Source organism: Lutjanus erythropterus, chromosome 3 (genome assembly GCF_056507025.1).
Source record: "Lutjanus erythropterus isolate fLutEry1 chromosome 3, fLutEry1.hap2, whole genome shotgun sequence".
Taxonomy (NCBI): Eukaryota; Metazoa; Chordata; class Actinopteri; order Lutjaniformes; family Lutjanidae; genus Lutjanus; species Lutjanus erythropterus.
In genome coordinates this window covers 26,086,708-26,158,796 of record NC_139319.1, presented here as the reverse complement: position 1 = coordinate 26,158,796, position 72,089 = coordinate 26,086,708, and the positions used below count along the sequence as shown (strand labels likewise).

The window sequence follows — 72,089 nt, the reverse complement described above, 5'->3', positions numbered from 1 at the left end:
GCCTGACAGCCATGCAGGAATGTCAGTTGGGAGACACACAGAGAAAGAAAGTACTGCAATGACAGCAATAAAAAATTATGCGTCTCAAAAATTCAAATGATTCATAGAACTTTTTTCAAACAATGTTTTAAATCACGAATTTGCCAAGTTTGATGACTGACTGCCAAATTAGGGAGACAGCATTTGATTTACTTTTTCTTTTCTGCTTCATTGCAGTTAGTTTTGTTATTTTTGGTGATTTAGAGACTCGGTTTGTGCCGATCATGTTGTTGCATTTCTCTTTATACAGTGATGCAGATGATACAGCCCACTTACAGTACAAACCTTTTATCCCTTTCCAGACCTTTGTTTCATCCTATCTCACTTGATCTTTACTATTTTGTTTTCTAGTAGTGTTTATCTGAGCCTGGACAGAGCTTCTAATCCCTGCTGGAAAGTTATGCTGACTTTCTGAAGGATCGCCAACCACATGAATTTTTCACAACAAGTGCTGACCTCACTGTGCCACTGACAAATGATTGAAGCAGTACTTGATCTGCACCTCGAGGTGTGCTTTCACGGCAGTCCAAGTCTCGTCCTCTCTGGAACATATTCATGGCACGCCTCTTTCCAGCATGAAAGACTCAAGGTTGTATAGCTCAATTATGAACTTCACAGTAAAGGAGGTAATTGAAGTTGGTTTATGGAGTTTAGAAAATTAAAATCTCAACAGATCGCACTCCAATTCATCGTAAAGAAGATGACCTCGCCTTACATAATGCTGTTGTTGATCTGTCGCACCTTAAAACCATCACTGAGGTTTAAATGATTAAAACATGTCAAAGAAATAATTGCCTAATTGCATAATATCTTCTTCTGCTTCCCTATCATGCCAAGATTCTTAGTTTTTCTTTGTCGATATAGAGAGCTACTACAAAGTGCTAAATTGAGTTGATTTGATGACTTATTTAACAAATCGGTCATTGAGTTATTTCAGCATATTTCTGGTACTGACTATGTCACATTTGTCTTTGATGGTTGGAGAAAGCTTCAACCATTACATGTGCACATTTTCAACACAATATACAATAATATATGATAAATAATGAAGTTTTTTTTTTTTAAAGTTTCAACAGGTTTTGCTTGACTAAACTTGATATTACTGACCCCAGAGGGGGAAATATATTTTAGTAAACTGGAAATCAGATCTTTCATTCTCATAGATACATTAGATGAATAAGGATCACAGCTCAACTTTGGCTTGGGGGATTATAAACAGTTTGAAACTCATGTTTGAAATGTTTAAACTACAGTAGGTAGAAGGACAAAAACAGTTGGTGTGAGTTAGGTTTTGCTTTCTGTGTCTTGATCCCCTCCTACCAGATGAGCAGCATGCGCTTCATGTGTGCACATAACAGTTTACTGAGGCAATCATGAGTACAAAATAGCCACAGAGGAGAGAAACTACATTTCTGAGCAGCTGTCTATTGGGTCTGTGTCTCAGGTGCACATGGTTCTCTCGGCCCTTGGCAAAAGCCCTGCCAACAACTGAAAGTGAAGTCAAAAGTAACTAAGTGAGCCGACAAACTCCTGGGCTGAGCACATTACTCATTAGCTAGACTCATTTTAGGATTTTCTGTCTGATAATTCCATTTTATAACACTTTTTTCTGCAGGAGTTTCTGTCATTGATTCAGGGTCTCACCAAAGGAACGTCCACATACAGCTGCACTAGTAGAACGGCCAATAGGAGCCCCCAGTCCGAGAAGACCTGTGATTGGTTTAAGTCGATTGTCACAGGCCAGATTCTCCAAATGCTGAAAAGAGAGCCAAGGGGAGGTGCAGAAGTCTAGCTCCGTCTCAGACCACTTGATTGACAATATGCTGAAAAGTTAGTAAAGAATAATTTCTCAATGATTCCAAAACAGTGTTACCTACCCTGACTTTAATTAGAGCAGCAGAACATAGTTAGTTTCATGTCTTGTCTCCCATCTTATCACTCCCTGCAGAGATTTGAATGCTGATATTGGGCAGTGAAGAGCAAATATCTTTAACTCCCTACTGGAGCCTGGAGATGGATGCTTGGTTGGTAGTGGGGCTGAAAGAACAGGTATCAGAACTGGTACAGGGCAGCAGTGCATTAGCTGGGCAGAGAGAAAGATGGGAAGTTTTGCAACTCTAACAGACTGCCACATTGGAAAGGTGCGTTTGGTAGATGATGGTGGAGAGTGCGGCATGTCACCTTTCACCCCTGTCCACCTCAAACGGCAATCAGAAATTACATGTTAAACAACCAAAAAAGCAAAAAGGTGAAGTGGACAAGGTGACACATTTTAACATATGGCATGTTCTCTCATTATCATATCAGTATCAGTATCAGTATTATACCATACCAAAGTTGGCTAAACATAATGTTTGATTCGGCCCACCAGATGTTTCTAGCTTTAATTAAGAATGAATATATAAATTGTTATTTTTTGGCTCACAGATCAGAGTGTTTGTGACACTCTGATGAGGGCTTTGTGCCAAAACGCGTAAGTGTTTTTTGAGATGTGAGCCAAATAAATAAATTAATAAATGTGAGTATTTTGTCCTCCCAGACTTGAGATGTGCTACCTCTTTGATTTTTTGGAGTTGTTCACTGGATTTTGGGTTTAGCACTCCACTGAGAATCCCGTTGTTGAAGTGTAACCTCCTTCTCTGAATTCATGAAAATAAAAGATTGAAGTGAAAAAGAATAATAAAGAATAAAATAATACAACAGAATGATAAAGAAATAAAATAAAGGAGAATGAAGTATTACTAAAATTAATATATATATATATATATATATATATATATATATATATATATATATATAAATAAACTGAGATATGTGATATCTGATGTTTGCTTTATTTAAATTCTTTATGAAGAAATGTACTGATGTCTTATTCATTTTCACTTAATGAGTTCATGAAATTTCTATGAATTATAAACATTTTCTTATCCAGTTTTCTTTTCTTTTCATTTCTTCATAATGCCTCAGTAAAGTTGTGGATCTTGAGTTTGGCATGTGACCAAACAAAGGCCTTTTTAAGCAGCATCCACATTTCAAAGTGACCTGTCCCAGATTATCAGGCAGATTTCTTTAATTAATTTACTTCTTTCTTAATTTTCATATTGATTTTAGGTTGCCAACTTTACATCTGGCCAATAAAAACTAGCCTTTTACCTAATTCGGGTATATTTATAGTAATGTTTAATAATATGTACTGTCTCTGGAAAATTAATCAGTCAATTACAGTTTTTCGAGTAGTCGGTGACCTGTAAAGCTTTATTTCATATTTTACCTGACTAATGACTCGTGTGTCTTTGTGTGGAACAACTACAAAATAATAGCTAATTATTTCCAGTTTTTCTCAGTCGCTTATAATATTCTGTAAACCAGGGACACTCAACTTGTTTTGCCTGAGGGCCACTTTCGTGAGACCAGGGGCCAGTTAATAACCAAGCATTGATAATTACATTATTTATCAGATAAAATGAATAAATTTTAAAAGGCCCATAACTAGTCCCAAACTAAAACACCCTTTTAAACTTTAATTCAAAGTGACTTGCACAGTTTTGTCTTGTCGTATTTACCCTGTTCTGGATCATCAGATGGAGGATTAGAGCTGCTTCATGACTTCAAAGACGCAGGGTTCACTTGTGCTCGCTGCTGTTTGTGAGGGAACATGAACTGTATGGAATATCTAAATCAGTGGTGGACAAGGCTTTTCCTTTCAAGAGGCAAAACTGAAACTTACTGCTGGGCCATGAGTAAAAAACACACACCTAATGTCTTGAATAGTCAACATGCAAAATTATACTAAGAAGTCAAAGTGAAGTTCCCTTGACTTTCTGCACAAAGAGTCGCTCCCGTCTGCTCAGATTACAAAAAAATAATTAATAATTAGGGATCCTATTTTTTTTTTTTTTTCATATTTTTTTCAAATTATTTTGAGGGCTTTTACCTCTATTGGACAAGACAGGTTTCATTTTAAATAGACTTTTACTCTCCTGTTTGGTTTTTAACTCCACTCCTCTGGTTTTAGAACCTGTGAACTTTATTCAGAGTTATACTGTATAGGCTCTGTTAATTCCTACATGGCGTTTTGGCTTTTAACACATTTTAAATTTACAAACTAATTAATAAGTACGATGTTATACCTCTTTTATTTTTCAGTTTATCTGGTTACCGTCGGTGTGTGTGGTGTGTTCAGCAGCTCCTGTCACAACAACATATTGCAGCGTCCTTCAATGCGGCATGAACTCGTTTTGCTTTTATTCCTGAACTTTAACACGAGCTAAAAACAACAAACACGTCCGCGTTACAGTGTCCACAGGCACAACAACAATCTTCTTGTGTAAAGCCTCTGTAATCACAGGTGGGTGTCTCACGCAGTTCACTCTCATAGGTGCTGCTATTGACTGACAGGCTTCACAGCAACACGGGGAATATCATGTTCACTGACATTACGGAAAACTCAGCACCTAACATAACGGACCTTTTAACTAAACCTGAACATAACACATTCTGAACAGTGACAGAACCACATGCCGTTAACATCACATCACCCAGTCTGTTACAATAAACAGCATCCCACTGTGGCGAAAATTACTGTATAAGCAAGCACTACATTACAGGCACTTATGAAAACACAGATTTAAGAAAAATTAATATTTGCACGATTTGTACTGGGTTCTATCTCACCAGAACAAACTAATAACATCTCTGTGTGCAATGCCGTGTACCAGAGGCCATTCAAGCTCTCACGTTGCTTTGTGTTAAACCTGTACTGATTAACTACGTCAGCCTCCAGGTAACATTTTGTTTTGGTTATTCTAAGATCTAGTTCCCCTTGATTTATCGTAGAAAATACCCAAATGTGTTATTTTTTTATTATTTGTGTATATGTTATTTATATATTTTTTTAAAAAATATTTTATTTTCCTGGACAGTACAGCTTACAGCTTATTTCTCTGTATTTTTTTTAAACAAATAATGAAATGCTCCACATTATTTAAACATTATTATATCATGAAGGCAGCAATACAGTGTGACGACCATCAACAAACATTTGAACATTTCAAACTTTATTTTATTCAAGGCAACATGGCAGCATGCAGCTTTCACACCTGAAATTTCTTCAGAAATTACCCCTCTAGTTATTTTTGCTCTGGTGAGATAAAAACAGCGTAATTGTACAAGTATTATATTTTCTTAAATTGGTGTTTTCATAGGCGTCTGTAGTGTTTGTTTATACAATCATTTTCGCTGCAGTAGATCAAAGGTGCGACTTGAAAATCACCAGCATATTTGTTTGTGAACACACACACACACACACACACACACACACACACACACACACACACACACACACACACACCAGGTAGGACTTGCTAAATATTCACTTCTTCCTACTCTTTTTTAGACATTACTTATTGATAATTATATATATTAACATGTTATATGAATAAAATCTAAAAAAAAAAAAAGAAAAAAAAAAGAAAAGAAAAATCTGTATCCAAGGACTGAAAGTTAAATTACACATTGGACAAAAAACAAATTACAGTTTGGCAGTTTCATACAAATTTAAAATATTTCTGTCACAGTATACATATTTATTTATTAAGCTGTCAGTGTTCACAACATTCAGACAGAGTGGCCCACAACTTAGTTTTTCATCAGCAAATGATGTTTTGATGTGAGGCTTTTTTTTTCTTTTGCTTCATAACAGAGAAGAACAACACTTAACACCAGAGTTTCTCATCCTTGGTGTCGGGAGCCTATGGGTCAGTTTGATTAACAAGTGGGGTCACAGGGGGTTTCTAAGACTGACAAACGTTAGATTTATTTTCAATCTTTATAAAAGGTTTAATCTTTCATAATTTCTGAGCTTTCACTGCCTTCCTAAAAAATAATAGAAAAGTAGACCTTTCTAATAACAACTTTGAGACTGAAAATTGGGTCACGGGCCAAAAAAGGTTGAGAAACCCTGAGTTTCATATTCAGTTATTAGGATATTTTTTATATTTACAAGAATAATTATTTTCCAAACATAATTTCACCATCATAATTATACATAGCAAAATGTAACATAATGTACTATTTATACATTAACAGCAGCTCATTGACAAAATGGCACTCTATTAAAGATTTGACATATCAATTTATCCAGAACACAGCCCTTCATTTATAGCCATGGCTTTGAATTTCAGACTGAATCAATACTGAAGACGCATCAACTTTCACTGCTTAACAAATAATAATTCAAAAAAAATTATTAAAGAGGTTTCTGAAAAGAAACTCAACAACTTTTGGATGTTAAAATCCAGGTGAAAATTAATTCAATTTACCTTCCTCTTTGAACTTGTATAAATGATTCCCTTTTGATTTATTACACACATAAGAGCAGTGAGTTTAATTTACAAGCATTGTTTTGTTACGATTTATTTTTGTGTAAGGTCTCAGGGCTCTTATGCATGAGCTGCTACTCCCTTGTCCATGGCCTCAACTCAAATTTCATTGAACCCTGAAAGACATTTTCAATATACTCTGATAACAGACAAAAAAAAACAAGCAAGCAGGATGATATCCAAAGGATAAATGAACCAAAATCACAAAACAACCCTCAAAAGACAGCAGATCCAGTAATCCAGTCAATAAAGAAGAACAGAAAACTAACAGGAACAGCTAAGCTAGCCTAAAGGGATAGTTCACCCAAAAATGGAAATTCAGTGATTTTATACTCATCCTCATGCTGATTGAAGGTCAAGTTTAACACTGCTGGAGTTTCACAGGAAAACAGTGTTGCAGAATCTCCCAGACGATGTAAACAATGTGATGCATTCTTGTATTTACCAACTTATGATCCAAAACATTAACTGCTGTCTTATTTTCCATTCTTATGTGCTTTAAACATTCACAGAAATCACAGAATCACAAAAGGACACAAGAGCAAACGAGAATATTTATCAAAACCTCAGAAATGTCTGTGCAAGTACACAAACTCATATACATAAACAAAGTCTTAATGCTTCGGTTTGTAACTTGTATAAAAATGACTTTTTGTCATTTGCTGTAACTCTCACTGTATCCTGACAACAGTACAGGAGACAGATAATATATGAAAAAAAAAAATCAGGCTCCTCTGGCTCCTCCTCGTGCTCCAAACAACATCTGCAAGAGTTCCCCACACCTGAACAAAACCAACCAATCAGAAGGGAATGAGACACGCCCCCAATTCATTCCACTGTGCAAAAATTAAGCCCAAATATCCAAGATACAAGTTCTGCCATCTTTCACTGGTGAAGTAATGTGGAACCAGAGTCTGTACAGTAGTGATCAGGGTTGGAGATGCACTTAGAGTTCCTGCCCAGCTTGATCGCTCAGGGGGCAATCAAGCTGTTTTGAGTTGGAAGCAGGCTCTGATCGGCTGGCTCTGAATTTTGCTTTCGTTCAGCTCTGGTAGATTCTTGCAAATGCCATTAGGAGCATGAGGAGAAAATATGACAAAAGGTTATTTTAACAGAAGTTACCAACTGTAGCTTTAATGTTCCTAAAGCTCACCACTCATTTCGCACAGCTCTGAGCACATCAGTCATGTACAGTATCTTACTGTGTGGTGTATGTTTCTCCCACTGCACAGCTGAATGCTGCAAGTAACTCCTTGGTATTCTGCATCAATGCATGCAGTTATATTGAATGTGTGTGGTGATGCTACACATGCAGATGCTGTTTGCCACAGTCTCCTTCTATTAAGCATCATGTATGTGTTGATGTGTGTTCTTGATATTATTTACTACAACTTTACAGTTTTAAATGCTTCCAAGTAGCACTTCTATATATTTACCCCACTTGTTAGAAAATAATTGCATATCAGCTGGAACCCACTGGAATTTAGGTGGAGTTACAATTATTATGATACAGTGATGCAGTCTGGAAGAAACTGTTCCTTGTTGAAATAGTTAAAGGACAGATTCACAGATTTTCAACTAAGACTGTAATTTACAGTCACTGAAAATATGAGAGTGGACTATGTAAGTCAGCTTCATGAATTTTCACAGACTAGAGCAGTGGCCTGAAGGAACATAACGATATCATCTGGAGTTCATGTTAGCTTGCAGCAAATGTATGTGCCATTATATCTATTGACTATTGAAAGAGGCTGTAAAATCTCCTGTGAATAAAGCGAGGTGTTTTTTTTTCCTTTGCTTTCAGTATTGAGAAACTACCCAACCTGCTGCTTCACCCTCTAACTGGTCTGACACAGACCAGCAGCACAGTTCTTGAAATAAATGTTTTGCCAGTCACTTTCAAAGGGAAGGTCACAGCATTGTCAGACATGTGATGTTCGGTGGAACTGAGGATTTTATTGACTGTTCGCCATGCTACATATGTACAAATGCAAGTAAATTACAAGGATGGTTTGTGATTTTTTGAAGTTTTTTGCAGGTGTAAATTACTTAACTGAACTGTGTTCAAACCCAGTCAGAAGCTGCAGAAGGCTGGTTAGTTTATAAAACAATTACATCCATTTGATATTGTGCTTTGCATGATTGTGAATCATGAAAAACATATTTATTCAGTTGTTGGCTGAAAAGTAGCAAACATATTATTTGAATAAAATTTTTGATTAGAGAAGATGTGCAGACATAACTGCTCAGAATGTATGTTTATGTGTCCTTATGCTAATGTGTCATTTGTAGTGCTTATCAGCTGCACAGATACACAGACAGTTATTTTTTATTTTTATTTACCGATTCTTATTTACTGTGCCACAGTGGATGGTATCATCTGCCCAGAGGCTGGCTGCTCTTGTTGAGCCCCTTCAGGTACCATCCTAACACTGACACTGCCACCATCTGTGGTGCTGGGGTTCACGCGGAACTTTCTATTAACCGGGTGCACAGCCCTGAGAAACTGTCTCTTGAAGGTCTCACTGAGGATAATGAAGAGGAATGGGTTGATGCAGCTGTTAGCGTAGCCCATGCTAATGGCTATGTTGTAGGCATAGGAAAAAGCCAGACTTGGCTTCTGCACCCCAAGGTGCACCAGCTGAAGGATGTTGTAAGGGGCCCAGCAGATGAAGAAAGCCAGGCAGATGGCCACCGCCATCCGGGTCACCTTCCTGGTGCGCACCCTCAAACTTCGTGGAGGCAGTGGAGCGACGCTGGTGGACATGTGCTGGAGGATCTTGAAGAACACCAGGCAGATGATGACCAAAGGTATAGCAAAGGCCAAGAAGAACTGGTAAAGTGTAAACCAGTATGTGTCAGTGATTGGCAGCAGGAGAGCACAGGCCACCACACCATCTGAAAGAGACATCAGACCTGCGTACATCCACACAGGAATGATGGTGAGCAACGACAGACCCCACACCAGACCAATGACCAACGCTGCTACACATGGTGTACGGATGTAATTGAAGCGGATGGGATGGACCGTAGCCAAGTAACGGTCGAGGGTCATTGCAGTGAGGATGTAAGTACTGACAATCTGGCTGTTGGAGTCAAGAGCAGTGATGACCGTACACATTGCAGCTCCAAAATGCCATGTACCGTTGCCCAGCAACTGGTGGATTAAGAATGGCATCCCGAGGAGAAACAGGAGATCTACAATTGACAAATTTAAGATAAAGATGTCTGGAACAGTTTGCTTGGCACGGCACTTGGTCTTCTTCATAATTGTGTAGATGACAATGCAGTTCCCCATGATGCCTAGAAAGCAGATGATGCCAAAGATGATGGGGAGGATGGCACTGCAGTGAAGGGCCCCATCTGCAGCTGGAGACAAGAAGCTTAATGTTTAGTAAAATCATATTGTGCTGTACAGTGTATTTAATCATGTGTTAAATATGAAATCTTATATGTGTTTGTCAGAGGAATAATTATGTAGGCAGATCAATCAGACTCGACAGAAAAAAAAGAAGAAAGAGAAAAGAAATTATTGATTTTTGTGCATGTGTGTGTTGGCTCTTTACGAAGCACATAGCAAAGATAGATCAGATCAATTTTATTTTTACAGCTCAGTATCACAAATCACAACAGTGTGCTGCATCCTCTGTTCTTTAGTCCCTCGAAAGAAAAACTCCCTAAAAAGAAACCCAGGGAAAGATGAGGATGGGGTAAAAGATCTAGGATAAATATCATGATGCTAGAAGAATATACTTTTAAATAGTTGCTATGAAAAGGTGATGTGTACATTTTAAACACATAAAATCACATAAATATTTTAAAATAAAAATCTCAGCAAATCCAGTCAGTGACTTGTTGTTTTTAGAACTAAAATGATGTGCAAAATTATAAGAAGAAATCCTAACAGCTTTCAGCACTAGAAAAATTCAATAAATATGATGAAGGTAGTCTGTTTCATGTTTCTCACCAAACATATGGTATCAGGTTGTGAAGGGAATCCACTGCATCCTCAATTTATGCAATAACCTACGAAATCTTGTAAGATTAAATGTATACAAGACAACTTTAAGAAATATAAGAAAAAGAGAAGAAAAGAGAACATAACTGCATCCATTTTATTTTTTCCAAACATTTTGATGCAGTTCTGATTCTCTTGAGTAAGGTGGTCGACGGGGCTCTAACTAGATTAACCTCTAATTCCCAGTGCGCTGGTTGCTCAACTTACCTGTTGTTGTTGAATTAGTGTCTCCGAGAGAAAAACTAGAATCGTTTAAGAAATCCATCGGAAAAATCCAGTATATCCAAGTTAATAAGTACTACCAAGTGCGTGCTTCACCCTCCCCCCCAAAAAATGCATCTAAAGCAAATTCCCTCTTATACTCTTTGATAGATTCCAAATGTCCTGTTTAAAATAGTTTAATTCTCTCCAGCATACGCTTTTTGTTTCTCTCTGTAAGTAGACCAGTGAGCTCTGCGCCTTCAGTGACGATAAACCTCTCGAAGAGCCTGAGAGAAGATCTTCTCTCGGAGTCTGAGGCGATCTCAGTGGAGTTGAGACTGCACTGCAGGTGTCAGTCAGCGCTGGTGGAAAAATCAGATCAGATAATTGATCGCCTGGAGCTGATATTCACTCTGTCCCCTAAAAGATCCAGTGTGTGTGTGTGCGTGTGTGTGTGTGTGTGTGTGTGTGTGTGCGCGCGCGCGCGTCTGCTTGGAGACGTTTGATCCAAATTATGGTAATTAAATTATGTTTACTTAAGGGGAAGATGATGGGAGATTTGTGCTGTGGGAGATTTGACAGCACACATTATCAAATCAAAGAAAGAAAAAAAAAGAGAAAAGACAGGAGACAAAGAAGAATGTGATTTGATGCTTCAAAATATGAACTCACAAAAAAGTAATTCATGTGCCTTTAGAATAAATGTAAAAAAAAAAAAAATTCAAGTGTTACTTTTTTTAAATCCCTTTTGCCATTAAATGATGCGTTCACTGTCCCAACTCGACAGGCAGGCTGCATATCGCCAGCTCAGAGCAGATAATGAGCAACAGGTGTTTCTACTTAGCGACAAATAAATCCAGACTCCCATTCAAATGAGGGGCAGGTTTGAACAGTTTAAAAAGCACCGAATAAGTCGTATCCAGTGTGAACCACTAGATGTCCTCGCCGCCCCTCATTCTGAGTCGTCACACGTCTCCCTCATGAAGATTGGATGTGACAGTGACAAGATTTGTGGGTCGTAAACAGGTTTCTGAACGAGCCCGAGACATTTATGCACCACATACAGTGATTGGTTTGGGAACTCGGGGCAGTAAATACACTGACACGGTCTATTTTAAGTTAAAAGTAAATAAATAAATCAAGACGTGGGATTCGTTGGTTGAAAAGATAATGTACTCTCTCTCTCTCTCTCTCTCTCTCTCTCTCTCTCTCTCTCTGTGTGTGTGTGTGTGTGTGTGTGTGTGTGTGTGTGTGTGTGTGTGTGTGTGTGTGTGTGTGTGTGTGTGTGTCCATGCCCTACCTCTCCACAGGATCATTACATCCTGGAAAAGCTTGGTATCTGTTGTAAACAAGACCAGAAAACTGGCATTCCTGCTGGAGTGCAGAGCAACACTGGAAAGATCTTGCATCTTCAACATGTTTTTCCCTCCCTGGAGAAGGTTGAGGGGATTGTCTGTAAAATATGACTTCTTGTGCTTAAGATGAAAAGCAGCCTGTGTATTAGATACCTCACGTGACAGATCAAATGCTGTATCAAAGAGTGATTGACAACCACTGAAATTCTATAATTTCATCTGTAACAACACAACATATACCCCAAAACAATCAACTCACCCACCCAGGTAACCTTAAAGGGATAATTCACCCAAAAATGAAAATTCGGTCTTTGTCTTCACACCCTCATGCCAATTGAAAGTCTTTCACAAGAAAACAGCAGTGCAGAATCCCCCAAACAATGTCAGTGAATGGTGACCAGTTTCCAGTGACAAAAAAAATCATAAAATGCGTCCATACTACCCCTCTGGTGTAATTCAAGTGCTCTAAAGCTCTGACATGCAGTTTACACTACACATTCCCAGTTCAGACAGTGTGCACACAAATGTCAAAGTGTTTCCGACTTATGGTGAAGATTTAAGCTAAAAACTCGGTGTGAATGATGTCTTTCAAGGCAACTTGGCATGTCAGGGCTTTAGGAGAGAGACAGAGACACAAGAAACATTTATGGAAGGACAATATTTGATTTTTTTTTTTTTTGGTTTGTTTTTTTGTTTTTTGTTTCTGATGTTTTTTGTTTTATCACGTTTGAAAACTGGTCACAATTCACTTCCATTTTTGTGAGATTCTGCAGTGCTGTTTTACTGTGAAACTCCAGCAGTGTTTTGTGGACTAAAATACTGAACCTGACCTTCAGTTGCCATTAGAGTAGATAACATCTGGATTTTTAGTTTTGGGTGAACTATCCCTTCCTTGTTCCATTAAGACCACATGTTTTCCTAAAAAACAATGCATAGACTCATACAAAAATAATCCCTCCACCCGTACGGTCTTATTTTTTCATTATTTTGCTGTGTTTGGGACACAGTGCTTGGGTTTACCATCCTAAAACATCAGCATTTGAAGCTCTGGGAATGAGACTCAGCAATCAACTGTCTTTCTGGTGTGTTTATGAACAGCACCTGACAATTCGACTTACTCTATCTTTAATAATGATTTTTTATAACATATTTTATTAGTGAAAGTGTATAGTATGACATAATCAAGTCAAGTCAAGTCACACGAAATTTTATTTTTATAGCCCGAATTCACAATTTGCCTCAGGGAGCTGTACAATCTGTAAAATTTGCAACACCCCCTGTCCTGCAGACCCTAAAAAGAGTGAGGAAAAACTCACCCCAAATCCTTTTTACAGGGAAGAAATGGAAGAAATCTCAAAGAGGTTTAAAGGACCAGTATTGCTTTTTTTTTTTCATATTCAACAAATCACAAGGAATAGCAAGAACAAACATAAAGCCAAAAAATTGAAGTAAACCCTTCCACCCTCCCAGGTAGGCATTTAATTCAATAAAATTCTATAATAAAGTCATTTTACTGTAAAACTACAGTACTCTGTAAAAAATAAGCTTGTTTGTTTGTTTGTGAAAAAAGTTAATGTCCAGCTGCCTTAAAAATTAAGACTGAATTTGAAGAAAACAAACAAACAAAAAAAAACAAAAAAAACAAATTGAAGTAATTTTGTAATGATTCAAAACAAACAAACTTTTCTAGTCGTATGAACTTCATAGTAATTCAGTTGTACTTGAGAAAACATGTTTGGTATGCTTAAGATGTTGTACTGAACAACTCTCCAGTCACACTGACAAACATCACAAACAAATTTGATTTCCTTTTACATTTTCTCAGTTTGAAGAATCAATTCTTCATTTCACACAATGAGCTTGCAGCTGCAGCTGGAGGAGCTACTTTGCTGCAGCGTTGGCACAAAGACAATATGACAGTTTCTGAAGAGTAAGAGGGTAGAGACTGATGTAGACATGTATTGAATATACACATCTACATCATGGTCACATCATGGTGTTTTCATTATTATGAAAATAAACAAACACAACTTATCTTTAAGTATATCAAGTTTTCAGCATATATTTTCTTCAAACTTTAAAAAAGAAGGGTCTCAGGAGGGTTTTAACTCAAACAATGCATGCTGGGAAGTCAGCGTATATGTTGATCATGTTTCTTTAGAAACTTATTTTTAAAGCATTAAATAAATACTAAACGTTTGAAAGTACTAGAAATTAAAAGATTAATTTGTGCTTTTAACAAAAAATATTTTGAATTCATGGTTTAAAACAGACTACAGTTGTAATGTATGCCTCATAAAAAGTTATGAATGAAATACTGGTACGAGTATGTTTTCTCGCATCAAAACCTTGTCACATATTGAAAAACATCTGCTGTGATCCGGAACAACATTCTGCTGCTTCCCTCCCTCTCTATGATCTCTGCCTGTCCTCTGTTTGGGAATCAAAATTTCTGCTTCAATAAGTTTTGCTCATCTTCCAAGCCAGTTATCATCCAGCATTCATTGTGTTAGTCATCGATGGAGCTGAAAATGAAAAACTTTCCGGGCTCTCAAGGATGCTCACACATCTGCTGTCTTTGTTCGCTGATTCTTGTTCAAATCTGAAGAATGTGCTTAACACGTTCACATTTTCAGTGCAGATGTTTATCAGTCAGAGCCATTTCTCGTCTGTGCCCAGAATTGCCTAATCTCAGTCTTGTTACTGTATCAAATGTGTGTGTGACCTGCCATTTTACTCCCTCTCTGATGCCTCTGCCACATTTGCATATCTTCTAGTGGCCGACATTTGAGTGAAATATGAATTTCTTCTCCCCCCTTCTTTTTTTTTTCTTCTTTCATCTGTTTCCTCCTTCCCTCTTCTCCCACAAGCCCACTTAGCAACACCTATTTGAATTTTCTGTGTTGACAATGATACTTGTTCTCATTTTTAGTTTTCCTTCATTTGGCTTCATGCCATCTGAGTGCCCACACCACTGCAGTAAAATGAGCAGTGCCTATTGACATTTGGTCAAGGAGTCTCAGTTCCTTCCTGAATGGATGCCCACGTCTTCCTCCAAGCATCTGCACGTGACCATCCTCGACTCCAGTGCCTCTTTAACAAATTTTAAAATGCATACTGGTTAACTTCTACCCATTTCTTCAAGAATTTTCAGAAGACATTTGAGAATTTCTATCTATGCTCCTTTGCCTGGAATTTAACACGTATCAGTCTATTAGGAGAGCTGGTTTCAATGTAGAACGACATGGCTTCAGTTCGACCCTGACTGCGCTGACAACCATTCACCCTCTCATCTATAATTAACCAGAGATCTTATTATGTACGCCTGTCCTCCTGACAAACCACTCCAAACGCTGTAAAACATACTGAAATAACATTCTTGCCCAGAGATGTGACCTTTTCCTCTTGATGACCCCAAAACAGAAAAAAAAGTTTTGGGGAGTGTTGATTTTGAATATTACATATTTAGTATTTGCACTTCATATTTTAAGCACAATTTATGTGTTTATGTGTATTTGTGTGTTTTCATCAGCAGTAACATGATTCCAGCTGAAAGTGATCTTGAAACAATAAAATAAAGCACATACCTGAATGTAAAAACAGCAACACAGGAGATTAACTAAATTTCAAACCACAAAGATTCAGTTTGAAGCTACAAAAGTACTGAGAGCTGAACACCACTGTTAAACACTTTTAAAATTGTATTTCTCTCTGCTCCCGGGAACACAAGTTCAGTTTTGCAACACAGCTTGTTTGAGGGGAAGAGAGGGGGATCATCACGGGCCAGCTGTGGTCAGTGAGATATCACTACAGCCTGGCAGGTTGGCAGGCAGGTTTGGCTTGTTTACTTCAGAGAAAGTCCATCTCAGGCACAACTAGGTACAGTTTGGGTGCATTAAAAGTGGTCCTGGAAATGCGAATGAGTGTCACACTGTTTGATTCGGCGCAGACCAAAGTGACAATGGAAAACACCCATATGAAAATGTAGCAGCTGTCTCTGTCTCTCTGCTCTCTGTCTGTGGGAACTGCAGGGAGAGGAGCAGAGGTGTAGGCAAGTTTACCTGTACTTTAGAATGTGACAGCTGCGAAACACTCAGAATAATAACATTCACTGCTTTGTTCCAGGAAGGAGGGACCAGCTTTGAATGGTGCAGTTACAAATAATGCTGCTTATTCTACCTTTAACTGAAATTCTTGATGACACGTAACAGTTGTGCAGTTTTAGCATTAACCCCACATTTTGTTGTACATATCAGATACAATAGATAGATAGATTTTCTGCATCAACTGTCTCTTTATTTTCAATGACCCAAGCTTAGAATTGAATGATACCAGCCTAAACCCTCACTGGTGCCCATCCCCCTTTGCATCTTTAAAAAATCTTGATCACTGGAAATAAAGTCCAGGCAGGCAAACATTTAGTTTTCATATAATGTTTGTTTTGCTTCTTCATTACCAACAGAATAAGCACCAGTGTTAGATAATCGAAAGTGTTGCAATTTGTAGGCTGTTTGTAATCAATGTTGACGGCAGCAGAAAGTTTTGACTTTTAAAAGGCAGAGAGAAAATCTGAGCTTCTAATACAGCTGAGAAAAAAACAATTACCTTGGTGTCATCCTGTTGAAAGCAGTGCAAAGGAAAGAAAAATGGTTTACTAATGAGATATTTTTTTTATTCAGCAAATGTAATGTAATGTCCATGTATCAAAACTAAGTCCTGAGCTGTTCACTGGCCTGGAATAAATATTTGATTATATAGTTTTCTGACAACTGGACATTTTTGTGATTCCATAATTGTAAGACCAAAGTTGAACTGTGCCCAGCAATGAAGTATAACACAGTATGTCTTGCAAGTTCTTCTAAATCACACAGTTATACCAATGGCATCCACTTTTATCCATTTCATTAACAGTTCACTGCTGTGGTTTTGAGATATCAGCCACCATGTACAGCCAATATGATGTAGCTGAATGCAATTCTGTTTGTGCTGTGCAGAGAGCTCAAAAAGCACAGTACGGTTAAATAGCAATATGTCATTCCAGAATAAAATGCCTCTGTTACTTTGAACAATCAGCATAGCACACTGCGAGCAGTTTTCATCAGAACAATTTATTCAGTACAAAGTAGTTGTAATGGCTGCAGGCATGCTATCAGCATGATGCCCTGAGACCCACCTGTAGAGACATTTTGGGCACCACTAGAAAGACCTTGGGCAGAGCCTGCATGTACTCACCATCAATGAAGCTGCTTCAGTTTTGTGAATTTCTTCTTCAGTTTAAGGTTTTGTTGAAAGGGTTCGGAGTGGATTTAGCACAGTGCTGATAACAGTTTTTAATGCCACTGTGATGACAGCAGTTGGTTTATGGTGAACATTATGTTGTGAGTAGCAACCCCAGCTGGCAAAGGTCCATTGTGGTTGCACTTTTAAGGTGCCCACATATGATAAGCGATAAAACTGTGCTGCATTACCTGACAGCGGTCAGATAGGGCTACAAGATTTGTGAATTATATAAATTACAAACTTTGCAGTTCTAAAGTTAGCTTTTCTGTTTGAGTGCAAGTGTTTCTGTGCCCTACCTCACGGTGAGCCAAGAGCAAATTTATTATCACGTGAAAGCAACTTCGCACTGCAATCCTTAAACGCAATATAAATTGTGCTGTTAGGAGTCTCTCACTTTAAAACAATATCAAAAGATGTAGTCTAATGACATGGCAAAGTCATATAAGATTATCAGAGTTGTTTTTTCACTTTCACCACCATCGCAGAAGAAAACACACTGCACCCACTGCACTCCATGCAGCTCTGCCTCTGCTGAACTGCGAGACACTGAAGTTATTGGAAGTTGTGCTGGTTGGAAACTAAAACTGCAGCTCACACACAACGCTGTGTAGACGGTCTGCAGTGAGCATTTTGACGGGGACAACTACTGCCAGCCAGAGAGGAGAAGTCATCTGGCACTAATGCACTTTCAACAGCTGTTCAAAGAGAGGAGAGACCTGCTGCAAACAGACTGGGGGGTAATGTTATCAGTTATAGTCATTATGTTGATGTGAAGTTGGTAGACAGTGCAGGATAATGGCAAAACAATAGCTCAGTGACCCAAGTGCAAGCAAATGCCAGCTTGAATATAAGGTATTCTGTTGGTCTTGCACAAACACAGGGTGTGTGGATGCTGAGAAAAGGCTGCACATCAGATCTGACTCGATGAGGGCCTGAACCCAGCTGACAATCATGGGTCATAACAACAATGCTGGCAGACCACAGGCAACAACACAGGAAGGGAAAGATATTACTGCCAATGTCTACTGACAGCAGAGTCTAAATTGTTTTGTTGTTACTCTTTACTATGTGCAAATTACTCTATTATTCTGTTCGGAGCTCAACAACATCTCTCATGAGAGTGCAGTGCACTGTGCAGCATCCATAAGATAGGAAAGATAAGAAATATTGATATACTGACAATTGCTTAGAATCTGAAGAAAGACCAAAAACAGATACAAACTTGACAAAGATGGACCTGTTAGTATTATTTTATACCTGATACTATGGGGGGGTGGGTGTACTGTACTGATTATGTTGCTTGTGACATGGCAGTATAGGACAAGCCACTGTGATGCTGTGGTGTATAAAAAATTACGTAGAAATAATAATAAAAAAATAATAATAATAACATAGAAAAATAAATTTTATTCATCAGTACGTTTTTTATTACAGCTACATTCACCTAAAACAAGCCAATGAATTGACGTGTATCAGTGTATACTGCGTTTGTATGTCTTTTTTTTTCCTTAGGAGAATCATGGCACAAATTCTCACTCACAAAACAAAGTCAACAACGTTTTATAAAGCTCCTCTGTGAATACCACCTTCATCACAGACAGAGGACCAGAGGGTTGTTCACTCAGAGCCTTTACTCCGTCAGAACCCACAGTGAAGACGACTACTTTACATAACTTCTATTCCACAGCCTGATAAAGAAGATTTACAGCTCTACATTCTTCTATATATTCTCTTTATATAACTATGAATGTAGTATTATTATAACTAAAAGAATTTAAAGACACATAAAAATATTTATGATATTATCATTGTAAATGGTGCAATATTACACTGAACAGGTGAAGGGTAAGAGAGATGCTTTCCATGCTGTAGTAAGAGATTTACATTGTCAATCTGAGCCAGTCAGTGGCAAATACAAGCACTTATAGTGAACAAACTTAGACGGAGAGCATTTCACCCCCCACAAATTGCACTGTAGCTCGTTTCTTGGCTGCCAGCTGCACCGGTCTCCCTCATTACTGGACCAACTTCAAAATGAGTTGTCCCCATCAATCACACACACACACACACACACACACACACACACACACACACACACACACACACACACACACACACACACACACGAGGGAATATAGCCCAGGTTTAAAAATACCAAACTTCTCCTTTAAAAGGAAGTTTTTCCTTGACACTGTTGCCTTAGTGCTGAATCTCACTGGGAACTATTGGGTCTGTGCTGCTTAATAACATTGTAAAGAATATGATCTCGACCTACTCTATATGGCAAGTGCCCTGAGATAACTTTTGTTTCGGTGTCATATAAATAAACTTGACTTGACTTGACTTGACATTCACTGACATGGTAACATCCAGCCTTTGGTCAGATCTGTGACCAAGTAAATATTGACAAGCATCTTTTATCTACCCTACAAATACACTTGTTGGGGCACTGTCTGTAGCTATTCTTTTTTCATATTATAGCTGTTCTGTGATTGTTCAAAATTTGAGATGTTAATTTTGTTTTTCTGCAATGAGTTTACTGCTAACAAAGATAGCCATTATGCTAGCTGTCTGTCAGTTTTACGTTGATTGCTGTTAATTCACTTTTGGGCTGTCTGTGTTCTGCTTTTTGAACATTTAATCTTGTGGATTTAATGTAAATGTCTACAAGATTAATTACTGAGTTATAATTTTAATGGTTACTTAATGTTATTCTTTCACTGGTGATAATTTGTTTCCTTCTGGCATGAAGGTCAATTTAACTAAACAGAGAATTTCTCTGAAGGCATAATTTTGTGAATCCAGTTTGTTGTTGTTTGTCTGTACTAATTCATTTTTACAATTATCATTTAGCTCCTTTGACTATTTTTTTTTTTTTTGGATGCTTCTTTGGACTAGAATTTTGTTCTACAGAAGGACCTTTACTTGTGAAAAACATTCTTGCTCTGTAAAAGGTTGTTTCTCTCTGCTCTGAGAAACGAGAAAAATCATCCACTCTTAAGTCTGTGTGGATTTGGCACTTGACATTTATACCAGCTGTTTCTCTGCAAAGATAACTGAACTACACCTCTTCTTCTCAAGTGACTCAACCTCTCACCACCTTGTCTGTTTCAATTCGTTACGTCATTGTTTTTTATGATTTTTATGTCTGTTGTGTGTGATATGCACTGATGGATACGTCGGGAAATCATATATTCTGTTTGTTACTGTCCCATCCATTCAGGTTGAAATCTGTCTTGATATCGGGAATGTTGGTGCAAAATAAAAGTAATAATTCCCCTCAAATACAATAAAACTAAAGAAAAAAGCCTAGGGAGTAGAAAGCAAAAAGTTGACAGAAAAATAAATACTCAAGTAAAGTACAGATACCTGAAAACTCTACTTCAGTACAGTAACAAAGTATTTGTAGTTTACCTTTAAGTAAGGGGGTGCAAATACTTAAAGCAAACTATGCAGAATTTTCCCAAAAACAACAATACATGAACTCATACAATTCTCATTCTCAGTCATCACCCACAACTCATCAGAAGTGTGTGGCGGCTCCTGCATTTGCAGAGACCCCACCCTCTGGCCGTATCCTCTTATTTTCTTGTCATTTTGCTGTTCTTGCGTCATTTCATTAACCCAAAATGTTCTGGAAATGTGACTCAACAATCAGCTACCTTTCTGGTGTGTTTCTGAACAGTGACTGACAAATCCTGCATATTCAACCTTTAACAAAGTACAAATAACAAACTATTTTTACTTTGCTACTTCCCATCTCTGCTCATTGGCAGTGGAATCATAACTTTCCACATATTGTCATCTTTTTGACGATGACATGACAACAGCAAAAATGGTATAATTGTTCTGAAACACTTGATAAGCACTAGTGATAATAGAAGACCGGTGGCTTGAGTGGCCTGTGATAATGCTTTGTGAATAAGATGGGAGGTGAGCTGTTGTTGCATTTGTGTCATGTGGGATGGAGGATAGACTTGTAACAATGGAAAGACTCAGGACAGTGGAATAATTACAGATACTCTGCACACTATTATCCCTAATGCTATATCTGCTGAACGAAAGATGAATTACCTTTGAATGAAGGACGTCAGCTGAGGTTTCCATGCTTGTTTGGTTTTCAGGTACTTTTGTGAAGGCCAAATCAAATATATATGTACTTTTTGAGAGAAAAAAGAGCTTTCCAGGCACATTTGTCCTCATGTGATCCCACCCACCTGAAGTGAAATTGCCATGCATGGTTTGCAGAGGTGGATAAAGTGGATAAATCCAATGTGTGTGTATGTATATATACATATATAAATATAAATATAAATATGTAAATGTGTATATATGTATATATATTTGGGTATACATATATACTGTATCTCTCTCTGTGTGTGTGTGTGTGTGTGTGTGTGTGTGTGTGTGTGTGTGTGTGTGTGTGTGTGTGTGTGTGTCTATATGTGAGCCTGTGTTATAGTAGGTGTTATAATTTTCCCAGCCAAATTACAGGAAGAAGGAGGAAGAAGGAGATTTTGGGCAGAGGGAACACTCCCACTTTTGTGTACAAAAATAAAGAAAATATTAAAGTGTCTTGTAATAACTTTAAGTAATAGCATGACAACTGTTTACCACTACTCTGAACTACTACTGAAGTTGTTATGGCTTATTTGTTAGCAAAAATGTTCCTGTTTCCACATCCAGCAGACACTGAGCAACATCTGCAGCATCATATTGGAGTAAAGTGGGCAACCTGACAAGAGTGCTCTGACAAATGTCAGTCCCAAGCTTGATGGATGGGAGTTGCCTTTTGTCCCCATTATTCTGAAACCCCAAAAGTTTGAAAAATGCCCCATTGGACTGAAAGCCAATTCGTCTGACAGCCCTTAATCCTGAAAACAAATGTCTATACCTCCTCCCCCTGCAGGCGTTAGTTCATGGACTGGTGAACCTGTCCATGGTGCTGAATCTTCTGGGTTTTGCCCTTAATAGGCAATCTTTTTGGTTTAGGATTAAGGTGTGAGTGTCTATTTTCTGAGCCACATGCCTTTACAGCGAGGAATGTTTTTTTTTTAGGCTGTGTGTGGGGTGGGTCGGGGGTGGGAGGTAACGTCCTGTCAGTCAAATGGATTTTTATCCTCACGGACGTTTTTCTGTCTATTGGGGTTTCAGAATAATGGGCCACCGTTGGCACGGCACAGCTGGATGTTCCTTTCTTCAGGCAGGTCAGTGATTTACTTCTCTGTTCTTAGGTTTCTTGCGGTTTTATTTGTGGCTCACTGAGTGTGGTTCAACAGCCAGAAATCTAAGTGCTCAGAGGAGAACCTGACTGACACTGTGTTGATTCCTCAGTATCTTTGATATCAGAAGTGAAGAAGTCCTTATATTTTGCTTTGGATAAGTACTTTTTTGACTGACTCCTCTTGTTTCTGTTAGGGTGAGGCGGAACAGGGACAAATTAGTAAATTAAAATTATTATTAAACAATCATAATAACAGTTCAGTATTTTTGATGTGGGGTAATATGAGATACTTATGCATTGTCAGAGCATTAGTTCGTCTTTTTACATAACACTCAAGTGGTTGATGCAGACTGTATGTGAGATGTGAGCATCCTCTGATTTACAAAGATCCTCAGACTGCGTTACCCTCAGACAGGAGTAGCTCTCCAGGTCTGTGGACATAGCTTGTGCTCTTTAGCCTCCACTCCAGATGTTTTGTTGTTGTTGTTTTCTGCTCCTGTTCATAAAGGTATGCTCCTGTGTCGACAGTGAACTGCATTTTGTTGCGGCTGTCATAATCACTCACGAGTCAAACAGCTGATCTGCAAAGTGCAGCAGAAGCACCTATAAGCATAGGAATATATGGAAGGACTACAGTTGAGAAAATTTAGTACCAAAATGAAAAGTTGTCTTTTGGCAATGTAGAGTACACTTTTAGAGATGTTGATTTTTTTTTTCTCCTGACCCCATCTGCAAGAGTACAATGCTGAGTTCCTGTACTGGGACTTTTCACCCCTTCTACGCAGTGACCACCATCTACTGAAGGTAATGCAATGACACTGCCTAAGTAACTCAAATAAACCCACTTCAAATATAGTGAATAATCCCTTTAAATAAGTAAGATGGTTGTCATGTCTCAGTGAGTTACAAAGCTCATACACAAAACAAGCTTTACATTATCCAGTTATTTCTTTCATACAAATTCATCAAGGTCTCACAAAATGTTCATGCATTCCCCGTATATTTTTTAAAAAGGTATCAGGCCTTCCTTTGATAACAAAGGTTAAGGATTTCTGTGATGCAACTCCTGTAATAATGACATTTTATTTCATAACTGCTGAGCTATTATCACTAAGGCTGCATTATATCTCACACAGAGTGGGAAGTTAATGTCAAATGCTTTTTTTCAAATGTTGTGGGCGAGACAGCATGTTCCGTACAGTAGCCGTCCCGTTTGGAGAGACAGCGAGCTCCAGTCGTTCCAGTGGCAGCAAGCAGTGAATTCAACTGCAGTGTGGAAGTACACAAAGTTACACAACTCTAAGACCAGCCTTCTAGGCTTCTTTTATCTGTATTATTGGGGAAGTTTATCGTCGACAGGAGCTCAGTGTGTGAAGTGAGGACTCACAGCCTGCTGTTTATGCAGGAATAACTCATCCCAACTTCAAAAGCGCCGTCCTCTCCTGTTTTCTCAGTTCAGAGTATCAGGCTGTAGCTGATAACGACTTTAAAGCCACAGCAGAAGATGAAATAAGTTTCAAGCGTGGAACAATATTAAAGGTAAGTCATTGAATTTGCTTATGAGTTGGCTTATCTACATTTTTTTTTAGTTTTAGTTAAATTAAGTTTGTTTTCCAGTGTAGTTTGTAGCATTTATATTAAATCTACTCTTGCTCTTCTTTTGTTTTCTACAACAAAACTATGGCATATAAGACCAGTTTTTTTCTGCTTGTGCTACTTCGCTTAAACATTTTTTATGGTGTGATACATTTTCTAGTTGAAAATTTATCTGGTAATTCTGCTGTATTACAGATACAGAAGGCTTTGCTGAATACATATGCAACAGCTGTACAATGTAACCCATCTCTCTGATTTGTGCAATTCAGCCAGTAATCCATGGTTCAAAATGAGAACAGGCTTCTCTTTTTTTCTGTGATGCTCTTAATCATGTCTGCAGAACTTTTTTTGTCATTAAAATGGGACAGGAAATCTCTCATATTCTCCTGTTTTAAGCACATTTTGGCTAAAATACCAAATACTGGGTGTGTGAGCAGGGGTGCAGCACAAAATTCTAGACCTTGTGCTGGCTTCACTTGGTTTGATTTGGCACACTTGTCTTGGAGGCGAGCTGTTTGCAGACAGCTTCTTCGTCTAACATCTTGCTGAGGCTGTTTATGCATGTATTCTTCATCTCTGCAGTATCAGTACGTTTGATTTATTAAAGAATATCACCTAACAAAGGTCTCCTATTTCAGTGTTAAACACATTTTATTCCCCAAAATTAATCAATCAGGAAGTGCAGTACAGTACATTATCCCTATACAGCTGAGAGTGAACGCAAAACGGCAAGATAAAGCAGATATCTGAAATTACAAACAGTTGTTGTCATTTTGTGCCTTCAGGGGAAATAAATATAATGCCAGTAATGGCCTCTGTTGTTGCTATTGCTTGAGGTTTCAGACAACCTATTTTATGCTTGTGTACTTAAAAAAACAAAAAAACAAACAAACAACTTATTATTTTGGGCTTTTGTGCCCAATATATGGGAGCATGGGGGGTGGGGGTGGTTGGCATTCAGCAAAAGAGCCATAGGCAGGAGTCAAATCAATGGCCGCTGTAGAGGACTCATAGTCTCAGTACATGGGGTGAACTTTGTACCAACTGTGCTGTCAGGCTGCCGTGCTTGTGTAGAATCAAGGTTAACACAGCAGTTGTCCTTTGTGCTGTTTGAAACAAACATCCTCCTTCAAAAGTGTGCCTTAGTGAGTAGTTTTTAACCCTTTTGTACATAGTTACTCTTGCCTGCAGGCCTGAGTGATCTCTCACTGATTCAATTTTCTGTTTTGTTTTTGTTTTTTTTTTTTGTTTTTTTCTTCTTTTAAATCTTCATATAGTCTTGTTTGGTTATTGTTATCATCTGTGAAGGAGTTTGCCTTCCTTACACTCAGGTTAAGGTGATACGATATTCCCATCCACAGGTACAGAGCCCAGCCCAGCCAGGGATCACTAATCTGAGCAGGCAAGGCTAGAGGCTCAAGAGCAGTCTCTGTAGCAATAAATTAACTGAATGTCTACCTTCTGCATTCCAAGCAGCCAGCAGCCAGCAGCTGGATTGATAAGACAGTTCCGCTGAGGTAGGCAACCAGGGTCATAACCTATCTAGTGGACAGACTGTCTGCCTTGTCCTAAAAGAGAGCATGGATAGTCACCATGGCTAATAGACAATATGATTTTGTGTAGGAAAGGTGAGCATAGTTCCTTGTTTAAACACATGTCCAATAGAATTTGTACACACATTTACCTTGGTTAATTTATAACCTTTAATGGTAGAAAGTAAGCCTTTTTCAGGTCCTCATTAATGTCTCTCCCCTGGAAGTAACTTTCAGAATATGCTCAGCAGTCACAATGTTTCACTAGTATTGCTGTTATTAAATTCTCCTTTATTTAGCTTCATTAAATTCTCCTGAGTAAATCATCAGCGTCTCCTGAGCTCTTCTTGGGTGTCTGAGTGAACCATTCTGCCACAATCTAAATGACTGGCATGTTAAATTTAACAATAATTTGTCACAGTGTGAAATTTCAATTTGTGGAGATCCCTAAAAAAGTATATTTATTTATTTATTTATTTATTACATATTAAGAATTTAAGTAAGTAAAAACAATAATAGCATGTAGAATTTTTATCACAGTTCATTTCCCAGTCAGAATATTCAGCAGAAAATTGTATTTTGCAGCTTTGTTGCAGACATCAAAACTGGTCCAGCTCAGGACAAATATTCCAAAACAATGCATTAGCTATCTGCTTTTCTCTCAGTTAAGTTGCCTGTAGGATGGCTGGTGTTGAAATACATAATGAGGAAACACACAGATTTACAAGCATGCATGCAGGCAGCCAAGCTTATTTCAGCTAATTGACTTTGGCTACCTGTGACACCCACAGTGGGCAAAACAACACATTTCAGTCTGTCACTCCATCTGGTATTTAGTGAATTGTGGCTGCTGTATTAATGTCAGCTGAGAAAATTCTTCATCCAAAACATCCAAACTAGTTAAGTTCTTTCACTTCGCAGCAGACACTCAAAGTTCCTGGTTGGTGGCAGTAAGAGGAGTGTGTGACAGTTCAGTTTACTTTTGGTTGAAAGTGTGGCATTAAATATTCATTTACACTAAACCTGCTGTTTAATGGCTATAGAATAATGACACCATCTGTATTTGCCTAATAGCCTTGCTTTCACTATGCAAATATGTCTGCCAACAGGCACAATGTCTCCTTTCTAGACTAAATAGATGAACAAGTTTATGTTTTTTTTTCTGCACTGCACATCATTAAATTAGTTTATGCCTGTTCCCAAATTCAATATAAATTTGTCACAATTTAAATGTATCATTGTTCATTCTTCTCTCTTATTTTCAAAGTGGTGTTAATTATTTATTCACGCTCTGAGGAAATGGAAAATAATCTGGTGTTGATGTGTTGTGGGCTAGTGCCCTGTAGGTTATGGTTAGCAGTGATGGGAATTCCGGCTCTTTTTAGCGAGCTGGTTCTTTTGGCTCGGCTCCCTAAAAAGAGCCGGCTCTTTCGGCTCCCAAGTGGCTCCTCAGATTTTTTGTTGCTCAAATTAATTTATTATGCAAAATAATGTAAAATGAATTACTAATGTAAAAAAACATACATTATATCAAATGTTTATTATTTATATGGCCTTATTTATACACTCAACATACTCAACATGGAGGAGGGTACTACAATATTAAGCAGAGTGCTTAATGTTGACAACAAACACCACATATTATATTAATTACTAATTTTCTGTGTAATTGTAATATTTAACACTGGATATATTAGTCTTCTGTTGTGCAATGAAGTTTTAATCTGTCAACAAGCAGATATTTTGTCTGATAATAATAAAGATTATATATATGACTTATATATGACTTGGTTTTACAAGGCAGATAAAAGAACAGATGTTACATGTATCAGAAGGAGGATCTCTTCTATTTTAACCTCAATCAGTGATCAAGAACGCACTTTATTTCTTCAGCTATGATCGTGGTCTGCAGACTACAGGTAACCTACAGGTGGTCTCTTCCTCTATTCTCTCTTGACTCTGTTGAAAACTGTCCAACTTGACTGTAGATTTTCGTCTCCACTTCCTGCTGCGGCCGCCTGATCTCATCTACTTTCCAGGCGAGGCGCAGTTCATCTCAAACGAGTGTATTTTCTCACCTTTCAAGCGTGTTGGTGAGGTGCTGATCACTGAAAGTAGATTTGAAAGTAGAAAAAAGCATTGCACACTCTGGCTCCATGTGCCTTTCTCTTTTATTCATCAAGATGAGCATGTCAGTCTGAAGAAGGCCTGAGGTCTGAAGGCCTTTTTCCACTTCAATTGCACATGAACAGCAGTGATAGTTAGATTTTACAGTGCAGTGTAGGTAACATGATATAAATTGTGCTGCTAAATCAATACTTCTTTGTACATTCACAAGACACTGAACTTGGTTGTAAAGTCTGGTTTCTGAAACTTCTGTATGTGAGAATTAGTCTTCCTCAAAGTGGACCTTGGTGTTCAGAAACTAGCACTGCAGTCCAAATAGCATGTTTGAGTCATACAACATTATACTGTAATACTGACAAGGTACAGCAAGTCCTACACTGTAAGTTGATCAGCTGTTTATAACTGTCAGTTATCTGTCAATGTAAAGCAAAGCCCGTTATTCTGAAAACCAAAGCTCACTGCTCTGAAAACACACACTCTACAGTAGGTATGGGTTCAAAAGGGTCAAAAGGCAACAACTGAGCAGCTCTGAGAGGATACACTACCTCAAAAACAGAAAGCCTTTAAATCATGATGTTATGATAGTTAGAGTTGGAGTTCAGTGACTTCCTGCCTAACTGCCTGCCAGACTCTGGTAACATGTTGCACTAAATGGTCTGGTGGTGCTTGGTTTTGGCTTTTCCTCTTTTAAGAAGGAAAAAATGTCAGTCTGGTTGTAAACTTTCTCCTATTAAAGATACAGATGCTTTATCGTCATTCCAGAACATGTTATACCTGACAAAATGAAATGAGGTACTCAGGTCCAGGATATAGATTAAGCATAATAACGAGGAGCTAGAGAGGCTGACGTGTTACCATCTTGAATCTACAAAATGAATCTACCCAATGAGCTCAACAGGACACTAAAATATATCTCTGAAAACAATGCAGTGCCAGAATCTTGAATTATTGATTTGATCAGCACTGCGTAGTTTGATAGTTTGTTGTGAGTTTCGTGAGCCTGGTGTGTTGTGCTGGACAGACTCATTTACATAAAGTTGGGGTCAAGCTGTGTTTATTCAAATACAGGTAAGGCTGTATATCCATCATGCATCGCACGACTGAATCTCCCACTCTCCATAGCAAATGAGTGAATGAGTCTGTCAACTTGACATGCATTATCCTATGTGGTCTGCTCACTGCTTAATAGTTGTTGCAGTCATTCAGTACATGACAGGGTTCTGAAATTGATCTGAAGTTACAAACACAAAATATTCTTCTTAACTCTGTATTTCAGTGAATATGTAAACACTCCCTAAGTCTCTGTCTCATTTTATACTGAGGTGTTAGCTTTCTTTGATTCCAAAAGCTTAGTCTCACCTGCATGTACTGATCTTATTACACCACAGGAATATGCTGCACTTAATCTCTTGTTCTGACCTTTCTTTGAGGATGTTGTGACATCTGTCTTTGCTTTCTGAGTAGTTTAAGAGGGCTTGTGTTCTTGTGTTTCTTTATTGTCCTGTGATTGTGATCAATATTCACATAATTGAACTAGAGAAGAGACACTAACTCTGCTATGAGACGATGTGTGTCTCCATTTGCTGTCAGAAGCGATTGACAAAATAGTTTAAAATACTGAACAATAGCCCAGTTCACGTTGACAGTACCTCATTGGCAATACCAACCAGATTCATTTTGTCCTCAAGGTTAGTTCTGGTGCTTTTGTTCCAAATAAACCATACATAGAAGCAAAATATGCACTAAAAGCAATGCCTCTGGCACCTCAGATCACAACACAGAATAGATTTTCACTGATGGCAACAAATTGATATATTTGATGCCAATGCAGTATTTGAGTCAACCAGTGTAGGTGACAACTTAACCCTCATGATCAAGTGGAAGCATATTGCCAGAAATAAAATAGCATTGCATTAAAAAAGCATGGGTCTGCATTGATTTGTGCAGTGATGTGTGGCTTCATGTACTAGTGAGAATAATATTTACTATCTAGGAAGTCAGGTTTGTGTTATAGTCTCTGTAACTTCAGCTTGAAAGAATGAAAATGCATATATGATGTTAAAGCTGAGTGTTCACAAAAATTGGAGTTAAAATGAAAGTTTATGTTTATTAGAAAACCTAGCTACATAAAGATAATCTTTACCTTTTGTCAAGATTGTATAGATGTTAGGGGTGGAAAGGATACCAGTGACGTCACCGTCATTAGTTCCACGCTCGTCCACGACACAGATTTTGCTATACTGTAATTACCGTGATAATTTTTTAGTGTATTAAAGTTAACATATTTTACTGTTGCATGCAGGTAAAGGGCTATGCAGTAGAGATCAATATTCTTCACGAAAATGAGAAATTTTCTACCCCTGAACAGAAGCACACCTTAAGGTAAAACCTCAGCATGGAGAGAGTAGAACAGTCAAAACACTAAACAACACTAAACGCAACAACAAGAAGTGTGGGTTCCCAGCCTGACATTTAGTGTGTTATTTGTTGGTTTTAATAGTTGTTGAGGCAGACGTATGACATTTATGTTAATGAATTTAGAATGAACACAGCCTGTGCAGCAGTTTGAAATTGACTGCAGCTGCCAAGTTTTACTGGCTGTGATCTGTCACTGTCTGACTGAACAGCCTTGTGGAAGAGATAGTTTACGATTCTTCATCCTATAAACTGACAAAATTCTTTAAAGCAAGTCATTTGGTGTTTTCAAAATCATTCTAGTCATTCTGTATATATCATCCATATTATATTTGTAATACTGTACTATAATGTCATCACTGCAAAAAACAAAAAATACTGTGATATAAATTTTAGGTCATATCGCCCACCCCGAGTAGACGTCGCAGACCACGTTTTAATTGACATCTGCCTCATCAGAGTAAGAAGCTATGCAATGTACTGCTGTGGACAGAAGCAGCAGCAACATGTATTTTAGACATCTAAAAAAGGAATACCTGAAAATAAAATTTATTGTAGTTTAAGTGTCCGCAATATTTAGAATATTTCCACTGTTTTACTTTGCCAGCTTTAGCAGCTTTATTTCCCAGTTGTTGAGTCGGCTCAGACTCTGAGACAAATGAAAGAGGAGCAGAGAGGTTTTGTTGCGCCCGTTTGAGTGGAAATACTGACGTTATTTTTATGACTGATTCTTGGAATTAATTGCGGAATTTTTAAAATAAATGTCAGAGCATAATCACACCCAATTAGGGCTGTGACATGATTTTTTTCTGTGCAGTTGAATGACCTGCCATTCTGACAGCTCATTCTCATGCATGTCTTCTTGACACACCTTTTACACCATTATTGCATCCATTATTACTTTCCATGAGACTTTTACCTGCTTAGCCTTGACTGAACAGGCAAATTGCTACCTTGTATAAAGGAGAACTGGCCATTACAAAAATACATGCAGGCAGGATGTCAAGATTTTTGACTATACAGAGATTCAGAATGGGTCTTATACCTATTCTCCACTGTTAGTAGCATGACGTTAACCCTTGTCGCTGCAGCCCTTAAAGCTGTGGATTTTCAGTGCTCCGGCACAAAGCTTGCTTCATGAAGTGGGGGAGAAAATACACCCAATCAATTTCAGGCATGCATTCAGTCACAGACATAGTAATCGATTTAATCCCCCTCTCTGTCAGCCACACTGCTCCCTCAGGCAGGAGCAAAAAAGGTGACAAACAACCACATTAGACTTCCATCAGACTTAACTTTTTTCAGCTTCTGAAGGGGGGCTTGCCAGAATGAGTTTGGGAACCATGAGTCAAACTCAGAGACATCTTAAAAAAGACAACTCTGTCAAACGACAAATGGACTTTATCCTTCTTCCCCTTATACCAAAATCAATAGCACTATTAAACTTGAAATGAGTAGGGATGCACCGATACTGATGCCAGCAGTGTGTATCGGTCCGGTACTGTCCTCATATACTAATAATCATACTCATAAAACTACTCCGATACCCCACACCCGATACCACATCACAAAAATTAGCCGTTAGACACAAGCAAACTTTTAAAGAACCAACATGACGCAGATTTCAAGGTGTTTGCTGATGCTTACCCTTTTTTTTGGTTGCATCATCATTATCATTATCATTATCATTATCATTATCATTATCATTATCATTATCGCCGTTATTGTCATCATCCACTAATGACTGCAGTGACTTTGGAAACTCTCCATAAAATTCCATGCAAGTCCATGTAAAACTGAAACAACTTCATGGAGCGCACCTGTAGACCGCAGCCAGCCGCTGTCCAGTAGATCCCTGCAGGTGTAAACTAGTTGAATACCTCGACTATTTAATCCGAAGACAAAGAAAAAATGCTGCTGCCACCAGTCTGTAACCCTCTTTTCTTGGCTGCTACAACTTCTCTTTGTGTATTTAATCTTCACCAAAACGGCCTGACAGCAAAGTACACCCAGCTTCTCTCTTTAGGGTTCACAGCAGGATAAACAAAACTGTTGCACACATGGCACCGCACTCATACCTGTCCCCCCTAAACAATGGCAGGTAGGAACTAATTAGCTCTTAGACAAGAGGGACATGAAGAAGAAACTTAAAAACAACATATGTAATGTGAAATTCAAATACTAGTGAAAATGCTGTAACTGAAAATAAAATAATTATAACATGTAACACCATTTGTAACAGTAAACTTAATTCTTTAAGTCCATAATAATGTTGTGTAATTATTATACTGAAATGTACCATGTACACAGTAAACTGGACAGCTTAATAAGGAACACAGAATTGGTAACTTACTACAAATAACCCAGACATGTAATGTGTATAGTAACTATTGCTACACTACCAGCAGGAAACAGCAACAATGAATTGTTACATTTAGAAAGTGAGGAACATGTGATAAAAACACATTTTTTAAGGTTATTGTAAGAACTGTAATGGCATTATTAAGTACTCATATGAGTGCTCTGTATCAGCAAGTACCCATTTGTTCTTGTACTTGGTCTGAAAAAAGTGGTATTGGTGCATCCCTAGAAATTAGTCTAATCAAAACTAGACAATGCTTGACTGCAGTGCCAGCATAAGAACACACAAAACACTCACACTGAAACTCTGAGCTTGTCTAAACTTTACCCAGAGGAGCTGCATTCGTGAACACAAAAGTGTGTATCATTAGCCCCAGATTTAACCAGATTCCAGCCCCTTAGTCCTGCGGGTGAGCCACATGTGTGAATACAACTGCTCAGTGTTGGTGTGTTGATAATGCTGTGTGGTGTGCAGCTACTTTGTACTCTTTTCTGCGTGCCTGTATTGCTTTGCCCTCATTTGGTGATAGTTTTGTTTTCCTATCTGCCAATTCATATCAGCCTACATTAGTCATATTCTTCAAATCACATTTTAATGTCAATTTCGTCATCTGTGATGTGAAAACAGAAATGATAAGTGTAACGTCTTGCTCATAGTCATGGTTATAAAATCCCAGTGCACCATGGAGCGCTTTTTGCTGCCGGGCGGGCAGACTAGAGTCACCACTGATCATGTGTAGAAGCCTTGAGACTTGGTTTTTATTGATATCAATTTAAAAACATGATCATAATTACAGATGAGTCCTCCTCCTCTTGCACACTCTGCAGATGCTACCATTCACCTAAACTATACAAAGTATTTGCAACATGTGAGAACATGTCTCATGCGAAAATGTCTGGTGTGCTACAAGTGTGAAAGGTAAAATTTATTCATGTTCAGTTTTCATGTGTGAAAACTGCCTCAGATGTATCATCTGTGTTATGACTTTGAACTCTGCTGGTGTTATTGGTCAAAGACCTTCAATAAGACTTCTTTTGGGAGCTTGACAGCAGAGCTGTTTACTACACTCAAAGAAAGGAGTGAATCAGCAAAGACAGAGATGAGAAGGGACTGTGAGCAGTTTAGACAAAGTGTCAGCAATGTTGCACTTGAAGATGCAAGGACCATGCAGAGTCCTTTTCTGTGGAAGTTAGAGACTTCAGGTTGTGATTGTTGGTACTCTGATGGCCTGTGTTCATGCAACCTAATTTTGTGAAATTGTGTATAATTTCTATAAAAATGTAAATGTGTTGTATTCGAATCTTTGATGCATGTCAAAAGAGGAATGAAAGGGTTTTTCTTGGGCAACACATAATTGTAGGCTAGTTGTGTAGAATCATAAGCCTGTAACACAGATTCCAATCTCAATTTAAAAAAAAAAAAAAAAGTGTTTTTAGTGCAGCAGGCTTGGTCTCCTCACTAGTCAGATTTATAGTCAGGAGAACATTCGTGTTTGACGGTCTGGAAATGGACATGTTTTCTGTAATATCAAATGCCTCTTTGCAAACACTCAAACTCAGGTCAGGGACAGTGAAAAAATTGCAGTAAAATCTCAGATGGTCCTCTCCAGGCAAACAACAGCATTTGAGTATATTTGCAAAAACAGATATATACCCTTCTGAAATAAAAAAAAAACAAAAACAAAAACAGTCCATAAGAACATGAAAATATAAAATCTTTGAGATACCCCATCAGAACAATGCAACACCTGTTTGAGATTCCATGGACTGCACCAAAAAACATGGTTTCACCAACAAGGACCACACCATATGTTCAGTATAAAAGGTAGTTTATTGGATTGGTGACAGGATTTGAGAAGGATGGTCACGTGCACAGGACTGATTTGGGGTTGAAGGGTAGGATGAAGGGGTCAAGGGGAGGGATGAAAGGGCCAAGAGATGAAGGACTTGAGGAGATGGATGAAAGGGTCGAGGAGGTGGATGAAGGGGTCGAAGAGAGGGATGAAGGGGTTGAGAGTAGGGATGAAGGTGTTGAGGGATGAAGGGGTGGAGGGAAAGGATGAAGGGGTTGAGAGTAGGGATGAAGGTGTTGAGGGATGAAGGGGTGGAGGGAAAGGATGAAGGGGTCTAGGAGAGGGATGAAGGGGTGGAGGGAAAGGATGAAGGGGTCTAGGAGAGGGATGAAGGGGTTGAGGGGAGGAATGAAAAGGTTGAGTGGAGGTTTGTGATCGAGCTGCTAGGAACCTGAAGGACAAGACTCACGGTGGGGACATGTCTTGATGAACTTTGATGCTTCATCTCCCAAAAGGTTTACAGGACTCTGAGAATGGGCTCTTAGAATTACACTGAGGTGACGTCATGATGTAAGTATGATAAGTCTGAGTCTTGATTGAGGTGTGGATATGCAAGTGAGAAATGGAAGGAACTGGAGCTCTGGTGATTAGTTTGATAAAGAAGTTGGTACTACTGAGGTAATTTTGATGGTTAATGCTTGATTTGAGAAGAGAATGAGCATAAGCGGTGAAACTGGTTACAGATAGCATGTTGACAGAGGAAAATTGTAAGTTGAGCAAGGTGTGGAAGAATTAGACACACTATGCTGTATGTCCAGAGGGTTTTAGGAGCCGGGTGTTAAGTATCATGTCTTGTGAGGCGGTGGGTGGAAGAGCTGAGGATCCAGTTGAAGATTGAGGCAGAAAAAGGACGGATTGGGGTTAGATGATGAACAGAGTTTGAATTTGAAGGATCTGAATTTCTTTGTTTAAGTCATTGGCAGCAGCTGAATTAATGAGAATGATTCTGTGGACTGCTCGTGCCCCCAAAGAAGGGCAGCAATGATAACAGGGTATGGCTTGTAGAGGGTGGAGAAAAGGATGATTCTGGTGGCGATATTTCACTGTGAAAACTACTAAAACAGGTTGAGGGTGCTGCGTCAGTACAGGGTTTGATGTCTTTTGACTGGGTGATGTGGTCATCTTGTAAAAGAAAATACCATTCTGGGAGGCGAGGACATTTCACTGAGGTGGTGGCTCGATTTTACAGAAATCATCCAAAATGACAGTCATGGAGAGATGGACAGCAGCAGATGGGGACAGTAAATAGGAGAGAAAAGACCGACCTTGAGGAATGATGCATATAGCAAAATGGCGGTGACAGAGCAGGAAGAGAAGCGGGTGTTTAGTCTGATATATGGTTTAATGTCTTGGTAGGGAGGAAGGCCTGGAAAGTGAGAGTTGAGGGTAATGGGGAAGCATTTTAGGGATATACAGGGTTACTCTGAAAGCGCTGGTAAAATCAGCTAACTGGTTTTCTGAACATGTTGAACAGCCAAAGAGAAGGCGGCATGTCATGATGTGTCACAGCATGTGCACTACAGCTCAGGGCTGTTTGTTTTTGTCTTTTGTAGCAGAAAACACTCGGGAGGACACAGAAATTGCACCAAGCTAACAATCTAGTACAGACGGTATTTTTTTTTCTGTGATTCATGTTTTGAAAAAGCATCCTTTTCTATGTGCACCTGTTAGTTAAACAGACCCACTGCCGACTACCAAAGTCTGAGAAACTGGTGAAACACTATTATTCTGTTTGTTTATGTCCTCTGCGTTAAAACACTTATCAGCCTTCCACATCAGCAAATCCATTGTTTGGGATGAAAAACAACTGGAAGGATTTTTCTCTCTCAGTTTACTATTTATGCCCTGCTGTCTCTGTGGTCATTATTCTTTCAATCTTAATAACATCTTTTATCTGTCACAAACAATGCCTTAAATTAGCAAAGTACGCAATTCTTTGGGTTTAAAATTATGGAAAGATGGAGAAAACATGCGAGTAAAAACCCTTTCTCAATGGATGATAATCATCATCATCATGCTGATCTGCCTCATCTTCATATCCTCATCAGACCTTAAAATGCTTGGACATCAATAGCGTATACTTACTGTCTTTCAGACAGCGGGCTAAACACAAAACTAGAGTGATGATACTGATGTTGTATGAAACTAGATAACCCTAAGGCATCCAGTGGAATAACCCTAAAATTGCTGCAACAAGACATAATACAACATGGAAGTGGCCATCATAATATTCTAAACCCTTATATACACTCAGCTGTCAAACACCCAGACCCACACACTCCCACTGTGTCAACATTTTAACAGAGTACTCTACCGTCACAAATTGAATTGCCTTTTCTCATTTGGATCTCACAACATTGCACACAACATTGTTCTGTTAAGTGAGTAAGTAAATGGATTTTGTGTGAAGGACAGCTCTCCTCTGAGCTCTGCTATATTTGCTGAGTTAAAACTTAATGAGTTAAGGACAACACAGAAGGTCATTGTTGTTCCATGCTGCTTTATATTCACTGGTTCAATTTTCAAACATGATTTTCAGAGTGAACAGCCCGTTTCAGGATCAAACAAGTTTTGAGATTTCTTTGAATTTTATTTTTATTCTCATTCTGTGCTGTTTTTCTATATTAATTATTTAATGTTATATTACTAAATCAAAATGGTTCTCACTACTCAAACTAGTGTTTATGTTAAATGTGTCGGCTAGACATTTGCATCTACTCCAGACAAAACTGTCAGCCCAAGTGTAATGCAGACTAACCTTTGCTATCAGAGTGTGCTGAATAATTAAGATAATGTGTAGGTGGATGGTTTTGATTCAGATGAGATTTGATTATACAAATGCTCGACCTTCCTCTCTACCTTGAGCACTAGACAGCTTAAGCAAGCTCCCAAAATATACAGGACACAGAGGAAGTCAGTGCTGTTTAATAAAAATGCTTTGATCACACTTTTTTCTCCTGATACCAAAGCTCAGAGTTTATGTCAGGACAAAGTACCAATCCAACACCTTTTTTTTAAAAAAAAAAATTATTCACATTGTAAATATAGTACTTTTAATTTCATACAGTCTTGCTAACAACACTCTCTTAGAAACATTATTAAATATGAAGTGGTGAATCCAGTCAGTACTCAGTACGCTTTATAATTGGATTGGTGCATCCATACTTTATAAGCACCCAGGGCTTGTTGAAATGCAAACAGGAAAGGTTATGTTTATGATATCGAACCAAGTGTTCTGATCTGGAAAAATTAAGCGGATCAGAAAGAGGAGCTGGGGCTGAATAATCCCTCATGATGCAAAGCTGACTGATGTTCTCTCAGTCAAGTTCAGTATTTTCTCTTAGTGGGACACCTCGGAGTGCAAAATCTTCATGTAGTCAGGTACAGTGAACACAAGGGTGGGGTTGTTTACTGGTGTAAATGGTGAATGACTGGTTAAGAAGCAGAAGAAGAAAACAAACTATCAGTAGTGTTTATACATATGAATAACACTACCAATGCAAGATAGTTTTCGCTCCTTCTTGAATTTGACCAAATAATCATCAATGAATTGCTAGATATCAGACTGAATTCAGTCAACTTGATACATTTAATTTCCATATTCAGTCTGACATTGCCTCCAATCTGACCAATTTCCCAGGAGAAGGGGGGATTTGATTTTCCTTAACCAATTGCCAAAGTCCAGCATCATTTTTTAAGTTGACATGGGTGCGTTGCCATGCCAACAGACTTTGTTTTTGTCCCCACAGTCTTTGGTTTTGTTAGAGCATGAGTGTGTGAGGGGCAGTTAAATTATTTTAGTCAGCCATAAAGTGTGTAGATTGAAGTATCAGTAGAAAAGAAGTTCCTGTAATCTTGCTGCAGTGTCTTCATGTACTCACAGCAGAGTTTGTCCACACTGTGAAAAGCTAATGTTAACAAGTTAGTGGCTACAAGTCAAGCTTAAGACAATTAAAATAGCCTAAAACCAGAGGTCTCCCAAATATGGCTCTGAGCTGTGGAATTAGCTCGCTCAGTGGCGCGCCTCTCTGGGAGCTGCAGGCAGAGAAACAAACATGATCATTTGATTGTGATCAGTTATCAGATTGATTGATCAGTTCAGCAGGCCCAGTTTCCCTTGACCTGTTCCCCATTCTCCCAGTTTCCCTCCTGTCCCTTTGCCTCTGTAGTTTTCCACTCTCCCTGCCTCTGCTCCACTCTACCTGCCAGCCGCTCCCACCTTATCAGCCCAACTCCACTCACCTGCAAGCACAGCTGCAGCTCATCCCCAGTCAGCCCAGTATAAAGCCTCTCCAGCACTTTCACTCCTTGCCAGACTGTTCTTCAGTAATTCTCTGCAAGGCTCTCCAGCCCTAATTCCTGGATTGTTTCCCTATTGCCTACCCTGCCCACCTCTGACTCTCCTGCCTTTCCTGGTTCCTTGATTTTCACCACAGCCTTCTGTCCCTGACTGAGATTTCTGCCTGCCTGTCCCTGTGGCTGCTTGGTGTGTCCGTCTGTCATCATCTTCTGGTCCTAACTTATCATCTGCTCATCCCTCGTCGGTTCTGCTGCTTCTTCAGCCTGGCCTTCTGGTTCTGGACTGGTTCTGTACGGGTCAGAGGGTTCACGTCCTCCCCCTCGGTTCGGCTCAACCCAATCCCCGAGCCCGAAACGCAGAGACTTTGGGTGGGCTCCAAGCCTGAAGAAAGAACGGTTCCCTGTGTTTCTGTGGCCGCTCAAGTTCCTGCTTTTCCTGTTTTAATATAAAGGTCTTTAGCAACTGTCCCAGATTTTCAGTGTGCTGCTTCTGGGTCCTTGGAAACACCCATTACAGATTGATTGTGTTTTTTTTGTGGTCACAGGCTGACAAGAAGTTAGCTTGTATCTGCTATTTAGCTAACTGCTAGCTCTGCTGTGACATAAACATGTTATTAAAAACAGGACCTTTTTCTTTTTCTGTGGCTACAAACATAACACACAACTTTTCATTAACTATTATGTTGCAACCCAAGCTCATCTGCACTCTTCTCTTCTTTAGTTGACTGAATGACTGACCACTATAGACAAGCTAGACACTATCGAGGCTGTTTTGTTATTACTCCTCTTTGATTCTGGGACACAGTTTGACAACCTTTGACAACAACTGGACAACAGCCTTAATCCCACCCTGTGGCACTGACTGGTCTTTTCTTTCTTTTTTCTTTTACATGAGAAAACCACTGTTACTTGTCAAAGTGCCAGGCCACAGTATAGGTCAACTGAATGGATTTGGCAGATTTAAAGGTCTGGACTCAGGCAAATGAACTGTAATAAGGACACAAACAAAAATGTGTTCTTTACTCAACATAACTTTAAGAAAAGACAAGAGAGGATCAAAACAACCTGATACTGATGACCGATTTTTCATGTGATTGATGGCAAGAATCAAATAGTCGCCATTCTGAAACAAACTTCCTGCATTAGAGACAAAATATGTAATTTTTCCACGTCCCCTGGAGGGACACAGAAGTGTTTTCTGATAGAGAGAATTTTCACTTGAACATGACATGCTGAAATGACTGATTCTGTGGTTCTTCTTGGAGGGGGGATGGTCTCATTTTACCTCATGTCTGTTATTCATTGTATTTTCACAGTTGGACCTGCAATTGTAAAATCTACAGTACTGCATTAGTCTGTGGTGTTGTTCTCAAACTGTGGGACGCAGATGTGCTACCTAGTGAAACTTAGTTGAACAAATATGATCTATGTAGGAAAAATAAACAAGTTTTCTTATGCTACCATGCTGACCTTTATTTATTTTTAATCAACTTGGATTATTTTATTAGTTGTTTCCCCAGTTATGATCAGTGAACAAAATGCTGGTGTGTGTTAAGCTTTTTGGCTTTCTGAAGGGAGTCATGCCAGATGCCAGAAAAAGTTTGAGAACCTCCACTCAATGCTGATGATAATTTTACCAGGAGCAGTGAGTCATTACATGTTTATTGCATTCATTTATATTCATGACGTTCATTACATGCCTCACCTATTTTAAAAAAAACTTTTTCTAAGCCATGAATTTAAGTACCACGAATTGAGTCATTTTTAATGAGCACTGACTGATTCCAAGTGGATCCCTGGACTGACATACGGTACAAATAAACTCCTGCCAAACAATCTCTAATTACTTTCTCTGGACTTGTTGTAACATTCAGTTAACACAGAATGCGGCCCTGAGCAAAACATTTCCAGCACTGTCAACCACATTGTAAGACAACAATAGTGAGGAGTCTCAAGCTGCCCCTGAGAGGATCATTCATGACGCAAAACACTACCCACAGTAAAACCAGGTAAAAAAAAGACATACAATGCTACACACACAATGTACTGCAGCAGTTGAGCATGCATTAATAGATTTTGTTTGTTTGTTTGTTTGTTTTGGCCTCTTTGAGGCATTGGGATAGAAATGTTAAAAAAAATAAATAGAGAAGCAATTTATGAAGAAATAGTGATGTGAGTACTGTTGAAAAGCTGACGTGGAACTACTAGCCCTAAGGGAGTGAAAAAAAAATCAAATTTCTCCCAAGGGGGACTGAGAAAGTGTTCTTTTTCGAGCTTTAAAAGGTGAATAATATCAGTAACGAATGAAAGATGTGGAATACTTTAAGATTTGTTGAAAAGCTGATGCTTAACTGCACTGCTGCTTTTAATTTGTATGGAGAAGCAGCTGAAGGAGTATTAAGAGATGGAGAGAGGGTTTATTTCTGAATAGGATTTAAGTATGAATAAGCAGATAGGACTTTAAAAAGTGTGAGAATGAATGTGAGAAGTTCTGCATGCGAGCGTCAAACTGCATCTAATTAGCTCGTCTCAATCAGCTGTGTGTTCCAAAGGTTGCCATGGTGACGGTAACGGTTTTGTGACTCCTGGCGAGTTAATTTCTTAGAGGTTTTAGCTGAGGGCATCTCTCATTCCAGCTGAAAGACCTCAACTCTTATTGCCCAGAAAGAGCAGATGTGTGTGTAGGTTGACCAGACACACACACAAAAAAAAAAAAAAAAAAAAAAATCAGACACACACACACACACACACAATAGACTATGCAAATTACAGCTTATGTCTTTAATGAATGAATAGGCCTACATTTTAATTAGGAGCCAATATAGTTATCCCAAGTAGCAGCAGGCATTATTCACTTAATTCAAGTCTTTCAATTCATCTGCCTAACGCAAATCTAACTATTGCATTTCATTGAAAATTAGGCACAACAAATATTAGACAAAATAAAACCAGATTAATACAAAACCAGAACAAAAACTAATCTGTAAAAATTTAATTTTAAAACTAAACTGAAATAAATCTCAACTTCAGGCAGGCCCCGCACAGGCTCTGAACACCTCCAGCACCGTGGAGAGCACCTGGCAGAAATACAAGAATATCAAGGGCCGTGTATTAAAGTCTAGCACAACACCACAGGCCCACAACAGTCTATATTAGAAACAATTTTCAACTTACCTTAGATGTTCCTCTTGCAAAAAACTGTTGCATACTTGCATACTACAGGTTGAAAGGAGAGTAGGTGAAGATTGTGGGTCGGGTAAAAAGCAAAAAGACTATTGCACAATCTTGTGCCTTTGCATTCAGAGATTTAATAATATTTAAAATCTTTGATTGCAAGTGCAAAAGGCAGTGTGCAAGACTTTTTTTTTTATAAGAATCTAAAATATAAAACATATTTGGCCTTGTTTTCATATTTTTTGCTTACTGCTTAACTCCATATAATTCTATATTTCATAGTTTTGATGTCTCCAGTATTAATCTGCAATGTAGAAAAATATAAAGATAAAGAAAAAGCATTGAATGAGAAGATGTGTCAAAACTGATGACTGGTACTGTAAGTGTCTCCACAATCCCCAACTGTCATGACAGTCACACAACACTCTTCATTCAGTTCATTCATGTCAAGTTTCGCTCTTATCTGAGGACCTTTATGGCATCACAGACATGGAAAAATGTGAACTTGCTCTTCAGTGCCAAGCTTGAAACATTCTTTTAGTAGATACTGTCTAGTTGTTGTTTTCAACGTAGTTGAGTGAAGCCTTGTAAAAGTTGTAAAAATCATGTGTGTTTGCTGCTGTCTTCTGGTCTGGAAACTGTTGGAGGATAGCACTGGTCTCCATCCCAAAGATGTTGTAGTTGTTGGCGTTTCCTCTTGAGAGTGAGCATCATCTCATAGCTCACAAATGATCATGTCCTCTCCCTCAATATGTGGGACATGGGATAAGGGCACAAAACAGGACGCCTGGTCACCCTTGTATACTGAAAAATTTGTGAATCAGTAAATTAGAGCAGGACACGTCTCTGTTTCTGCCTTCCTTCTGAAATTTGTTTTCAGTTTACGCTGGAGCTTATGCAACAGTTGCTTGGCACTCCTGTCACATGGAGGCTCACAGTGTTTACAGCCTCTCTCCACGCTAAAGAAGATGTCACCCAACTCCAAACGTTCTACTCACACACTAATTCTGAAAAGGGCTTAATATTCAATGAAAGTTAAAACTGCAATTGTGTAAAAAGTATAAATGATGTAAAAAAGATTAATCAAAGAAAGTTTGAATAGATTTTCTAACTGAAAGTATGAATGAGCAGAAGGCTGTCACAATACCAGAATTTGAAATTTATCTACAAAACTACTATTAAAAAAAGATACTCAATACCTCTAAAATAAGAGGCAATATAAATAATCCTGGCTTAATCAGAGGACTAGTGGTGTATCCTTTTTATAATGTGTTGTTAAAGTATCAATATAGGTCAAGTAGGGCTGCAAAATTTTAATTTCTTAGAGCATACGTGGTCTTTTCAAGTGGGATGCAGCTGTTCATTTCCCAAAATCATCTGGTTATGGGAAGATGGGAATCAGATTTCCATGTCACCGCTATACACTTCCTGGTAATGCACAAAGCTATTTCCAAGAACCTCTTTTGGAAATCCCTTAAAGGTCCACTAATGGTTGTAAATCTCCCCAGTAGACAAAATTGTGGATCCAACAGTAAGGCAAATCTTACAAGTTTTGTCATGACTCATGACAAAATATACTGAGCTTTGTATATGACCAGGTACAATGCAGAAACAAGCCCTCGTCTATACCACATCTAAAACATCTAAAAGCTGTCTTTTCTGCCCAGTCAGTAATTTATGCCTGAAGTCATCTTTAACCTTTTTTTATATTCAGTGGTTTTAAACCAATCCCTAATGGCACAGATATAGCAGTAACAAATCCCTACCTCTTTTTATTAGTCTTATTCACTTCATATTCTACCCATCCTCCACTTTCTCCATCTTTTCCCCGTTTTTTTCAGGTAAAAGAGAGACCTAAAGTGTGGGAGGGCATTAATAACCCATATTTAGGTGGAGGTGAGGTTTTTGTGTGATCTGTAAAAATCTGTTCCATTTGGACTCTCTCTATATATATACTCTATACAAAAGAATAACGGTGTTTCACTTGTGCATTTATTCACCTCCCTTTTAAAAACAGCATCTTTTACTATAAAAGTTGTTGTAACTGCTGCTGAGATTATTTTTGTTGGTGATTTGCCTAATTTTCTCAGTATGACCGATTGCCCATGCACTGCAGCAGTGGTGTAACTGGGCTGTATTCCACATGGGTTTTTAGGTCAAAGGGGCCTGACATTGGTGTAAACTTATTGTTTCATTCTTCAGCTCCGTTTTATATATTCACACACATTTGTTTTGTCTCTGCTCCAAACCATGGATGTATTATGGTCTAAATGCGCACCACCGTCAGAGCATCTTGTTCCCATGACAACTGACCAGAGAAAGACACATGGCGCGTCATGTTTATGGGCTTCACCTGTGGCTGTGGCCACACCAAACAGCTGGGGCGGATCCAGGTTCGGTCACGTTCAGATTACCAATACTGTTGGTTTTTGTGACAACCCTAGTCTCAAGTCTGAGATCATGATAGCGCCATTTTACAGCAGACAGTGCTTGTTTACCTGCTGTGGCCGTGCTGCTGCTCGGACCCGTGTCTTCACTGGCCTGGCTGCTGAAGAGATCTGTCAGTTTCGTGCATTTGGCCGCATCTTCACTTAACTTTTTTTTTCTTTTTTGCCCTACGCTTATCTGCACCTCACATCTCTTTTTCTGGTGGCTTCTTTCTTTTCAGCATCTTTGCAAATCTCCTCTACCTTGCTTGCTTTTTTCTTTCTTTTTTTCCAGAAAAATAACGGTCACCGTCTGAGCGGCTGAGCCAATCACATTCAATAGACGCATGAATCAGTTCAAATTGGGAGGGGCCGCTCGTATCCCCCCTTATATGCAACAAAATGCAGTGACCTAGTCCGACGTTACACTCCGTGCTACCTGCCGCTGCAAGGGTCAACCGCGGCAGCATTACATTAAAAAAATAAATAAAAAAAAGTTTGACCACAAGAGGGTCCATGGGTTTTCAAAACCCACCAACCCTACGTCATCTACGCCACTGCACTGCAGTCCTTTTCACTGTTAACACCATTGTTTGTCTGGGAGTGTGTATACAGCCAGGCTTCTGATTTCAATTTATTTTATTGATTGTGGGTCTTTTTGAGTACTTGGTCTAATTCATATTGTGAGAATTACAGAAGAAAACAAGCAAAATGTGTTAAAAGTTAACATCTGCTGTTATATTTAGCTGTTTGTCATAAATGAAGAGTGTTTTTGTACTAATTTTTGCCATACCAGTGGTGTTTCTGTAAGGATGGTAATGGCTGTCGGTCAGTCCACCAACCATTAAATGTATTGACATGAAAATTTGAACAGACAGCAGGATGATAACATAAGAGTTGTAAACAAAGCCAGTCACAGAGAACCAATAAACCACTCTTTACTAAAATGTAAGGATCTGGTTGGCAGCTACCAAACAATATCCAAAAGTCGCTCCAAATGAAGGAAAGAAAACAGCCTCAGGGGCAAAGGTATGTTCAATAAACAACTGGTGAGGACAGATGCAAAAAATTGTTGTATCTCTGTGAAAGGAGTTAACCAATGGAACAAGTGTAGTGAATAATGTGTAAATCATAAATTAAGTTTAAACATCTCTTTAAATGACATATTGAACAGATATAGGATAGATGAACAAAGACATGTACTGGAATAACATGGCATGATAGAGGTGTGTTATGTGTTGTTATATTTATTATTTTTGTTTCTATGCAAATGTTTTCCCATTTTTTTCCTCTTTCATTTTGTTTTTAATGTTTTTTGTAGGATTTTAGCCTAACACTACTATAATAGCCTATTATTAGTATATTTATTTCAGTTGGACAAAAAAAGCTGTTCCAGAAATACACAGCCAATATTTATATTTAGGTTTTGTTCCTTCATTAAATGCTTATGCAAGAAAAATTCTGGAATTGTGGTTAGATCTATTTCTAACAGTGTGTGCAGTGTGTAGAATTTAGTGGCATGTAGCTATGAGCTTGCAAATTGCAAACACTAGCCTCACCCTCTCCTTCCAAGCGTGACGGAGAACGTATGGTGGCTGTGAAATGTGAAAGGCTCCATCCAGAGCCAGTGTTTGGTTTATCTGCTCTGAGCTAACCCCATGTAGATGTAACCTATAGATTCTAAGGTAATGAAAACACACTAGGCCCTATCTTATGTTTTACACTGAAGCACCTCTTTTCTTCAGGTGATGATACACTAATGAAAACATACTTGTGAATATTATATTCCATTTCTGCATATTCTGCCAATAAATCCCAGTAAATCATACATTCTGGACCTTTAACAAAAACCTTAAAAATATATGTTAAGATGTATTTTGGGCAATCAGGTCTATAATGCACTGACAGAGACCCTGATTATATCAGACAGGCTCCTCCTCTATGAAACTCTGAAGTGATTGCTGTATCGCTATCTTCAGCAACACATACCCACAACTTTGAGCACTACTTATGGTCCTCCTCATTGTATGTGGGCGGAAGCACTCTAGTTTCAAATCAGAGTTTATGGAATTAAAAAAAAATCCCTCTTGAACAAATCCCTGGTTTTCAAAGAAATTTCAACTGTTGTTTTTATCTCGGTTTGAGTTTGTAATACCTTACACTTCCTCCAGACTTCCTTCCTCTGTCCGTTTGTCTGTGTGCTTCTTTGGTAAAATCACTTAAAGGAGTTTAAGTCTGACCACAGGCATTATGTTCTCTCATTTCCTCTCCATTACTGATGTATCAAAACATCACGCAGAAACATATGTATACAAGCACAGATTAATTTACGGGAATCTTTGAGCCATCAGGACACAAAGACCTGTAGCATGAAGTTATATCAAGCTCTGGTGGTGTGACTCAGACGTGAATGTCAGGTTTAGACAAAGGACCTTCCTCCTTGATCAGTTTAAGCCCCTGGTGTCTTTGATGTGGGGTTTTATCTCTTGAATGACCAGATTCAGCTCATTAGTGCTCTTACACAAGCAACTGACAGGGTGAGTCACCATTTCTAGCACCTGTGTGTGCACTCCTTCTGCAGTTGTTGTGTTACCTACAAGTAATTTGGCTGCATGGGTGAAGTTGATGTTGTTTGTGTCTGTGTGTGTGTGTGTGTTCACAAGAGATGTTTGTAGAACTCCCTCCTACTATTCATTATAATAATGGGGGGGGGGGGGGGGGGGGGGGTGCATGTGTGTGTATGTGTGTGTGTGCGCACACTCCTTTATCATCATTTGGAAGTTTAAATTGGTTGTTGTGTGTTTTGAAGTGTTTTCAGCATTCTGTTCAGTCAAACACTGAGAGGACGCTGGAGACACAAATACACACCACACACTGAGAACCCTATCTTACACCTGCGCAAGTGCCATTTTTGCCACATCTGCAAGATAGCAAATGGAGGTCTAAACATGAAGGCAAAACGAAGCCGTGGCCCGGCGCATTTGCTATCTTGTGCTCAGCGCATTGGAGTAAAAAGCACTCACGCTTTAGACCAGCTAAAAACCAGGCGAAGTCTGTGGTCTTTCAGCACAAGATAGCACCCGATGTGTTCGGCCGAAACACACATCTTCACAGTCACGACACACCTTCATTTATGTTCATTCTTTTCCTCACACTGGAGTGTGGATTAGAAAAGTGTCATTTGAACATATTTTCTATCAGCAATAATGCTTTTAATGATGTTAAAAGCATGCCACAATCACAGAGCACCTTTCATTAATGTTAAACAGCCGTGCACACGTCTTTAAAAATAAACTCACTAATAAGGGAAAAAAATTGTTTTCGTTATAAAGTCTAATAAATCTAAGTAGAGTGTGCACGGGAAGTGATCACAGCTGCCAGCATGACAACTGGAACAAGCTGTGAGGATGGCAATCATTTTTCAGATGGGGACAGACTCTGATATTCACTGGCTGCAGATTGGCCGAGCTGAGGTGTAACAGATACACATATGCAGCAGCAGATACAAACCCACATGCCAGCGATAACGAATGTGTTCATAAAAATAACAGTAACAGTATAATAGTAAACACACACCCACACTCCTGTTACTCACAGGGACAGTATTAGCCATAGGCTATAAATGCTGCTTCAGTCAGTAATTACCACACAGAAAGCAACAATCACCATAAAAATGTATGTGTGTTTTATTTTAGAACAGACCTATTTAATTTGCAACCTGTGGGCCGAATCTGGACCTTTTTAACAGCCTTTTATTAATATGAAAAAAGTATACCTTTGTCATTTTACATAAGGGGTATTTAAAGGCATCAGCATGATTTGTCTAAAAGATAGATTATTGTTAAGCCTCATTCCCAGGATGTCAAATACTACCATTTTGGGTTGATTAAATATTCCGAGCATGTGAGGGAATTCTGCATTGAGATTCTCTCTTGAAAGACTATGAATTGATGCCGAAAAGTCAATAATCAGACATTTAAAACCCATTTCTCTACATAATCATCTCCTGTAACAATAGGCGTCAACTTAATATTTTTCCCAAAATTTTCTATCCTGGGAACAGAGGCACACTATCGCAATGTATGTGGGTTCCAAACCTGATCACTTTAGTGTTTCATCTGGTGGTATTGATAATTGTTATTGAGGCACAAGAACGTCACTCGACATTATAATTAACATCATATTAACTGTGCATGCCGCGTGCAGCTTGACCTTCGCTGTGGCTGCATGTGAAGATGAAATGCCAAGTTCAGCCTGTGATCTGTCACTGTCTGACTGAACAGCCTCATGGAAGTGATATTTTACAATTCTTCATATTTTAAACAAACAAAATTCTTTAAATCAAGTCACTTGGTATTTTCAAAGTCATGACACTGAACTGAAACAGATTCCACATTCTGTTTGCATTCAGAGGTTCAGAGCAGAGAGATCACACCATGTGCACACAAGCTTCAACATAGTCGGGTTAATAAAGTCCATGATCACTCAAAGTTAAAATGCAAAACTCTAAAAAAGCTTCAATTGAATTCTTCAGGACATTCTGGCATCTTCTTTCAGGAATGGGAGCTTTTTACCACAGCCAACTGCTGAGGGTAAATTCATCATAATCTATTTCACCCAGATGTGTTGTGGATAAACTATAAATTCAGTGTTCTTGAAGCTTGCCTTGCCTGGCCCGACCCCGATTGGCTTTCTGATTTATATGTCCGAACCCACCCTGAGCCCGATGTAGTTTGTTATCTGACACAGTCACTGTTATCATGGTTACAGCTCGTCTGTTAACTCTGATTACACATGGACAGTGTATAAATGACAAACAAAAGGCTGCTGCTACACACAGTCAAACACGCCGCACACCAGTAGCGCACCACAGCGCACACACACACACACACACTCTCAACAGGAGCACAGTTAATAGACTCATGCTGTGGCCTTACTTTTTATGCAATCTCACACACACAATACACTCACTGTCATCAGCAGTGATGAATATAAGTCTCATTTTTATTTTATTTTATTAAGTCTCTATCTCCTTGAACTCCTCTGGAACTCAACTGCAACCGTTGTTAACTGAACTACAGTATCTCACAAAAGTGAGTACACCCCTCACATTTCTGCAAATATTTAATTACATCTGTTCATGGGACAACAATAAAACAGAAATAAAACAGAAATGACACTTTGATACAATGTAAAGTAGTCAGTGTACAGCTTGTATAACAGTGTAAATTTACTGTCCCCTCAAAATAACTCAACACAGCCATTAATGTCTAAACCGCTGGCAACAAAAATGAGTACACCTCTAGGTGAAAATGTCCAAATTGGGCCATTTTCCCTACCTGTGTCATGTGACTCGTTAGTGTTACAAGGTCTCAGGTGTGGGGAGCAGGTGTGTTAAATTTGGTGTTATCGTTCTCACACTCTCTCATACTGGTCACTGGAAGTTCAACATGGCACCTCATGGCAAAGAACTCTCTGAGGATCTGAAAAAAAGAATAGTTGCTCTACATAAAGATGGCCTAGGCTATAAGAAGATTGCCAACACCCTGAAACTGAGCTGCAGCACGGTGGCCAAGACCGAAGACTGAGAATTTGGTTCAGATGGTGTCAAGTGTGTGTGGCGGCAACCAGGTGAGGAGTACAAAGACAAGTGTGTCTTGCCTACAGTCAAGCATTGTGGTGGGAGTGTCAGGTCTGGGGCTGCATGAGTGCTGCCGGCACTGGGGAACTACAGTTCATTAGGGGAACCATAAATGTCAACATGTACTGTGACATAATGAAGCAGAGCATGATCCCCTCCCTTCAGAAACTGGGCCGCAGGCCAGTATTCCAACATGATAATGACCCCAAGCACACTTCCAAGATGACCACTGCCTTGCTAAAGAAGGGTAAAGGTGATGGACTGGCCAAGCATGTCTCCAGACCTAAACCCGATTGAGCATCTGTGGGGCATCCTCAAACGGAAGGTGGAGGAGCACAAGGTCTCTAACATCCACCAGCCCTGTGATGTCACTGATGTCACTCAGCTGTTGCCTCACCTCTTGGTGCAGCTCATCTATCTCAGAACTGCTTAACATTTGGAGGTGGCTGTATTTTTGCCCAAGAAAAGTGGTGATTTTGTGTTGTTCCTTTATTTCAACTTTTCGTGTGTTCCAGTCGAGATGCCGCTCGTGGATGATAGCCTGGTATGGGGTGTCTGTTGTTGTTCTCCTGCAGTGGTGCTTCAGCTGCTCGAACCAGAGGAACATTAAGTTCAGTGTGGTGTACTTGTCTCCTTCAAGTTCACACTGGGTGTCATAGAAGGGTCATAGAAACTCGACAAGAAAATAAAGCACATCTGGGGAAATGCTGTCGATCCTCCAGCTCTTTGCGCAGCCATCTAGCTTCTCACGCAGCTCTTGGTACACCAAATGCACAGAATTTAAAGTGAGATAGACAGTGCTGAAATTTGCAACACTGATTTCAACAGCAAAGCTACCAGGCCCGTCTTCTTCACGCTTCACCAATGCTCTGGTACTTTGCAGAGTGTCCGCAACCTCTAGTGCCACTTGTGCCAGCTGTGAGTGGTTGAGGACGTGGCGCATCACTGTGTTATACAGGTGATCCTGGCAGTCAAGCTGTTTGTATGGTCTGAGCGCAGCTATTACATTTGCGCCCTGTCACCCACACCACTTAATTGAGCATACTGATGGCCAGCCTGTATTCTGTTAGCAATCTGATTATTTCTCTCCTGATATTGTCACCCGTTTTAGTGTTTTCTGGTGGAAACACTGTTGTTCTCAAAACTTTACTGTTCAATTTGAATGCCCGTGTCACAAAATGGCAAGTGATTGTCATGTAGCTGAATTTGTGGTAATCTTCTGTCCATATGTCAGTGGTCATTCCAATTGTATTCATTTCACTAAATGTTTCATTTAGCTGTTCAATCAGCTGCTTACGTGTCTCTGCGGCCAGCTCGTGGCACCTTCTAGACACAGATGTGGGGTCTGTCAGTACGCCTTGCTGACACAGGACCATATGCCGCACCGGTGTTAATAAGCTCTTGAGTTAACTCCATAAAACCGTCTCCTGCAATGGAACAAAAATGTCCTATATCTTTGCAGCAGTATGCCACGCACTTCTCTGACCTTTGCTTTAATATGCCGTGTGATTTTCTTTGAGGAGGTGGTAGCGAAGCTAGTTGTAGTAGTTTGCAAACCACCTGCAGCAGCAGGCGTCCTGCACCCTCTGTCCACATGTCGCTGCAAGGCTGAATTCCCAGTCTTCTTGCTGTCATATCTCATCAAAGTGCCTCATATTTTACATTTCACAAAGCTAACTGCTTTGTCATCACCTGCATTGACGACTAAATTGAAATGCCTCCATTTCCCTGCATGGTCTTCAGCATGCACGGTTTTAAACTTTCCTGAGGAAAGTTTTGTTCCATTTCATTAGTTTAGGCTCTATATTTATTTTGTTGCGTCATGTAAATAACAAACTGCAGCACTAAATAGGCTGTAGTGCAACACAGCAGCATGTCAAGTAGGCCAAACCCAACCCGAACCTGAGCATGATTTCTGATTTGTTATCTGAACCCAGCCCGACCCATCGGGTTCTGACAGCTTCTGATTTCTAGCTGTCGACTGTGGATTTTGTTGGCTAAATAATGACTCATAATTTCATAAGTCTAGCTGGCTGATGTAAGCTACTGCTAACTCAACTTGAGTCATCTGAGAGGTCTCCAGCTAATGTTTTAATGTTTCTATCTGACATGTTTTTTATAGCAAGAGGGGAACAATCCTGCAGGATGCTAACGCTGCTTTTTCACAGTGTGTGAGCTTTTGGTTTAAAAAAAGAACCATTAAAAGTTAGAATATCAAACTATTCATAATGAATAATCCATCACATTTCTGCTCCTGTTGAAACTTCCTGCACAGTGCGACCTGTCCTGGTTGATGAACCAAATGAATTACTTTAATTTGCATCCCGGCTGGTGGCAGATCACTCACCTTGTGTAACAGACTCCCTGCCAAGTGTGAATGAATTGAAAATGACTCATTTGGATCAACATGTATAACAAATTAGCATGTTTGGAGGAAAAGAAAGCTGATAAGCATTAATGCAACACCTCCACAGCCAAGCAGCTACAGACAGTGTTTCACTGACCCAGCTGACCCGTCTCGGACTGGGAACTCCCAGTGACCATGGCTAGAGTGGGACTGAACACCACTTCTGAGACTGACAGAGGTTTGGCGACAGTATAACAGTATAACGGTTGTTTTCTTGCCCATTTTGGCCCCTGGTACCCCGAGGTTGAGTCAGCTAACTTACCTGTGCTGCTGACAGTTACCACTTAGCTACATTAGCAAAGCATTCTGGGTGCCCAGAAAAGCATCAGGAAAGTCTGTCAGTTTCAGAGGCTGTGTTCAGAGGCTGCCAAGCCCTGTTCAGTTAGTCAGTTAACCTAAGTAGCCCAGAGGACCAGAGGGAAATCGGATAGCATTCTCTCTATAAAATCTGATAGTTTCACCCAAATCAGTGAAAAGTCATTACGTTCTGTTTTTGTACAAGTTAATCCCTAAGGCTATTGAGCTCTGCCTACATTTTTATTATTTATTCATTTTAAGTGAGAAAATTCTCTTTTATCTCATTCCCGCTGCAGAAGACAATCTTTAGTGTCTTGGTTTGAGCAAGATGAAGGCTGCAGACACAGAAACAGGCACTGTCTAGGTGGGAGTTTGGAGACAGGATGATGAAGGCGTTCAGGTTGTCTGACTTTCTGATGGCCGCACAGGGCCCAGACTGTTGCCTCACTTAGCTGCCTTGTTTCACAGATACACTCACTAGAACACCTCAGCTGTGAGCAGTAATTCAAACTCCAGCAGGAGACCTGGAGTGGAATTTCTTTTCCATGGTTCTTCCAAACAAAATTTTCTTTTGCAAAGGCTGTCTATTTTCAGAGGTTCTGCAATTTTACAGCTCAGTCAGTCTTTGATAATGACGCTGGTCTTCTCATCTGAATAAAAGTGAATAACCTGTTAGCTCTGTCACCTTGCCTGTTTTTAAAGTATTCTCTTAAATGTCAGTGGATTTACCTTCTGTTCTGTCATTTCTGCAGATTTTGTGTGAAGATAGTGACAAGAACAGGTACAAAGCAGAGCAGAATGGGAAAGAAGGCTTTATTCCCAAGAACTATGTCAAAATTAAATCACAAAGTTAAGTCATGTTTGAATGAAATAATTAACATTGATTTTCTGATTATTTCCTCAGTCCATACAATGTGAAAAGAGGTTTGTGTGTCCAACCACCAGTCAAAAGTCAGAATATATCCCAATCAAAATTACACACATTAACACATTTAATACACATATCGCTCCCCCTTTTTCACCCAACACTGTGGCTGGTAGGTTGACCAAATTCACCTGCCACTTTACAAATTCACTCACATTAGGCGGGTGGTAGATGCTAATTTCCAACCCTGATTTGTTTAGATTGAAGAGTAAAATAACTAATAGAAAAATGGTTGACATATCTGACATGATACTTGATTAAAATATTGTTTGAAGATGTAAACTTGGAAGATTCTACAATACATTTCACAAAAATAACACAACATGACAAAATGCTCTGCTAGCTTAAGTTAGCATGATTGGATATTTCTTACAATCTTACAATCGTGCAATTTAATTTAGCAGATGCTTTTAACCAAAGCAACATACATCTGAGAGCTGATGCAACATAAGCCAGGATGTAGTTAGGAGAGAACAACATGGACAAGTATAATGAAGCAAAAATTAAGTCTGACAGGACGAGGTCCCTACAGGCAGTAACAGTGGCAACGTGCACAGAGTGCATAAGATGCATTGGATTAACTGGCTCCTCTGTCTTCTCTTAAAGACTGAGAGGGACTTTGCCAACCAGACATGGTTTGGTAGCTTGTTCCACCAATGGGACGCCAAACACGAGAAGAGTCTAGCTAGCAACTATGGGCCCTGTTGTGGCGGTAGAAACAGGCGTCTTTCTTTGGCAGAGCACAGTGAGTGGGAGGGAGCGTACACTTGGAAGGAGTTCAGGTAATTGGAGGCAGTTTCAGCTGCTGTTTCATAGGCAAGTGTCAGGGTTTCGACTGGGATCTGAACAATGGAGTGATATGTGCTGCTCTTGGCTGATTGAAAATCAGACGTGCGCTGTGTTCTGGATTATGTGTAGAGGTCTGAATATGCATGTGGGGCGGCCTTGAAGGTTAGTTAGTCATCTATTATGATTTCTACATTAACATCTTTGTGTATTTACTAACAAGACATTACTCAAGTAGTTATTAAATCACTAGTTTGACTCATATGACCTATATTAAACTACAATGTCAATTTTTATGGTAATGAAGGAATGTGTCACTTTATTTTAACAGTTGTCGAGCAACTTTTTTTCAGGTTTTGGTTGCATAGACAATACCTGTTAGTAGGATCAGTTCATCGTTGGCTTTGGTCTTTGGTGACAATAACAAATGTTAAATGCCACTAGATTTATCCTTTAAGACAGTAACCTGGTTAATCCAAATAGCATGCATGCATGACTGAACCAAGCCATGGAAAATTTCATTTTAGTCATATTATTGAAGGTGAATCAAACTCTGACTCTCTTTAGACCTTTCACAATACTTTGTTACACACGCAGTAATCCAAGACTTGTCTGAGAGCACAGCATTCTTGCAAAATCTACACCAGGACAGACACAAGAATACTGAATGATTTATTGTGACATGGAGAGTAGATAACTGGCTGGTGAATATGAATGGCATAGCTCCAGAAGAAACCTAACAGCTTAAATGGAGGGCTCTTTTATTTGAAATAAAAATCAGCATCTTGCAGCACAGCATTAAAATGTTCTATGGTCATTTCAGTAGAGTAAAAAATTGTGGAATTCAACATTCAAGGACTGCTCTGTGGGCACACCTGCTGCCCCTGAGTGAAGAGGGATGGTGAAGCATCATTTCAGCTTTCTGAAAAAACAAAAAAAACAAAAAAAAAAAACAAAATTGGCTTCAAAATATAAGACGAAATACAGGAGAGTGAAAAGAAAGGTTGACAGTATGTCACCCTGTTTTTCACAAAGAAAGGTGGATGTAAGCCATGAGTGGTGGACATTAACCTTTTAGATTAGTCATCAGTAAAACAGGCTTTGCTCTCTTAACATTAGTTAGTTACATATTTTATATCTACGAACAAAAATTCAGAGTGTTACACATTTTGATCCTCTTTTAGCCATCATTTTGTAAATGCTGGCAAATGTTTAGCATGCTATGCATAGTGAATCAGTTGTCCCTGCCCTGGCATAGTGCCAGGCCCAACAGATGCAGCTTCAGGCTCAGCAGCCCGGTATCCCCAGTCGTATATCCCATATCAATGAACCAGCGCTGCTCCCACCTAATAAAGGAGGTGAGCAGTATTCTGTTGAATCATGTGTCAGTTGGTATAATTGCAGGGGCTCTGTGGGAAGATTAAAGATTACAATATCGAAACCTTGTACACATATAATGGATGCTGGACAGTTAGAAGCATTGAGTGACTCAGTCTATATTAAAGTAGATGGTAATGGGAATTAATTGAAGAGGTTCATGTACTGTATTATTTGAAGGATCAGTTTGTAGCATTTAGTGGATTTAGAGCTTGCAGACTGCAATCATTGTGCATTACCCTCCCTGTCCAAGTATGTATCTATCTCTATCTAGGGATCGGGTTTTTTGTTTGTTTTGGTTCTGGGCTCCTGTAGAAACATGGCGATGTAACATGGCAGTCTCCGTGGAAGAGGATCCACACACTCAGTAGATAAACAGCTCATTTTAAGGTAACAGAAACACAACAGTCCTTATTTTCAGGTGATTATACACTAATGAAACATGAATATTATTTGCCATTTCTGCCATATTGCTACTCATTAATGTTAAGAGAATTTTCCATTCAAGAATTTTATCTTTAAAATTACATCAAAGATGTCCTTTAGTACATTTCATCAAAAGGTTATCAGTTTTACATCAAATAATCAAATAATCAAATATTGGACTACAAGAGTGTCGCAAGCCTGCAAAGGTCATTTAATGCTTCCGATTGAGTTTCTGACGTGTGGTTACAGCAGTTGGGCATGGTTGGTGTGGCTTGTGGAGATATATCTGTGGGGTCTGTGATCATGTTAGCATGCTAAAATTAGCCTTTAGCTCACTGGTGTTCTTCAGTACAGCCTCAAAGAGCTGCTAGCATGGTTTTGAACTATGGGTCTTCAAGAGAGTGTCAATGAGTGTCCACAGAGTTACTGCAGGGCGTCCGCCAAATTATTGTGTGATGTTTTCTTTTTTTTTTCAATAATTAGAATATACATTAACATGAATCCAACTTAGCTTTAGCAGAGATAAATGAGCCATTTGTAAAGAAAACCCAACAACTAATTGGCTATGTAGTATTGAAACATATCGGCCAATTAGCTCTATTGTTATTGTATAGTGTAGCCCAGAGACCCTTTTGTGAACCACAAGAATTGTTTCGTAACCTCATGAGCTAGAGATGCTGACATAAGCTCAATTAACATTGCCATACTACAACTGCAGCTACAGGTAAGAGCAACTGAGAGAAGACCTGAAAATAGTCAATGAAGTGTATGTAATAAGGGGTTTCTGATCCATCTCTCTATCATCCAAGGGGTCTTTGGCCTGAAAAACACTGAAGACCGCTGCTGTTGACTCTTAGAAGATACAGAAATTGCAGAAAGATACAGAAATTGCTGATGAGTGACCTACATCTGTCACCTTTTACTTTACGCAGTTCCTCTACAAGCTGTGATCTTGTTCCAGGATAGGATAACCTTCCAACAGGATGTCTGTCTTTAATGTTGGTCCTAGATATCTTTCACACTGCCTCTGTATGCACATGATTTAAAAAACAACAACAAAAACCAAAACTCCCACTTCTGAGCTGCTTGGAAATGTGAAGTGAAGGCAGTGAAGCGCTACAGAGCAAACAGCTTTATTGTACAAGATGAGACACTGTGACAAAACCTTGATCCCATGCCACATCTGACATCACCCCAAGCAGCTTACAACTTATTACTGCACTGTAGCTGCAGTTCTGTTCTATTCCATTTGTTTTGGGTTTTTTTCCTTTTATGTGATTTATTCCATTTCATCTACTTTTTAACTAACTACTTTTTAATTAAATTTGATTCTAGATTTTACCTTGATTTTAATTACTTGTTTTGAATGTCATCCCAGTTATTTTCTTTCCTTATGTAAAGCACTTTGAATTGCCTCCTCCGATTATTTGGGAGGGATATTCTTGACAGGTTGACAGTCTCTTGCAGGAATAACACACATACAAGATGCTGCATACTTCAAAGTCCCCATTTCAAGGCTGCATATAATTTTGACTCCTCAGAATTCAGTCTTTCCATATTCAGAACCACTGCACACCATTGAGGGTTTTCAGTTTTGTTTTTTTTTTGAGTTTCAGTTTATCAGCCTTGTACATTCCAGTTTCGACATCCTGACATCTATAATACAACATATAAAAGATAGAGCAGCAAGCATGTTTTTGGCACAATTGTAGCTACGAAATCTCATCATCTCACCAGACAAAGCACACGTCGCCCAGAGGCTCATACTGTAAAACATCATGGATTTTTCTCACAAATGTCCAGATGTCCTGGAGCTAAATTTAATTACTATTTTGTCAGCCACCTGAATTGAATTTGAAACACCTTGTGAGTCCTTAATAACTCACCTTGGTTTGTGATGGCTATGATATAATTTAAATTTATCTGGAGACGTGTTTCGTACGGAGTTAAAAAAAAAAACAAAAAAAAAACAAAAAAAAAAAACAACTTCATTGAACACATTGCGAGATGAAGTAACAGGATAATGATGAGGAAGATTACAGATTTGGGAATAATAACACCTGTGGCCTGACTGAAGGCTGTGGAAAACTTGGGAGTCAGGTAAGAAATATTTCTGTGGAGGATATTTCAGCTGTGATGAACTCTGGCTGAGGAGTCAAATGTGTCTGCTGTGGACGGACGTGAGTTTTAGTTGAATACTTTGAGGCCCGGGTGGTAAAAGTGGTTGTGGTTCGTTTTGAATTTCTGACAATAATATGGCTGCTATATTGTATAACAAAGGTCACGTCAGATCATTCTTGTGTTGCAGTTGAAATCTATAGGTAAGGAGACGTGTGTCAGCTCTTTTCAGCCTTAGAAGCTAAAATGTAATGACTTTATAAAAGACCATTTATAATTGTATTGTATTTCTGCTCCTTCATTTCTTCTCTGGCCCATAACTTTACTTACCACCAAAATTTAATTGAATTATTGTTACTTTCAGGGTTGTTACCAGTACCAATACCAGTATTGGAAATTGATTGCAGTGCCATGGTGAGGAAAATCCAATTCTCTGCATTGAATTTATCAACCCCAAAGTGGGATGATGCTGGGAAGCAGCACTTTTATTGAATTTATTTATTATCAGTGTAGGAAAGAAATGTCAGATTTTTAAAATATATATATTTGTTGGCCGTTAATGGCTTTTAATGGAGTAGAGAGCTGAAGATATGGCAGGAAAGGGGGAGAGAGAGTGAGGAGATGACACGTAGCGAAGGGCCACAGGCTGAAAACCAACCCATGGCCACTGCAGAGGCCTCAGAACATGGGACGCACGCTTTACCAAGTGAGCTACCAGGGCGCCCCAAAAGCACCAGCTTTACCTCAGCATCAGATCACATTCGCAAAGTGCACATTATTATGGCCGGCTTGTGGTAATCAGAAGGTCTCTGAAGAGTGTCTCGGGAGAAGGACATGAAAAAATTGGGTGAAGGGCAGTATTTACTAGTGCACTCTCTCCCTCTCTCGTTCTCTCTGAATGAGGGTAAACAAAAATCACTGAGTGCTCTCTGATTGCAGCTCCTTATCACAAGTCTTCTGCAAATTTAATGTAGAAAGATAGGGCTTGCAGAAGCAGCGCTTCTGCAGTAACGCATAATACACACAAACATGGGCAGTGTGTCCTGGGCGCAAGTTACTGACTGACTGACTGACTGACTGAACAATGATAATGTGACTACCTAGTGTATACTGTATATTGCAAGTAATCTTGTTATGTTATTGAACTGTGAATAGAGATGTTGTTATTTAAATTTTATTTCCTGATTTGGTTTGGTTTTGTGGGTTTTTAGGTTGTCTTTGTTTTCTGACCTGGATTGGACTGATTTGGGATTGTGGGGAAAGAAAAATGGAAACTTTACTGGCTGCATTGAACTCTGAGACTTTGGGACACAGACACTTTTCTGTTTTTTTTTTAACATACTGTATTGAATAAACAACATTCATATCAGGAAAAAATATTGTATCGGAACATCTCAAGAGTTAAGACACCTGACTGTGATTTTCAGACCATCCACTGCCTGAGAACCAACACATATTTCAGCATTGGATTAGCAATATACTTCTGAGTCACAGTGTTTAATTAATCTGGCTCAACTATGACCCTGGAGGTTAATTAAAAACTGAATTGTGACGCTTTTCATGGATTTCATTTCCTGTCACTTGTTGTCAGAGTAGAAGATCAACAGGAGACGCAAACATGGCAGGGAAAAAAAACAAGTAATAATTTTCATTCTTACACGATCAGCTGTCCTTTTGAAGAGGAGGAGATTCTGTATTTGCTTAATTTTCTTTAAGAGTGACATTTTTGTTTATGATTCTACCAACAAGAAGCCCTTTTTGACATTGGCCAGTAACAGCATCAGTTTTTGTCCTCGAAGGTAGCTGCTGTGATGTATTATATATAGCCTACACATCATTTCAAGGATAAGGAAGTTTTTTGTGCTGCTGGATTTTACAGCCAGTTTCATGGGAAAATACATCGAGCCAAAGCTGAAGAATCGCTAATCAGAGGCTGGAAGGCGCCTTCCTCATCTGAGAGAGCGAGGGCACTGCGGGGGATTTCACCATCACTGTCAAGTCAGTTGTCATTTCCGTTACCCCACCCTGAAGTGCTTTTTCTGTTGGCTGTAGTTCACACTTACTTGTCTTTACTGATATTTCTCCTTTTTTCCACCCATGCCACTCCAAATTTCAAAAGACCCGAATTTACATTAACTGTAAAATAAAAACAATTTGCCTGTTAAAAAACTATTTATTCCTCTTGTATTCTTAATATGCAGTATTATAATTAATTGCAGGTGCTCTTCATGAAAAACCCTTTAAATCATTCTCTTTAACAGTGCTAAAAAGATTATTTCACAAACAAAAAATGAAGAATACATTTGCACTTTATCTTCAGCAATGCACACAATTTGAAAAGTAACATGACCTACAGAGTGGAGAAAGAGAACATTGTCCTCTTGTATGTGAGATTGTGAACCCTGGCTTTTTGTTACTGACTGCTGTGATGTGGGAGGCTGCTGCTGAGCAAGACAGAGAGAGAGATTTTCTTTTATAAAAGTCATTTGATCTGTCTAGCTCCTGCAGCTTTGGTTCAGCCGACAGCTGACAAATGCAACAGCTATCCCTTCCTAAAATCAGCTCTGTAGACATTGTTTTAAATGCATAAATATCAGGACTGTCCCACGTTAATAAGGCTTGATCTCTCAATCAAAACGTTGTTCAAAAATTTGAATTCATATGTAAGTGTATGTGAGAAGCATGGCCTAATCCAAAGTTCTGTATCTCTGCCCACTCCTAATGGAAATATTAGATGTAGTTAATCAAGCTTTCACATTATGCATCCAAGAGTTTGCTTTATTTTGCCTTAGTTTGTCACTATTAATATCACTCCTGCTACTACTAATTAGTATTGGGTTTGATTTTGGCAGTTTTGAGCTGCTGACGGCTGCAATGTAGACACCACGACACGGCTAACAAAGTTAGCATGTGCGTTGTGCCCACTAATGCATGTCCTGGAGGACAAAGATCCAGATCAAAAACCTCTGGAATGAGGCACCGACAGTCAGGGGACGGACAGAGAGCAGTTGCAAATAAGTTGATGTTCCAGCACAGAAACGTCTGGGTGAAAAAAGACAATGAGGAGAAACTAATGAGAGAAAAGGAAAAGGGCAACACAGAGTGCTGTGGGACACAAACAAACAGAGGGTTATTGAGATGGAGTGGTTTTCAGAAAGTTAACATTATCCTCATCAGCAGGTCAAACAAGTTGGAGGCTTAATGCATTAATGCAGTAGCAGGTTCAGCCTGGCTGTCAGCATTTCTCGCATTCCACTTTCAGGACTATAGGACAAATAGCAGAGATTTTTAACCTAACAACCTGCTGCTGTGTCATGAGAGGTAAACCAGCCACCGTGACCCTTCAAGGATAAGTGGCTATGGGCAAGGAAAGAATGCTGGGAATTACATGTCACCTAGCTCCCAGAGCTGACCCCACCCACACTATTTCCTGTCCTGTCTGTTTTTTTGCCTGATGAAATTCAGCTGACTGCACCTTTACAGGGAAGTGTGGGTGTATTTTCGAGGGTTTGAACTGTTTTATCAGCAAGATGCAGGTAAAAATCTACACATCATCCACTGCACAGACTGCAGTCTAGTGACAGTGAGTGTTTTCTCTGACACATCTTGTCCAAGGTGACTTCTTTGTGAAAACTCCTCACCTGTCAACGGTCAGTCTGAGAGCTTGATCGCTGATCTTTCGACATTTTGTCAAAGGAAGCTGTCACTTTCTCCTGCATGTGTGTGATGCCAGAATACGAAAAAGGCATTTCATCTGAGCGCTGAGATATCATTTGGTGTCAATTTCACTCGTGATGTAACTTAATGAAACATGTATGTGCAACTGGCATGGCTTCATTTTCACCCTCTTCCTTGTAGTGGAACTTGAGAAGCTGTTTATGGTATTTTAATGTTAAAGGAGGAGCATGTAAGACCAAAGAGGTCAAAAGAGTGAGTGCACCAGTACAAATAGTGATTTAGAGCCATAGATCATATATTTAATAGGTTGAATTATTTAATATTGTTACGTGCAGCAGCCTGTTCTCTCTCTCTCTCTCTCTCTCTCTCTCTCTCTCTCTCTCTCTCTCTCCCTCCTCCTGCTGCCTGCTGCACACTCAGGTAGAGAGAGGAAGAGGGTATAAGAGGGGCAGGGAACGTAGAGGCACAAGAGGGCATGAGCCACAGGGCAGCACATGGAGGCAAAGGGCACATGGTACACAGCACACAGACAGCAGTACAGGTGGCGAGAAGACTTTTTCTTCCTCCCTCTTTTTCCTCTCCCTAAGCATGTTCTTACGTCTGTGCAGCTTTAGGCGCTGGGGTTTTGTTGTTTTAGTTTGTTGTGTTAGTTTGGGCTGGAGATTGCTGGTAGTTTATTTATTTGGGTCTCTTGTTTACTTTAGGTTTAGTTTCTGTGTTAGGTCATTTAGAGGGGAGATGCTGGGAGGGATGACCCACTGTGTGGTTGGCCAAGCGTCTTCCCTTCTTTTGTTCTTTTTGGCTGTGGTCTCCAGCCCCCTTTTGTTTCCCTTTAGTTTATGTTTGTGTTTTGTTCAATACTTTGGGTTCTTATAATTAAGCTTGTGGGTAAACTGTTACTTTTTTGGTGTGATGTCCTCACTTATATGTTGCAGCCTCCTGCCCCTATCGAGCCGTGATTTTCTTTTTGTATGGAGGCCGTAACGATATGCAGTAGGTTGAAGAGAGTTGTTCCCCCCTCCTCCCCCTCCTCCCCCTCCTCCCCAGACTCGAAGCTCAGACAGGCTGCCTAAAGGCTACGGGGATAGAACAGACAAGTACAACAATATAAATGGATTTAATCCAGTGGTTTTGAAGAGAGCAAGATAGGCTGTCATCACAGGGCTGCTTGTGTGCTGTCAATCAAACTGCAGTCGAGCATAGGTTAACCTGTCCCCGTCTTCGCCTCAGCTCACCCTCATGGGAAAATTGCAAGTCAAAAGTATGGATTTCAGTAGCATATGAAACTATCACGAAGAAAAGGAGAAGCAGCTACAGCACAGACTGGCAAATCACTTATGTCTGGGTGAGACTGCAGGGTCTGAAAAGTATTTAAAAATCTAAAACTAAGGCTGTAATACTGTAAAGTATTTTAATTTACAAAGTGTCAGATGCAAAGCGAAGCAGAGCAGAGACAGCACAATGGAGACAGTAAATTTAAAAAACAATTGAAGATTAGATCTCATTAGATTTGAGTTGACAACACTTGTTACTGTAATGCCAGAAATCTTTGTGTATTACAAGGAAATACTTTATCAATACTCCTGTTCAACATGCGTAAACATGACGACAGCAATGTGTCCACAGCCACTCTTCCATCCACTATGATTTACACACAGTGGTGGACAGTAGTACATTTACTTGAGTACTGTACTTAAGTACATTTTTTGAGTATCTGTACTTTACTTGAGTATTTGTTTTTTGGGAAACTTCTGACTTTCACTCCACTACATTTCAAAGACAAATATTGTACTTTTGACTCCACTACATTTCTAGGAAGGTTGTTGTTACTTTTTGACTTAAGTATTTTTAAAAACATGTACTTTTGAATATTTAAGTATTTTTAAAAGCAAGAACTCTAGTACTTTAACTCAAGTAAAATTTTGACTGAGCAACTTTCACTTGTAGTTGAGTAATATTTGACCAGGAGTACTATACTTTGACTCAAGTACTGGGGTTGAGTACTTTGTCCAGCACTGTTTACACAAGCACACCATGCTGGCTTGGCTAATAGTTGACAAAACAAGCTTAAACAAAAGGTGTTAGACAACTCTGGAGTTGGAGTTCAGTGACTGCCTGCCAGACTCCACTAACATATTGCTCATTTTAACCGTTTTAAACATATACTCCTTCTAAAAGGTTATTTCTTGCAACTCATAAACAGTTACTCATTTGGTGAACATTCCATGTTAATTGTAACTTTAATAAACATGAAACAGGCAAACAGAGTTTGTTGATGTTGTATTTCCTTGCATTTGCTTACTGATGATTTTGTATACACTCTAACTTTTAAAAGTTAAATTCCAATCTTAATTTGACTTTCAAATTAAACTAAAGGATAATAATAATTATGTCAAAATGTGTAATGTATAAAACACCAAATGTTTATATTGCAATTTGGGGAAAGGGATGAATTGAATTCCTTTATTAAGATGGATTTTTTTTCATAATATCACATGGTTATTCAACAAAGGGTGGATTTAGGGCAACTGTAGGGCTGATGAAGCTCTTTGGATGAAAGGCTAAACATTTTCAAGGATCTACAGCCGAGTCCTGTTGCCATCAATTCAGCCTTTTTTGGATAGCCACAACCAGAACGACTGAGAATAAAATGGTTCCGAAGATTGATGTTTTCATCTCCAAGAAAAATGTCTCTGTGGCTGCTGATCTAACATTTATTATCCTGCTCTTTTCCAATTGTATTGTAACAGTTCTCTGTCTTTTCCTCCCATGAATCATCTGTCACAGCACAAAGGTTCATACTGAATCTGAAAATCCTTGACATCCTGTGTGGTTATGGCCCTGAGTTTCTTAAGTTGCCTTTTCAACTCTTTTAGCTCTCCTATATCGACAAACAAAAGAAAGTTATGTTGCTTTTTACCAACAAAAAGTCCTCCAGGTTTTTAAAACGTCATTGTTCTTCACAGTTTCATCCTCCAAAGGTATGACAACAGTGTTCAGCACTTTATGATCTTACGGGACAGCGCAGGAAAGCATTTTTTCTGGGTGGAAAAAATTCAACTCATTAAACCAGCAGGTGGAATATCAACACCACCTCCTCAGTGAGCTGCAACCAAACAATCTTGCTCCATGACATGGAGGAGATGCAGCAGGTCAGATGTGACAAACGAGCACTTACAGTCCATAAATATGCATACGCTCAAGTGTTTACACAAACCTGCCGTACTGCAACTGTGGCTCTTAGAAATTAAGTTTGCATATTACTAAATGGTTTGCAAAATTATGCTGTGGTGACAATGTAATTTTCACAGACAGTGTTTATTTGTACACAGTACAGGATGTTCACGCTACAGTCCAGGGTTTGTGTTGGTAAAGTAATAATATTACAGTAATAAGTTACTGATTAATACAACTGGATAAATGCATGACCTACCAACACTGTTCCTCATGCAAATGTTCAAATTTTCTTTTTTTTAAGATCTCATTAACTGCATCTGCTGAGGAAGACTGTGTAATATGAACAGCAGTACAGAGCAGCGACTAAATTAAATTTTCAGTAATGTTGTTTCCAAGCTCAAGGATGAACGTTTATTTTCATCATGCAGTATGTACACAGATACTGACCTCATACACACTCACACAAAAAAAAAAAAATATTTAATTATTATTAAAATTTTAATAATATCACAATGTCCACTTGTTTTTCGATGTTTTTTTTTTTTATAGCCGAAGCTTTCAGTCATATTTCATAAATTTCATCATGCGTTTACTCATCATCCAGTGTCATCCAGTGTTTTCAATGTAGAATTTATTTAGTTTTTTTTTTAGTGAAAGATTTTTATCCGCGCCGCTGGAAAGGCTCCTGAGATGGTGTGCCAAAAAAAGTCTCTAAGAAGCTTTTCATCAGCCTCAGTGAAGCACATTATGACGTTACGACTGACAAGAAATGTTACAAGGTGACAGTGATCCGAACAGAGGAGATCTGACAACCATCCAGTCACTTATCAGACAGTCATTTCACAGTAAACCTTTTTATTACTTTAGTTTTAACCCCAAAGGATTATGGTTTAATCAGTGCCATAAAAGTATTATGAGACTTGCATTACCATATACATGGATAATTCAGTTTCAATTTAATTTTCTTAAATCTGAATCTCTGCAGATTAACAAGCAAAGTTTTTACTACATGAAGCAACTGCAACAACAAAAAAAAACTATTTAACTTTTGTTTCTCTTGTGTCTGTCTTCCTATATAGAGTATGCATGCTGAGGCGTTGTTCAGCTTTGAGGCCAAGGAGGACGGTGAGCTCAACTTCAAGTGTGGAGACATCACTCAGGTCCTGGATAAAACTGATACCAACTGGTGGAAAGGAGCGTGCAACAGACAGACTGGGATCTTCTCCCACAATTTTGTGACACCAGACTACCACAAAAAGTAACCGTACCCAGTGAAAGGAAAAGCCAATCAAAAAATGTGCACAGCAAGCAGAGCAGAGCAGACAGGCTGTCACTCCTCGGATCGAACATGAAGTCAAAAGGAAGGAGGTGAGGACCTTTGACAGGGATTAACCATACTGCCGAACGAATTTGGTGGCAATAATTTTTTGTATTGATCCACTATTATTGTGTGCTTTATCACCTTACAGTACTTTCCACTGAACAAAAATAACGGAAGATGAGTAATGTGATCATATTAACCTGCTCTGGGATGCTGGATTTTTTTCATTATTATTATTATTATTATTATTATTATTATTATTATTATTATTATTATTGTTGTTGTTGTTGTTGTTGTTGTTGTTGTTGTTGTTGTTGTGTGCTGCATCAGTTTCAAGTAAGGGGTCCTTGATTTTCTGATTGTTTTCTGTTGCATGTTTTTGACCAGGGAAACATTTTTTACACACAAAAGGAAACCTTTTTATTTTGTTGATGCTACAATTTTATATTCATATTTTCAACAAAAATAACTTTTTGCTTTTCATGTTTCATGTTAAATATTGTTTTCAATTTCAATTTTCAATTTTTTATTGTCAAAAGCATCTGAAGTGTTTCTGAAAATTGCACTGGATGGATTTGCTCCTTATTTACATCACATCTCTTTATTCCTCAAAGTGCAAACCACTTCCTTTGAAAAGCCTATGATTGCAAATGTCTTTTGAGATACGAAATGTTGTGATGTTCAGAGACAATTAGGATTTAATTGACTAAGAACTGATTATGGAAGGGTTTTTGTATGTTACGGAAATTGTAATTTTTTTAATTATATCTTGCAAGCGGCAAGTCGTTAAGAATGCAGAGATGTGGCGTGTTGTATTTTCTAAATATAGCTGTTTTTTATTGATATTTTTCTGTGGTCCGGATTATTGGAGCCTTTGGTACTTTTGTTTTATCGTGTAGCTCTTGTCTGTAATAGTAAAATATGTGTCAAAAAGGATACCTTGTGCAAGCCAAAACTACCCACATGTACAAATAAAGTAACCTGAGCCTGATCTATGTTTGAAGTAATCAGTTTTGACATAGTGTTGAGTCGATTAGTAATGACCTCAACCCCAGTCAGTTGCTTAACCAACTTCAAACATAACAAGATGCCAATGTCTTGTTTCAGTCAGCTGATGGTTTCTCATACCTCTTCAAAACAAATCATGAGATAAAGTAATCTGATGAATTCTCTCATATGAGTGAGGTTAATTTTACTTCCAGTCAGGCTGCTGCACAAATGTCTTGAATTATTTCATATCTGTACATAACTTTATACATAATAGTGTGGTGATGTCGTGCAGTGACATATTGCATGAGACTAACCAAACCATTTTCATAACCTTGGTTTTTTGGTTGATTTGCAAAAAAAACTAACACTGGGTTCAGGGCAACCAGGAATTTACCATTTAATGTACCATTGTGGGGGTGGTGACAAGTTGCCATGCATTACATACATATATCATTGATTGCCAATTTTGGATCAACTAAAATTTTGATCCTTGCTTGTGGCCCAATTATAGAAGACTATCAGTAGCTAGCATAACATTAGCAAAGTCTAGTACCTATTAATTTTAGATATGTACAGTTGCAGGGCAGAGGTGGAAAGTAACAAAGTACAAATACTTTTCTAATATATTATGTAGAGTTTTCAGGTATACCGTCCATGAGTGTTTATTTTTCTGACAACTTTTTACTTTTACTCCCTACGTTTTAACACAAATATCTGGCAAATATCTTGTTACTTTAATTTTAATGCATTTTAAAGGAGGCATCATCATGTACCAACCTTCCCAAAATCAAGATTAATGCCAGCCGAACTGGATGGGACAATAACACATAGAAAAGATGATTCTTGGTGTATTTATCAGTAAATGGTAAATGGTAAATTGAGTGCATCTATATCATGATTTTCTAATCCTACAACCACTCAAATTGCTTTAAATCATGCAAGGCAACTTTGCTCCAAACTAACCATTCACACACACTAAGGGCCTATGCCTTTGGGGGCAATTTGGGGTTCAGTATCTTGCCCAAGGATACTTCAACATGCAGACTCGGGGGAGCCGGAGATTAAACCGCCTTACGATTTGTGGACGACACCACTGAGCCACAGATAGGACAGATCACACACAAGCATGACAGACAAATCAAAACAAACACAACATATAAGATGTAACAAGATGAAACAGAGGGCTGAACTGTGGAGAAAAGGCGTCTAGTGAATCTGTCATCTGTTTAAGAGTAAAATAGTAACAGCATGAATAAAAGTGAACCAGGCGGCACTGCCAACAACAACAGAGCCGATTCAGAGAAGCAAGACGTTCTCCATCTATGACCTGAAATGTTCTCATGTTGATCATAATGTTTAAATTCTGCTGCTGACATTGAAAACTGATTGGGACACACGTTTTTTAGTTTATTTGAGATCAGTTAGAATGGTTCAACAGTATTCTTCAGATTATATTAATATGGCTTAAAGTTCAATTCACTTTGCACAACAGCCAGCAGTCTTTTTTTTCATGTACTTCTGCTTGAGTAAAGACTGTGTGTACTTTTGCCATGTCTACTACCAGATCAGATGATCAGTCAATTCAACACAAGCGATTTATGAGTTTGTGTGCCCCCTGGTGGCCACAGGGCCCTAAACAGCTGTTTAGTTGGCTTATTGAGAGAGCTGGGTCTGATTCTTTGTTTTTGTGACAGGTATAAATGCTGATGCACCATGTGTTTGTATATGTGTTTGTGTTTGTGGCAAATACATTCATATCAGCCTGATTACAATTATTTGTCTGTCTCAGCTAATAGATTTGAACTGAATAAGCTTCATTAATGTGTCACTTATCACACCAAAAAACACACAATTCAAAAGACAGAGTGCTGAGGACCACTGTGAAAGCAAACACTCTGAAGAAAACACACAGTAAACACAGACTGTCGAGCCTCTCTGAGCTGATAGGTGGAGAAGACTGGGAGGAAAATCTGGAGTGAAACTAGGCTGAACGAACCCTGGAGTTAAAACTAACACCCAGTGTCAATAAAGGTAAATTAAATGGAAGTAAAGATCCTATTTTTTATTTTTATTTATTTGTTTTTTTTGCCTGTACATCAAACAAGTATGTATGTGTGTATATACAGAAGCATGTATGCAAGCATGAATTTGTATGAGAGATATGTATTTGCCTGCAGATATGTACTTATGTATTTTTGTGTCTGTATATGTGTGTGTGTGTGTGTGTGTGTGTGTGTGTGTGTGTGTGTGTGTGTGTGTGTGTGTGTGTGTGTGAGGATAGGGATATGTTATATGAATAGTAATCAGCCCATAGTTTTAAATTTCAGTCTTGTCACTTCTGACGCTGTTAAGAGGAAATGAAGACAAGAGTCAGGAGACGGAGGGAGGAGCGCTTGTTTTGTGTGATTGTGGCAGCAGGAGTCCAGTGAGAGCAGTGCAGACAGAGGCAGGAGGAGAGAGAAAACAGAGGAAAGTTACAGCAGCACTTCATTTATGCCAAAAATGAAGCATATGCAGGTCTGAAAGAGATGTATTGATACCCTAGTGCTGCATCGATTTGTTTCTGACTCACATTCAGCTTTTTACCGATACAGGGCGTCTAAACTGATGCACTCGTATCTTACGCATTAAAGTCTGATGCACTGGGTGCATGAGTGAATCGTTACAATCCTCCATCATTGTTAATTATTGATAAAACTGTGAACTTCTTTCAGAAGGAGGAAGTGACACAATGTCAGAGAACCACTGCTCTAACTATACTAGTACAGTATTCAATAAAGCCTCCACCTTTTTGAGGAGGATCTGTCATCACATTCAAACAGAGATCCCATCAGTATTCATCCATCAGCATCATGAGGATCCTTGTTCAGACTCAGTAGCACAACAAGGACTTTCTCCAGGGTTATATCAGGGGGTCAGATTGCTGAAAACCATTCTGACTCAGCCTTGAGCATGTCAGGTCGTCAAGAGAGAAGCCTTGCAACAAAGGTCTACAGCCCTATTTTAACCCATAATATCAAACCAAGTGTCCTCAGGCCATTTTCTCTGGGTCGTCATCAAAGAGAGAATCGCATTTAAAGAATGTATGTCATAGACTCACAGTGACTACATTTACATGCACACAGTATTCTACGTGCAGTCATGCACAGTCAGGAGCCATTTGAGCTAGTTTGCTTCTTCGCATCTTTTTTTTTTTCTTTTTAAGTTTTCCAGAAGTGTTGGACTTGTTCATCCATGCGAAAACAGCTTCCCACTTTGTTCAACCACCTTCTTGAAAAGGTCAGAGTTGCAATATTGGCTCATATCCGAAAAAAAACCTGTTGATCTCACAGTCTTGGTTTGTTTGGAACACACAGAAATGACTGTAAACAGGCAAGAGGCTGCAGTAAAAAACACACATGAACACACAAGAATGCTCCTAAAACCTTAATGCTATTGACATATCCCCAATATCTTAATCGGAAAACGCTCCTTCCAGAATAAGGCTTAATGAGGAATATTCAATATGCTGTTTACTTGACTCCCAGCATAGATGACAAACCAAAGTTCCTGTTCATGCCAACAACAAGGTCAAAAGTTTGGGGTATTTTGCTAGTCTTACCACATCTAAAGAAAAAAGTGTTTATACCTGTATGGATCGCCACAGTAAAAGGCAAACTGAAAAAGCCTGCAGTCACACAGAAAGGACAGAATATACAACAGTTGTTCAAGTGGGGATAATGATTCACAATTTCTCCTCAAAGGAATCCATGGTGTTGCACTTGGATGTGGGATACATACAAAATGTGACAAAGTAGCTGTGTGAGGAATGAAAAACAGAACTTGAAAGAGGAGTTCAAATCCTGCATGAAGTGGGCATGATTGTTTCAGAAGGTTACGAAAAATGTTCACAAAGCTCCTAACCCCCTCCTTTCAAACACAGTCTGACACTGACAAATGTATTGAATCCCGTTGTGTTGCTGGAGATTACACCAACACCTGCTGTGTCCTGACTCCCCTGGATAGCATTCAACAAAACAGAAATGGTTATCTTTATTTGTTTCTCACCAAAACTGGGGACGATGACTGTGGATAGAGACAGATTTGTATCCACACATATGTGAAATAAAGGGTAAGATGTGGGATCTGTACCCCTCTCCACACAATAGCGTAGATAAAGAATAATAGATAAAGCCCTGTCTCAAGGCAAGGCAAGGCAAAAGTGACCCCAACATCACCCTGCTCACAGGTGCTGCTGGCCTATCACTTGAAAACAGCAGAATCAAGCAGTGTGAGAGTGCACCTCTGTGCCATGGGAGTTGCCTGAGCTGACCCGACAATGACTGTATCAGTGCTGGAAACGATGATGTGCTCATGTGCTTTGGAGGCATGTTTCTGCTGATATAAGAAGAAAAGACTATTTGAATCATAGTTGTGCCAGTGAGAACACCAAGGCAAAGAGGTTGAGATACCGCTGTGCTTAAAATATGAGTGAACTGAAGGGCTTCTGCAGCTGACACATGGCGGATGCGAATTTGACTCAGTGGAGAGCAATTGCATCATGTGAAGTCTGCTCTTTACCAGGAGAGAAAAGAGCCATTGTGATGCATGGAGGTTCTGGTGGGAATCCAAACATCCATCATACCATTTATGTCATTCTCATCTTTTTACAGAGAGTCCTGCCAGG

At 39.0% G+C, this 72,089-nt stretch overlaps 2 protein-coding genes across 2 annotated transcripts; one reads left to right on the top strand and one right to left on the bottom strand.

Annotated features, from left to right (window-relative positions):
* Positions 1-8,361: 8,361 nt before the first annotated feature.
* On the bottom strand, positions 8,362-9,727 carry mchr1a (melanin-concentrating hormone receptor 1a). Its single transcript, XM_084713229.1, has one exon. The coding sequence runs from the start codon at positions 9,715-9,717 to the stop codon at positions 8,773-8,775; it is 945 nt and encodes a 314-aa protein (XP_084569355.1). The 5' UTR covers positions 9,718-9,727; the 3' UTR covers positions 8,362-8,772.
* A 13,651-nt stretch (positions 9,728-23,378) lies between these two features.
* grb2a (growth factor receptor-bound protein 2a) lies at positions 23,379-66,599 on the top strand. Its single transcript, XM_084714474.1, is given in 9 exon segments — positions 23,379-23,395; positions 23,952-24,036; positions 53,378-53,479; positions 60,141-60,180; positions 60,183-60,255; positions 64,917-64,983; positions 64,985-65,020; positions 65,022-65,087; positions 66,192-66,599. Coding segments are annotated over 9 exon segments (669 nt in total). The 3' UTR covers positions 66,375-66,599.
* The last annotated feature ends 5,490 nt before the right edge of the window (positions 66,600-72,089 follow it).

Coding starts and splice junctions, on each gene's coding strand:
- mchr1a (XM_084713229.1), bottom strand. CDS start 9,717: ATGGGGAACTGCATTGTCATCTACACAATTATGAAGAAGACCAAGTGC.